At 42.0% G+C, this 72,089-nt stretch overlaps 1 protein-coding gene across 1 annotated transcript; it reads left to right on the top strand.

Moving 5' to 3' along the window:
- The first annotated feature begins 38,752 nt into the window (after positions 1-38,752).
- Positions 38,753-43,146, top strand: LOC111889526 (mechanosensitive ion channel protein 6). The gene is made up of 5 exons (XM_023885675.3): positions 38,753-40,470; positions 41,221-41,344; positions 41,441-41,734; positions 42,336-42,538; positions 42,659-43,146. The coding sequence occupies exons 1-5, from the start codon at positions 38,957-38,959 to the stop codon at positions 42,945-42,947; spliced, it is 2,424 nt and encodes an 807-aa protein (XP_023741443.1). The 5' UTR covers positions 38,753-38,956; the 3' UTR covers positions 42,948-43,146.
- Positions 43,147-72,089: the final 28,943 nt, after the last annotated feature.

The raw sequence follows: 72,089 nt of genomic DNA, 5'->3' as shown, positions 1-72,089 counted from the left end.
ACCGGCTCCCACCGGTGGCTAGCCCAAACTCAACTCCTAGTCGCTTCCAGCGACTTTCGAAGAAACTTTACCAATAACCGCTCAATCCATTCTGCCACGAAATCATACACCTGCCACATTCGCTCTAACGAATAGGGACCGATGAATGCTACGGGCCACCCCGTAGTCTTACCACACTTCTACGCTGCCAGCCATCCCAAGCTACGGGCCGCCCCGCAGTCTTGCTAAACCAGTGCTACGGGCCATACCGTAGCCTAACCGTACTCACATATGATTGCTGGGGCCACACCGCAATCTCACTAATCTAATGCTACGGGCCACACCGCAGTCTTAATAATCTGATGCTACGGCCATACCGCAGTCTTGCTAATCTGATGCTACGGGCCACACCGCAGTCTTACTAGTCTAATGCTACGGACCACACCGCAGTCTCACTAATCTAATGCTACGGGCCACACCGCAGTCTTAATAATCTGATGCTACGGCCATACCGCAGTCTTGCTAATCTGATGCTACGGGCCACACCGGAGTCTTACTAGTCTAATGCTACGGACCACACCGCAGTCTCACTAATCTAATGCTACGGGCCACACCGCAGTCTTAATAATCTGATGCTACGGCCATACCGCAGTCTTGCTAATCTGATGCTACGGCCACACCGCAGTCCAACCATACTCTCATACGATTGCTGCGGACCACACCGCAGTCTTAATATGCTTTCCTTACTATTAGCCACTGGTGAATGCTACGGCCATCCGGTAGTCTGACAACACCCTTCCATCCCGACTAGCTGCTAGGGGATGCTACGACTAACCCATAGTTGATCATACAACACAATCGAGTACTCCCAGGTGGTACTCATGTTCCAAATGGAACTCCCAACCGATTCCTATGTAATCCGCGACCAGAAATTTCGAGAATGAGATCTCACGGTTGGCAATATTTCCAAACTTCCAATTTACTCTATCCTCCAGTCATACAGTCACCTGAGCCGTCTTTCTTACTACAAGAGAGCGAACTTATCCCAGTTTCAAGACCCCTTCTACTCCCATAACCTGATTGTTTCTCCCCCACTTAGCCTCAGCTAAGTCTTTACTGCCTACGAAAACCCGAAGAATTCCATTCCTTCCTTCTTTACATGATAGGCATGGTAACCACCATCGCCCTATCCCTGCTAGCGATCCGTCTCTAGCCCACTCCAACTGTCGCATGATTACTGAATACTAGATGAACACCGCCTGCATCTCTGATGCTAAATAAATCCTCTAAGATCTGACTACTTTCCTTACAGTCCGAATAACTGGGCACAGACTCCTTGGTGATAAGCCACTTTCCTTGATGCTTCCGAAAGCCATCCCGAACGCCCAGATTAGAGCCATCAAATCCCGATGATGGTGGCAGACCACTTCCCGAATCATTTTCAACCGTACCCGAGATGATACTGAACACTTTGAACCCGAAGTGAAAGATGACCTACACTAGCTACTAATAGCTCCTGGTATGCAATTGGCATAAGACAATTCCAGAATACAATCCAAATACAAACAGAGAGACAAATCATATATAAAATCGCCTGATTCCAGGGCAAAAACTTCCATAATTCATATAGGAATGAAAATAGCCATAGATACGTACCTGCAACATTCCTTCCTGTAGTCCGGATCCTCCGCACCTGTCACTGCATGGCACTACCCTCTCGCCCATCCGTAATCCTCATAGTCGCTGGGGCAGGCGCACTCCCTGCTCCTCCCCTCATCATCGGGCAGTCGGTCCTCTTGTGGCCCACCTGATTGCAGTGAAAACATAATAGGCTTGTCCCCCATGGGCAGTCCCTACTGACGTGACCATCACTGCCACACTTGTAGCAGCCAGAACCCCTGGAACGACACACTCCCTCGTGCAGTTTCCCGCACGTGCTGCACTAACTTTGGCTCGGCCGAATCCTGGATCTGTGATCTGAACCCTTGGGCCTTTTCCCCGAACCTCCTGAACCCGAAACCGCCTCCGGTTTCCTCTTCTTCTCCATCTCGAGATCAATCTCCCTCTATCGAGCCCTAGCAATCATATCTTCCAACGTCTTACAGCCGGACCTTCTCACGAACTCCCTGATGTCGGCTCTCAACATCTCATGGTACCGAGCCTTCTTCATTTCCTCATCCACGACATACTGCGGTACAAGAAGAGCCCTCTCCCTGAACTTGGCGGTGATCTCCGCCACAGTCTCAGTAGTCTGCGTCAAATCCTGAAACTCTCGTGCCAGCTGCTGCACCTCAATCATTGGCGAAAACTCTGCCCTGAACCTGGCCAAGAAATCGCTCTAAGTCATCATGTCCAACGCGGCATCATCTCCCAGAGCATGACCAATCTCTTCCCACCAATCCCTCGCTCTGTCCTTCAGAAGACAGGAGGCGAGTCTAACCTTGTCCCCCTCAGGACACTTGCTGGTACGAACAGCGTTGGCAACATCGGCCAACCATCTGCTGCTAGCAATGGGGTCCCTAGCCTCATGATAATATGGTGCCCCGCAGGCTCTGAACTCTCAAAATGTCAAGGTACGCGCTATCCTACCCGTTCGGCTAACGACCCTGCACCGATCAAGCAAGCGGTGGGTGTGAGTGTACACCCATTAAGCGCCATTTTATAGGCCGCAACCTTATACCCACCTTATAGATCGGCTTCGTGAATGAGGCCTACTGACGGTAAGACTAGCATTTTAGTTATACATATATATATATATATATATATATATATATATATATATATATATATATATATATATATATATATATATTAATCTTGTAATATTATATTAGTATAGGATTGTATTTTAAACTTTTAAAATCTAGGGTTTGAAATTTAAATTGTCTAAATTAACACTTTTAATCACAAAACATAAATTTCAAAACTTGAGGACAAGTTTTAAATATTTAATACATGGAGGATCAAACAACAAATAATTTTAATTAACAATTAATTCCATAATTATCCATATTTGATTTATTCAAGATTTCTTGCAAGATAATTACCAATTTAATCCAAATAATTAATTAATTATCATATAAGGAAATTAAATATTTTATTAGTTGATAAATATCTTTAATTAGATCAAGATTATAGTCATATATATCAAAAAAATCGGATTAGGGTTGATCTAATATGATTAAGGTAAGTTTCCATAAGATAATCGTCAAAAAATCCCGAATCTGGCCTTTCCTGACGCTTGGACTCGCCGAGTGCACAAAGGGACTCGCCGAGTCAGGCCAACTCGCCGAGTCCACAATAGGACTCGCCGAGTCCATGACTCAGAAACATAAAAATTGAATTTGGCAATTAAGACTCAAATAAGCAAGCAACAATTTAATGGAAACCAAGCTAGGCTCTGATACCACTGATGGGTTTTAGCCATAAGAACTTTCCTATGTGTGCATGCAAAACCCTAATGCTTGGATCTAGGTTTTCTAATTAAACATGCTTTGAATCCAAGACTTCTAATGACTAATTAGGTATATGAACAATACAAAACCAGATCTAGAAGTTTACCTTTGAATCTCTTGTTTGATCTTGTTGTCTTGGAGCTCTAGAGTCACAATTGTCACTCCTCTAATGGCTTACAAACACCAACTAGCAAGGAGGATGATTTGAGAGAGAGGAGAGGGATGAAATTCGGCCAGGGTTTCTTCTCCTTAGAAGAGATGCCGACCCCCTTAGCTCTAGGGGTATATTTATACTTGTAGACTCCTTAAGGGTTTCACCTTAAACCCTAGTTGGATAATCTTTCCTTGAAGCAATCCAAATCCTTACCATGGATAAGCCTTGGACGATTTTGAGCTATCCTTAGCTCTAGAATTCGTCCATCCTCTATCCAATAAGGATTTACAGTCTAAATTGTAACTATCAAACAATTGACAGTTTATACCCTCTTATTTAATTAATCTCTTTAAGTCACCAAATTAATTCTAAGTAATTCTATGACTTATATTAATCAAATAACAATATTATTATTCTTATAATATATCAATAATATTTATTCTCTCATAATAAATCATCCTATCAAGTTGCTATGGTGAAGGCAACCCAAAAGGACCATGCACAATCGGGTCAAATACTTGCCTAATATAGTTGCAGCCTTAGACACTATTCCAACAATATGTATGTTATGTGTTGTACTGCATTATTTCTATGTGATTTATGTTGTGCATGTTTATAGAGTTGGAACCGGAAGGTTCATAGAGTTAGAACCAGAGGGTTCACAAAGTAGGGTCCACGGACACACAGAGTTATAGCCTTGAGTGGCTAATATGTGCTATGTGTGGTATTTTGGGGAACTCACTAAGGTTTGTGCTTACAGTGTTTGGTGTTATTTGTTTCAGGTACTAGTGATGACCGTGGGAAGGCGCCGGCTTGATCAGTACACACACGGGATTTTTATGTTATGAGATCTTGGGATTTTTATATGTCATGGATTGAGTTTTAAACATTGATGTTTTATGAATATTAAATGAATTATGCTTTTGTAAAATGCGAAAAATTGTTTTGAAATTTACGGCGTTACAAGTTGGTATCAGAGCCTTGGTTAGAGGGATTCGAGTACACCTTCGGGCGTATTTGAACTCAAACTGAGGATTTGAGAAGTATTTTCAAAAAGAGTAAAAGATTTTTGGAAAAACGTAGAGCAGAGTTGTGTGTACGATCAGTCTGCGCCTGAACGGTGATTTCCCAAGATACCCTCATGTTATGTGTTATGATATTGATATGATGTATTCTCATGCTAGAGTAGGCTAGGTACTCCTATTAGGACTAGAGTGGCCTGATTTGTGATGCCTTAGCCTAGGGAGAGGTGAGTTGCTATGAGATGCTTGAGAGTGAGTAAGTAGCAGCAAGGAGCTTATGAGAGATCTATTAGAGAGTGGATTATACATAATAAGAGTACTTGGAATTTAGGATCCGAAGAGGAGGACTTGGGGTGTATTCTGATACGGTGTGGACAGCAGTATTGGGCCCGTACTACTGAAAGCACCGGGACGGTGTACAGCCCCAGTAAGAATCTTTGGAATGCCAAGGATCAAGGAGGAATGAGTTGTCAAGTGTGAGTATGCTCGAATGGATTCTAATTTATCGTATGTTGTATTTTAGAGGTAGATCATGGTGAGGACACGTCTTATGCCTGAGAGCAGTGGGGCCAGTGATGAGGAGATCTGCCAGATCATCCATGAGGAGGTGGCTACGGCCATCAGGGCAGAGATACCAGAGATGTTCGGGTCTATTAAGACCACGTTGATTGAGACTTTCGACGAGCATTATGCTACTCTTTCTGAGGCTGCTGTTGCAGTGGCCACCGCAGCTATTGCTGCCGCGAGGCCGCAGGGTGGTGATGCGTTGCTGTTCTGAGAGTTCAGCAACACAAAACCGCTGGAGTTTAATGGGACCCAGGACCCGGTGGCGGCTATGAGATGGATTTCAGACATAGAGGGGTGTTTCTTCACTTGCTCATCTCCTGAGCATTTGAGAGTTTGGTTCGCGCTGAACCAGCTTCGCTTGGGAGCGAAGGACTGGTGGAAGTTTGTGACGGTGTACTTTACGCCTGCTGAGCTTGCGGCAGTGACCTGGGAGAGGTTCACTACCATGTTCCGAGATGAGTACGTTCCCTAGGTGGAGAAGGAGCGTTTGGCCCAGGAGTTTCTGACCCTCAAGTAGGGTACTGAGTCTGTTACGGTGATTACCAGGATGTTCCACGAGAGGGCGATGTTCTGTCCTGAGCACGTGTCCACTGAGCAGGCACATATAAGCCAATATTTGAGTATCTTCAGGCGAGACATTCGGGAGTTCGTAGCGAACTCCTCATACCGGACATTTCCGAGCTTCAGGAAAATGCCCAGAAGAGGGAGATTGAGCTAGAGACTCAGGCTAGGGAGGAGGCAGAGTCTCAGGGGAGGGATCGGCGACCAGCATAGTCCCAGCCGGCAGCCAAGCGGGCCAAGCCCGCTGATCCCAAATCAGGGAGCCAGAAGGGCCGCACTTGTGGGAAGTGTGGCAAGGGTCACGATGGAGTTTGTAGAGATGGATCTTGCTACAAGTGTGGCAAGGAGGGGCATATGGCCAAGGACTGCCCCAAGGGGTTTGCAGCGTGTTTCCACTGCAACCAGACCTGACACCGGAAGGCAGAGTGTCCGCAGTTGTGGGGATCAGCTCAGGGAGCACCTCATGGATCTGCCCCTGCCGCCATCAGAGCTACCGAGAGTCGGCCAGTGAAGGTCAAGGCGCCGAGGGCACGAGGGAGAGCCTTTCAGTTGACCGCGTAGGAGGTCCGCGCAGCGCCCGATGTTGTGGATGGTATGTATTCATTTGTGTATTTATTTTGATGTTGAGATATTATGCTTATATTATGTTATCCGTAGGTACTATTCTTGTGAATTCTGTACCTGCCTTGGTGTTATTTGACTCGGGTGCGAGTCGGTCTTTTGTATCTTTGGCTTTTAGTCAGCATATCAGTGTTAGTCGTGAGGCGTTGAGTCGGCCTCTGAGAGTTTCCATAGCTGACGAGAGGTTGATATATGTCACGGAGGTAATCCGTGGGTGCGTATTCGAGATTTTCGGTGTTGAGTTCCCGATTGATTTGGTTCCTATTGCGATGGGTGATGTCTGTGTCATTGTGGGCATGGACTAGTTGAGCAGATTCGGTGCGGTTATCGAATGCGAGCGGCAGCTGGTGACCATACGAGACCCTAGTGGGGGAGTTCTTACGATGTACGGTGAGGGTACACATTCTGGGTCAGTGTTTTGTTCGGCCGCTAGGGTGAGGCAGTGTCTACAGCAGGGATGTAAGGGCTTTGTGGTGTATGTGATGGATACGCGGGTTGATTCAGAGAGGCCGAGGTCAGTTGAGGAGGTTCCGATAGTGCGTGAGTTCCCGGATGTATTTCCAGAGGAGTTGCCGGGTGTGCCTCCCGTGAGGCAAGTGGAGTTCAGTATCGATTTGGTTCCGGGGGCCGCTCCTATCGCCAAGGTGCCTTATCGCCTTGCACCTCCATAGTTGCAAGAGTTATCCTCGCAGCTTCAGAAGCTGCTGGGAAAGGGGTTTATTCGGCCGAGTAGCTCACCGTGGGGAGCGCCTATCGTTTTTGTCAAGAAGAAGGATGGTTCACACCAGATGTGCATTGATTACCGGGAATTTAACACGCTGACGGTCAAGAACCGTTACCCGTTGCCGAGGATCGACGATTTGTTCGATCAGTTACAGGGAGCATCTTGGTTCTCCAAGATCGAATTGACATCCGGATATCATCAGGTGAGGGTGCGAGATGAGGACATCCAGAAGACAGTGTTCAAGATGCGTTATGGGCATTACGAGTTTGTGGTGATGCCTTTCGGGCTCACCAATGCCCCGACAGTGTTCATGGATCTCATGAACCGAGTGTGCAGGTCGATGCTGGATTGGTCGGTGATTGTATTCATCGACGACATTTTGGTATATTTGAGATCTAGAGAGCAGCATGACGAGCATTTGAGGGAGATCGTCGGAGTTCTGAGATCGAAGAGGCTTTATGCCAAATTCTCCAAGTATGATTTTTGGTTGCGAGAGGTCCAGTTCCTAGGGCATCTCGTTAACCAAAAAGGGATATTGGTCGACCCGGCCAAAGTTGAGGCAGTGATGAGTTGGGAGGTGCCGAGGTCACCCTCCGAGATCAGGAGTTTCTTAGGTTTGGCAGGTTATTATCGGAGATTTATCAGGGATTTCTCTATGATCGCAGTGCCACTCACCAGGTTGACCCGGAAGGGTGTCGCTTTTTCATGAGGCCCCGAGCAGCAGGCCTCCTTTGAGACGCTTTGCCAAAGGTTATGCGAAGCCCCGGTGTTAGCCCTCCCGGAAGGGATGGAGGACTTTGTGGTATACTGTGATGCGTCGATTTTGGGGTTGGGAGCGGTGCTGATGCAGAGAGGCATGTGATAGCATACGTATCGAGGCAGCTGAAGCCTCATGAGACGAGGTATCCCACCCATGATCTAGAGTTGGGGGCAGTGGTGTTCGCCCTCAAAATTTAGCGTCACTATATGTATGGGGTTCAGTGTATGATATACACGGACCATAAGAGCCTGAAGTATTTGATGGATCAGCCCAACCTAAATATGCGGCAGAGGAGGTGGTTCGACGTGGTCAAGGATTATGATTGTGAGATCTTGTACCATCCGGGCAAGGCTAATGTGGTAGCCGACGCCCTGAGTCGCAGGGCCGAGAGCGCCCCATTGCGAGATGTATGTTTGCGATTGACCGTGATGGCTCCGGTGATGGACACCATTCGTGGAGCACAGGCTGAGGCCATGAGATCGGAGAACCAAAACAGAGAGCGAGTTGTTGGGTTGGTATCGGAGTTCGTTACCGATGGTCGGGGGCTTATGACCTTTCAGGGGCGTATATGGGTACCGTTTGTGGGAGGGACGCGTACCATTTTGATTGAAGAGGCTCATCGGTCAAAATTCTCGATCCATCCTGGGGCCACTGAGATGTATTTGGACCTAAGAAGAGAGTATTGGTGGCCCTGTATGAAGAGGGATGTTGCGTGGTTTGTTGAGAGGTGCTTAACATGCCATAGGGTTAAGGCCGAGCACCAGAGACCGCATGGTAAGTTGCAGCCGTTGGAGGTTCCCGAATGGAAGTGGGAACAGATTACCATGGATTTTATCACCAAATTGCCAAGGACTGCTAGGGGAGTCGATGCAATTTGGGTGATTGTGGACAGGTTGACAAAGAGCGCCCACTTCCTTGCTATCAGTGAGAGCTCCTCCGTAGAGAAGATAGCAGAGTTGTACGTGAGGGAAGTGGTATCTCGACATGGGGTGTCGATCTCGATTGTTTCAGACCGGGATGTACATTTCACATCCAGATTCTGGAAGAATTTTCACGAGGAATTGGGTACTAGGCTGCATTTTAGTACCGCATATCACCCTCAGACAAACGGACAGAGTGAGCTGACGATCCAGACGCTCGAGGACATGCTCCGGGCATGTGTGTTGGATTTCGGGGGAAGTTGGGATACGTATTTGGCCTTGGAAGAGTTTTCCTATAACAACAGCCATCATTCGAGCATTGGTATGCCACCCTTTGAGCTGTTGTATGGGAGGAGGTGTCGGACCCCCATTTGCTGGGGAGAGGTCGGACAGCGTGTTATGGGCAGTACAGAGATAGTGCTTCAGACGACAGAGCAGATCCAGCAGGTCAGGCAGAGGTTGTTGACCGCTCAGAATCATCAGAAGAGTTATGCGGACAGACGCCGGTCCGAGCTTGAGTTTCAGGTCGGCAACTTTGTGCTCCTGAAGGTCTCTCCTTGGAAAGGAGTGATTCGATTCAGGAAGAGGGGCAAGTTGGGGCCCCGATATATTGGTCCATTCCGAGTGGTTGCGAGGGTAGGTAGGGTAGCCTATCGTTTGGAATTGCCAGCAGAGTTGGGTCAGATTCACGACACTTTCCATGTGTCGCCATTGCGAAAGTGTATAGACGATGAGTCGGTAGTGGTTCCATTAGAGGATATTCAGGTGGATGCGAGCCTGAATTATGCTGAGAGACCGGTGGCAATCAGAGATCGGAAAATCAAGGTTTTGAGGAACAAGGAGGTACCCTTGGTTTTGGTTCAGTGGCAACATCGGAAGGTGTCCAAGATGACTTAGGAGCCGGAGCGTGAGATGCGTGAGCAGCATCCGGAGTTATTCGCAGAGCGAGACTTCGAAGGTGAAGTCTAGTTCTAGTGGGGGAGAATTGTAACAGCCCGGATTCCCAGGTATTATTTATTCTTGTATTTTGGTGATTTGTCAGGAGACTCGGCGAGTTGGAGACCAAACTCGCCGAGTATGATCGCAGTTATGGGCGCGGGTTCGCATCTGGACTCGGCGAGTCCATGCTGTTTAATGAAACCCTAATTTCCCGGGTTTGGATCCTATTTAAGGGCACTTATAGCCTCCCATTTCGGCTACCAGTCCCTTGAGAGAACCCTAAGAGAGCTAAATCGCATTGAGAGAGAAGAAGTCACTTTTGGATCTTGGTATCCTTTTTTTAGCAACAAGAGGGTGACAAGAGCAAGGAGGAGGTGAGATTCCAGCAGATCCAGAGTCCAGAGGCTTCATTTTGAGGTAATAGTTCGAACCCCCTTCAGTTTTAGGGTTGATCTTTAGAGTTAGGGTTTTCTAACCGCTTTGGAGAGTGATTATGTGAAGCAAATGGTCCCTCTTCGAGTTTGTGCCTTGGATCTGGACTCAAAGAGGTCCAGAGACCTTAACCCTTGGAGCTTTTTGGGTTAGTATGGAGTTATTGGACTTAGGTTGTGATTTTTGGGACCAAATCTCCTTTTTATGCCTTGTGGGGGTTATACAAGCATCAAGTTTCGAACTTTACGTGACATTCATGCTTGGGAAGGCCAAATCTATGGTTTGGGGAAGCAGATCTGACCTCAGGAGGTCAATAGATTTTGTGCATGGCACGAACTCGCTAAGTTGTTCTTGAGACTCGGCAAGTAGGGTTGGGGTTTCACGTAAATTGTTCAGCGAGTAGACTCGCCGGGTTGGGGGATGACCCAGTGAGTCAGGGAGAGTCAAAAGGGGGCTGAGTCAAGCCGGAACTCGCCGAGTTGTTCTTGAGACTCGGCGAGTTGAGTCATGGTGGCCCCACGATTCATGCCAGGTGGAACTCGTCGAATAGGGAAGTACTCGACGTGTCAAGAGAGGATCTGAGGGAGTCAGTGAACACGTATAGACTCGTCGAGTCGCTCTAGTGCACTCGCCGAGTCCGGTCAAAGTTTACCGTTAACCATTGACCAGAGTTGACCAGTGTTGACTTGATAGGATTAGTCAACCTTAGTTGTGAAAGTGTTAATTAGAGATATATTGTGTTATATGAGGACTATAGCTCGGGGGATCGAGCGCGAGTGATTTCAGGGATTTGTGAGTTATCGAGATATGCGAGGTGAGTCTTCTCACTATACTTTACCATGAGTAGGTAATCAGAGTTATGTGACAGAGTATTTGTATGTTATATGTATGTTATGTATTGTACTGCATTATTTCTATGTGATTTATGTTGTGCATGTTTATAGAGTTGGAACCGGAAGGTTCACAGAGTTAGAACCAGAGGGTTCACAGAGTAGGGTCCACGGACCCATAGAGTTATAGCCTCGAGTGGCTAATATGTGCTATGTGTGGTATTTTGGGGAATTCACTAAGCTTTGTGCTTACAGTGTTTGGTGTTATTTGTTTCAGGTACTAGTGATGGCCGTGGGAAGGCGCCGGCTTGATCAGTACACACACGGGATTTTTATGTTATGAGATCTTGGGATTTTTATATGTCATGGATTGAGTTTTAAACATTGATGTTTTATGAATATTAAATGAATTATGCTTTTGTAAAATGCGAAAAATTGTTTTGAAATTTACGGCGTTACAAATCTGCTATGAGTGATGGTACTCAAACCATGTTCTCTCTTCTCAATCCGCCTCAAATCATGGTACTCGAACCATGACATCACCTCTCGATCTGCTACAAATCATGGTGCTCAAACCATGACATCACCTCTCGATCTGCTACAAATCATGGTGCTCGAACCATGACGTCACCTCTCGATCTGCTACAAATCATGGTGCTCAAACCATGACGTCACCTCTCGATCTGCTACAAATCATGGTGCTCGAACCATGACGTCACCTCTCGATCTGCTACAAATCATGGTGCTCGAACCATGACGTCAGCTCTCGATCTGCTACTTAGATCATTCGGAATACTCCCTGCATCGAGTATGGGTCCTCTGCTTTCAGTAGTACGGGCCCATACTACCTGCCACATCTACCGATACTCTCTACACGACCATCCCAGAGTCCCTAAGTAGCTGCTCAACCTTCTCAATCACCAATCCCAAAACGCGTGCTCGCTTCCCAGCGAAATGATCTACTCTATTAGCATACTCATCTGACTAAGGTCACTTCCTAGGCTCTTCCTAGGTTCTCACACTTCTCCGCCATCAGCTACTGAGAAACTCCTTATGATGCCAATCATCTACCTCCCGGATATCGTCACATTCACTTGGTAGCTGACTCTCATCATCGGGAGTTCCACAAAGCACGAAGCAAGTAGCATTTGGGCATCGAATAAACACGTAAAACCCACTCTAGGTGATAACTCCACTTGCTCTACTCATACTCAAAAGGTGTCACCGAGCTCAAGCAACTCCACCCCTCGCGAGTATCTCACTACCCTCTCAGTAGGCTCCCTAATGCTCATCTAGGTATCTCTCCTAGGTTACTCTTCAACTCATATCCCTCTCTAAAAAGGGATTCCTGCTGGATACTCTTACTCCGCTCATACTCAAAAGCAATTCACAAATAGCAGTAACTCCTAGGCTAAGGCATCACAAATCAGGCCACTCTAATCCTAAAATATGAAATACCTAGCCTATTCTCTAGCATGCATAACATATCTCATAAAAACTTATAGCACATAAGTAAGGGTATTTTGGGAGATCACTGCTCGGGCGCTGGCTGATTGTATAGACTGCTCGTTTCCTCTTTCTCATAAAATTCTCTTACTCATTTTTAGAAAAATCGTTCCTTTTGAAAACTTTTCTCAAATCCTCAGTTTGAGTCCAGACATACCCGAAGGTGTATTCGAATCCCTCAAACCAAGGCACTGATACCAACTTGTAACGACATAAAATTTTAAATTTTAAAACTCATAAAACAAATGTGTCATCATTAAATCTCAAAAAACAACCAACAAGTTTTCAACACAATTATTAAAATCTAGGATCCTCGTTCATGACTCTTTTCTCTTATGTGTTCAATCGAGCCGCCATCTTCCTGTGATCCTATTAAGAACCTGAAACACATAATACATAACATGGTAAGCACGAAGCTTAGTTAGTTCCCCAAAATACCACAAGCATATAAATTAGCCACTCGAGGTTGTGACCTTCCGGTCAATGTGTCTCAGTGGACCTTCCGGCTCCACAACTCTGGTAGACCTTCCGGCCCTACCCGGATGGGCTTCCAGTCCTGCTCTATTGACCTTCTGGTCCTACTCTGTTGACCTTCCGGCCAAACTCTGTTGACCTTCTGGTCCAAATCCTATCAACCTTCCGGTCCGAACCAAGCAACTCATAGCATACCATATCACATAAAACATATATCATATGTCACATATAAGCACATACGAACTTCTGGTCATGCATAATTACCACTCTAGGTAAGGTATAGTGAGAAGCCTCACCTCTGGTAACTCGAATGATCTCGAACTCGAAACACTGATCTAGCTTCCCCTTAATCACATACAGAAAATATCTCAACTTAATAAACGCTCTCAAAAGCTATACTAATCCCTTCCTATGCTCTCTCATAAGGGTAAAAGACCATTCTACCCCTTCAATGGTCCAAAAGTCCATTTGTTGACTAAACCCTAAAAGTCAACAAAAGTGAACCCTGAGGAGCATGTGGCACGTACCAGATCCTTACGCTGGGCGTACTCTACCACTACGCTGATAATGGGTTGCTTGAACCCTACGCCCCGCATATTGGGATTTATGCTCAGCATACACCCCAACTTCACTATCATCTCACTTTTGGTCTTAATCAGTTAACAGCTTGGCTCAAAATACAGATATGGACACCCTACAGCCTCCTAATATATAAAGTCGAAGACTTTACGCCTTTGCATGGATGTAAAGGTCATCATCACCCAAAACACACCACTTCCTTCACTAAAGAGCTCATACCTCATGCATGGCCCACTCCTAGCATCGAAGATTGGATTTTTATGGATCTATAACACTTTATACACTAAATATGGACAGATCAAGGTTTATGGAGCTCCTTTACTCATAAAGTCTCCACCTTTGGGATAAAATCCCAAGAAATGGTACATAATGCACAAATCAAAAAGATTGTGTAAGCTCCAAGCTTTTTACCTCCAAATGATGCTCCAACCTTAGAAAGGCTCAGACCCAAGGCTTGCACTCCAACTCTAGCTTCTTCAAGGCACCTCCTTCTCTTCAAAAGTACATAAGAACACTTTTAAGCCCCACCACACACACACACACACATACAAGCTCTGGAACAACGGTTAGGGAACTCTTAGGGTTTTGCTCTCTGGAAATGGTGGGTAAAATTAAGGCCATAATGTTCCTTATATAGGGCTCACCCCCACAATTAGGGTCTCTATCTGAACCTAATACACCCAACGTATGCTATGGTATGCCCAGCGTACTCAAATTCCCTACATTCTTTTCAAGGACTAAATTTGACAACTTGAGGATAAAATAGGATCAAAGAGCTATACCTGAATTTCAGGATGTTACATTTGGAGCCAATGGGTACATTAGTAAAGTCTCATTTCGGGCTTTTTATGAATTTTGGATTTAATTCGGGAACTTTTAAGGCATGGATGGGTTGATAGAAGTGTAGAGCTTCTTGTTACCTTTCTGTGGATATAAGGATCGTCGAAATCGGACTTAGAACAAAGAAGTTATGGCCTTTGGAAGTTGGTGGTTTAAATGGCTAAGCCTTGTATGCAGGGCGTACAAGGGAGTACATTGGGTGTACTAGGCAGAAAGGATCATGACACTTCATGGATTACGCTGGGCATACTGGGAGTACGTGGGGCATACTCCAGCCAGATTAAAACCCTAATTTTTAGGGTTTGCATCATATTTAAGCATCATTATATCATCTTTTGGATGTTTTAGATTAGCCTCCATCTCCCATTACCCTGAAATCGAAACCTTAGAGTGATTTGGGGAGTTTTGAGCTTGGAAGAGTGTTTGTTGGTGAATTGTTAAGAAGAAGAAAAAGAGCACTTGAGGGGATAACTTGAGCTTGTAGATCTAGGATCTTTTTCTTATTTGCAAGCATTTTGAGGTAAAAAGCTCTCACTTGGATGGTCTTTGGTGTTACATATAGTATATGGGATACTTTGTGAACTTTTGGAGACTTTTGAGTCAAAGGTGAGCTTTTGATCTACTCTAGAAGCTATGGATGCTAGATCTTCACTCCATTTAGTCCCCATGTTCATAAAAAATCACCTTTATGAAAGATTTTGGTCCATGCAAGCATTAAGAACTTTATTAAACCCTTTGTGAGCTTTTGAGTCCCTTTAAGCAATGCATGAGTGTAAAGTTGCCAACTATATGTGATAGGTAGCCTTAAAGCGTAACGACCAAAAATTTTGAGCCAATTTAAAACATCTTCTTTTCAAAATAGTTTAAACATCAAAGTATCCCCCAGAACCATATCACATGAATCATAAAACATGAGGAGCGGTACGATCACACCTTCACGTTGCCACAATCTCCTGAAATACCTGAAATAATACACTGAACTGTAAGCCCAAAATCTAAGTGAGTTATCCCCAAAATACTAACCACATACAACCATAATCATAACATATTGTATCACAATACAGAACAGCCATGCCTCTCAAGTCTGCAGCGTGACTGGTCTGCCCTAAACAGGCCTTCAGTTCACCTGGTCCACTCTCTGAGTCTACAGTATGACAGGACCGCCCGCACCGGGCCTTCAGTCTATCTGGATCTATCTGGTCCTTCGATATGACTGGATCTATCTGGTCCTTCGGTATCTCTGGCTCGGTGAGTAAGCGTACCTACTCGTCGAGTCCCTTCCTCGAAATTTGTCACAACTGGAAATTTTGTGTCATGTAATCTATACATTCAAGCTAATGTGAATCAAAAACTTCAATCAAATACATCATACAAGTACTACAAATAGTCATCAAGCAATTGGGAACCTTAGAAGTCCTTGTTTAGGTCCATTTTGGACTAGGACTCCCTTATTGGATCCAAATGGACCAATAAGCTTCCAATTTGACTATCAAGGGCTTAGAACCCTAATTGGACTCTAATTAGACCCACACTAATTTACTTCAACATTTTGGGCCTAGAATGAAATAAATTAATGACTATGAACCATAATTAACCTAATTTGACCCTAACAAGTCATAAAAATTTCCTTTAAATTTATTTGGATCAAAAATCACTCAACTTAACCATGAAAATTGGGCTTAAGTATTTAAGGCCCAAACATTCTCTTTTCCTCCAACATTTTCGGCCCAAATCAAGCCCAAGACGAGAGTTGACTTTACCATGCCACCTCATTTTTATCCATGGGACATCCATGCATTATTTCTCATTCTTCCATGCATATCACTTCAAAGATCACATCTCTTCTTCCTATCTCTCTCACTCTCGGCCATACATCCACACACACCCACACAAAAATCTCTCAAATTCTCTCTAGATTACTCAAGAACTCTCCTTCCTCCCCTCTCCAAAAATCTCGAAAATTAGGGGCTTTCAAGAGGATCTTGCAAGTTAATCATCGTCTAAGGTAAGATTATGCTTGGATCTATGGTTTAGATTCTTTTTGTTATCAAAAATCCTTCCTAATCTATGCAAAAATCGTGATCTTGCATCCTAGAACCATCTCAAACTCGAGATCTACCAAGGAAAGGTGCTAAGGCCAAAAATCATCAAGTTTTCTTCCATCTTTTCTTCCAAAAACCGAAACCACACCCAAGGTGAGCTTCATACCCCCTATTTTTTGTTTTTATGAGTTTTGTGGGGGGGGGGGGGGGGAATACAAGTGAAAGTGTAGATCTATATGTGTTTTGTATGCCTTGTATGATTTCCATGCTTATATGTATGCATTTGTGTGTTATAATGTTGGATCTAGCCATAAAACCCCTCAAAACCGAGATATATCTTGTGATAAATGACTTTAGCTTCAAATATATTTCTAAATACAAAGGGTTTCAAGAAAAATGGTTAAGTGGTTTAGTAACAATTTTCTTTGGGTTAAAAACTCAAATTTTGGGCCTAAAATGTGAAAAATACAAAATTAAGGGCCCAAATTGATATACCACGAATTCTGATGGATGAGGTGTGCCAAAACAGTTTCAATAAAACAATTTCTGGAAATTTACTCATTTAGAGGATTAAAAACATAAATTTCAAGCTTAATGGGCTAAAAATGACATTTTCGGCCCAATGAGGCCCATTATGCGAGATTTTCTGTTTTGGAGGGCCAAAACTGTATTTTTCTGTAAAACAGTGGACTATAAGTGTTCCAAATCCTTTTCAAAGGTTTAAAATGCTTTTTAAATTTAAAAAGGACCAAAGTTGCAAAAAATTTCCAATTTGGGCCAAAATGGTCAAAGTTGCGAAAAAGAAGGGTTAAAACCGAGAAAACTACATTTTTAGGGACTTAAACTGTTTTCTATGAAAAATATGCTGAAAAATATTAATTTCAATAATTTTTGGTGTTAAAATGTCAAGAAAATTAATTTAAGGACCAAACCGGGAAGTATTCAATAAAAGGGTTGAAAATGTAAATTTTACAAACAATGAGGGGCTGAAAACAGAAAAGGTTCAAGGCTAATTCAATATACACAATTTGATCAAATAATGGCACCGCGACTATCGACGAAATACAATATATTACAATACCAAAAGTCGTTGTTAAACGAATTGGCTCGGTCTCGAACCAATAGAAATCTACAACTACTAACTCTACGACACTACGATTTATACAAGTAACGTTTGGTAATTCATCATACATGCGAGTGTGCACAGACGTCTACGCACCATCTTTGGGCCCCAAAAGTGTAAAATCTTGTTCGTTGAGCCTAGCTAGCCCAATGACCTGATCTTAAGGCCCGAAGACATTTTTTTTTACGGAGTGTTGGGTTTTACCGATCTGACACAACGTAAATGGACTTTCAATGGCTTGTATACTACTGGTCCCCAAGGGTCCTTTGGTATAGCTAGTAAAGTCTACATTTTATGCGAGGCGGGTCGGGGACCCCTCGTACATTTTATCCCCAACCGGTTAATGGAGTCATCGAGGTCTTCGTGTCCTCTTTCTCTTCGGATGTGGGACTACACCTAGTCAGGGCGATTGGATAACGTGATTAGTACGGACGACGCCTTCGGGATCGTTAGTATAGCTATAAACTGGGCGTTTGTGTAATGCGGGTTTGTAGTAATTAATCATGCTCAAAAATAATCCAACGTCGCCTAGGACTGACACTACACGCTATGCAATGGTTTCAATGTAACTTCACGTAATTCAAGGAATTAGGAAAACATCGGGTTTTCCTAGGGTTTTTCAATGCATACAGATTCAAAATGCATACAATTTTAACGAACAATTTTTTTTTCAAGTATAGAAACAAACAAGCATACCTATGGATCTTCACAACATTTTCAAAAGCTTTTCTTTTCAGAAAATATCGGATTTTCTGGCGGTTTTCAAACGATACAAAACATTGGAATTCAAAACACTACTTATGAACTCACCAACATTTCATATGTTGAAGTTTTTCAAAATACTTGTATTCTCAGGGAACCAGTGAATCAAAGGAAATCATATTCAGTGACGGTTGCAGTTTATTTATGTATGAATCGAACAATTTAATTTTTGGAAATGTAATGTTTAAACAATGTATGACATGTAAACGCTACTGGTTGTACTATATTAATGCATAGTGACGAATGTTGTTATGTTTCATATATATTCAATGTTATGGTATTCAATTGAGTCACGACAGCCCCCGAACGTTTCCGCGGTCTGGTTCGGGGGTGTGACAGGTTGGTATCAGAGCTTTGTTTATAGTGAACTAGCATGTCGAGCCACACATTGATATGCAACTATAAACCAAAAAGAGGGACTAACATAACTCTGAACAAAACAAGTAAATAAAACACACTTGCTTGCATTAGGGATAAGGACCTAACGTTGGATCAAACACAATAACACTGGTATCTCGGTTAATTCGGGACTGTTCTTAGTGATACCAAGGAGTGAATGTAGCCTGATCAACTACATTCTCTCCAAGGTAAAACTAACACACGTCTTGATGAGATCGGGATAGCTAGGGAACCTAAAACTATACCCTTTATCACCAAAAAGAGAATGTTTGCTTAGTCTGTACAATAGTCATAGCATCCTAGGAATAATGTTAGCATATTTACGTACTCGCGCAGACAGCATGGCTGGTTTTCATCACCCTGGAGACCCCTACTTCCCTAATCAGGGAAACAACGGGTGGCTAGAGGAGGAGGAGCCTGAAGAGGAACCTGAGGAGGACCCCGAAGAGGAATCTGACGGGGAACCGGAGGCAGAAGTCGAGGGCGAGCCTGCCGAACCCGAAGGAGACGAAGAACATTTCGGAGAGGAGCTCGATGACAGCGAAGGGGGTGATTCAGACGCAGATTCCGAGGTCATCGACCCCCCTTACCCGATCAGGGTGCCTGCTTACCGTGTGGGCCCCACTGGACCTACCCCTCCTTGGGGCATTGATCTCTAGAGATGGAGCAGACATCAGGGACAGCGACCCCCGTTTGGCATGTCACGTGAGTTCTTCGACCTGAGGGACGGAGGACCGGCCGACCGAGCCTTACCAGTCATGGTGAGACGGTTACGGGACACCGGCGACCTTGCTCAGGGCACCGCTGATCAAGTACGCCAGTTGTGGACTAGGGTCGAGCGTGCGGAACAGGAGACGCGTGACGTCCTCCGGGAGTTTCACATGAGGCAGGTGAGGTGGGAGTCTCGACTTCAGGACGCAGAACGCCTGGTGGCTCGTCTTCAGGGAGCGTCCACATCTTCAGCACCACCTCCTGACGCAGCTCATCGCGGTTAGGGATAGACTTATCATAGTAGGTTATTAGGAACTATGTTATGTACTCCGGCTCTATGTTTAAGTGACTACACTACTCATGGAGCCGTTATGCTGTCAGATTAGTGTCACATATGTATGCTCCTAAGAGCAAATTTTCTTGTATTAAATGCGGATAATATTAATGAACTTTTGTGTGTTTTGCTATGATATTACCAGTTGATATGTGTTGAGACGTTATGATTGTATGCTCGATGGTAGTAATGTTTAGGTTCGTATCATACACCTAGTTAGTAGGATCGCAACCTCACAGAAACCACGTACACTCAACGTCTTTCCGTTTCATGACAGAAAGATGCCTCGCCCAGCTACTTGCGGAAATCCCGAACCAACCCCGCCCGAAGTTGACTCCACTGCTTTCCAGGCAGCCGTGTCTGATGCGGTCACAGCAGCTATGGCACAACTTCACCGAGGGAACAACGGAGGAGGTAACAGGCAAGGATCCGGAAGTTCGAACAACGGGACGAATCAAGGACCCACTAAAACGTGCACCTACAAGGATTTTGCGAACGCCAAACCCCGAACTTTCAACGGCACTGGAGGAGTGATTACCCTAAAGCGATGGATCGAGAAGGTAGAGTCGGTATTCGAGATATGCGAGTGTCCCGAGCAGATGAAGGTGAAGTTCGCGGCCTGCACTTTTGTGGACCAAGCACTCACTTGGTGGAATGGACACGTGGAAGCTATGACGCTCCCTGTCGCCAACTCTATTCCCTGGGCAGAAATGAAAGAAATGTTAATGGCGGAGTACTGCCCCCGAGGCGAAATACAAAAGATGGAGCAGGAACTATGGAATCTCACGGTGCAGAATGGGAACATCGATGCTTACATATCGAGATTCAGCGAACTATCTCTGTTGTGCCCGGGTATGATCACATCAGAAGGAAAGAAGATCGAACAATTCATCTGGGGACTGACACCCCCCATTCAAGGGAATGTGATAGCTGCGAACCCTGAAACGTTTGACAGTGCAAAGAGATTGGCAAAGAGGCTATATGATCACAACAACAAGAAGGGCGAGAAACCAGTGGAGACTGAGAAGAAGAAGGAGGGTGATGGTAAGAAAGGATGGAACAACAAGAGGAAGGGGCGTCAGGGCCCCGAGACCTCTAAAAAGCAGCAAACAGTGGCAGTTAACGCTGTCACTGCACCGGTTCCAGCCACATCACATGCTCCAGCCTCAGCTGCTTCAAATGCTTCAAGACCCTATTCCGGTAATCTTCCCAAATGTAACAAGTGCGGTTTCCATCACCAAGGAGAATGTAGGGAGTTCCATTGCACCAGTTGCAACCGAAGGGGACACACTGCAAGGTTCTGCAGGACTTATCCTTCTCAGAACCAGAGTCAGGGAAACAGCCAGAACCACAACAACCACCGCAATAACAACAACACCAATGCCGACAGCAACAATACAGGGCCTAGCCACACCTGTTTCGGGTGCGGAAGGACGGGACACTTCCGTCGAGATTGCCCTAACAACAACAACTCAGGAAACAGAGGAGCAGGAAGAATGGTGACTATGGGTCAGAGTGATGCAGTTCAGGACCCCGCAGTTGTGACCGGTATGTTCCTCCTAAACCACACTTATGCATGCATCTTATTTGATACCGGAGCGGAGCGAAGTTTCGTAAGTGAGAAGTTTAAACATTTACTAAAACAACAACCCCAGAAGCTAAATGAAACCTATACGGTGGAAATGGCCAATGGGAAAACCGAATCCACTAGGGAGATCTACATCGGATGTACCCTAACCCTCAACCAACACGTCTTACGAATAGATCTGATGCCAGTATCAATTAGGAGTTTCAATGTGATTATCGGCATGGATTGGTTAAGCCCCCACCATGCTGAGATTATGTGCCATGAGAAGGCTATTCTCCTTCGTCTCCCAAATCACGAAACCCTAGTAATTTACGGAGACAAACCCAGTATGAATCTTCGTCTCATCTCGTGCATCAAAGCACAAAAACACTTGCGAAAGAACAATTTGGCGTTCTTGGCTCACATAGTGGACAAGACCAAAGAAGAAACTAACATCCAAGACATTCCAGTATCGTGTGAATTTCCGGACGTGTTTCCCGAAGATCTTCTAGGAGTACCCCCAGAGAGACAGGTTGAGTTCCGAATCGACCTCGTTCCAGGAGCAACTCCTCTTGCTAAATCACCATATTGATTGGCTCCTACTGAAATGCAGGAATTGTCCAGCCAACTCAGTGAGCTTCTGGACAAGGGATTTATCTGACCTAGCTACTCGCCATGGGGAGCTCCGGTGCTCTTTGTCAAAAAGAAGGACGGATCTTTCAGAATGTGTATCGATTACAGAGAGTTAAATAAACTCACTGTTAAAAACCGCTACCCACTCCCACGGATCGACGATCTATTTGACCAGCTCCAAGGAGCTAGTTACTTTTCTAAAATAGATTTACGGTCCGGATACCACCAACTCAAAGTCCGAGAAGAGGATATTCCTAAGACCGCTTTCCGAACCCGCTACGGACATTATGAGTTCGTCGTAATGCCCTTCGGTCTAACAAATGCACCCGCCGCATTTATGGACCTAATGAATCGAATCTGTCGATCGTTCCTGGACAACTTCGTCATTGTGTTTATCGATGACATCCTCGTCTATTCTCGAAACAAAGAGGAGCATGGCCAACATCTCCGACAGATCCTAGAAACTCTGCGAACGGAAAAGCTGTACGCCAAACTCTCCAAGTGCGAGTTCTGGCTCCGGAGTGTGAATTTCCTAGGCCACGTAGTTAGCCAAGACGGAATTCATGTGGATCCTTCTAAGGTCAAAGCTGTGGAAGGATGGGCAACTCCGACTACGCCCACCGAAATTCGTCAGTTCTTAGGCCTAGCAGGCTACTATAGGAGATTCATCCAAAACTTCTCTAAGATCGCCAAGCCGCTTACCTTGCTTACGCAAAAGGGCGTGCCATTTAAATGGACAGACCGACAAGAGATTGCGTTTCGAACCTTGAAGCAAGCTCTCTGCAGCGCTCCTGTACTATCTCTACCCGAAGGAACGGAAGATTTTGTAGTTTACTGTGACGCGTCAAATCAGGGTTTAGGATGCGTTCTCATGCAACGTGGAAGAGTGATAGCATATGCGTCCCGCCAACTAAAGACGCACGAGGTAAATTACACGACCCATGACCTAGAACTGGGAGCCGTGGTCTTCGCCCTAAAAATTTGGAGGCACTACCTGTACGGTACAAAGTGCACCATCTTCACAGACCACAAGAGCCTCCAGCACATCTTGAATCAGAAGGAGCTGAACATGAGACAACGAAGATGGGTGGAATTGCTAAACGACTACGAATGCGAGATCAAGTACCATCCAGGCAAGGCCAACGTGGTAGCCGATGCATTAAGTCGGAAGGAGTACTCTAATCGCCGTACGAAAACGCACTCGATAACCATTCAGTCTCATCTGGCCACTCAAATTGCATCAGTTCAGGCAGAGGCTATGAAAGCGGAAAATAGAACTAGCGAGGCATTACGCGGGATGGAGAAGAACCTAGAAGTCAAGGAGAATGGGGTATACTACTTCATGAACCGTATTTGGGTCCCAAAAATCGGAGGATTTAGAGAGACCGTTATGAAGGAAGCCCACAAGACACGATACTCCATTCATCCCGGTTCGGACAAGATGTATTTGGACATTAAACTACACTATTGGTGGCCTAACATGAAGGCGGAAATCGCGACTTATGTTGGTAAGTGCCTTACGTGCGCCAAAGTGAAAGTGGAGTACCAGAAACCTTCCGGATTGTTACAGCAACCGGCAATCCCTGAGTGGAAATGGGAGGGTATTTCTATGGACTTCGTGACCAAGCTGCCCAAGACGTCGGACGGATTGGACACCATATGGGTAATAATCGACCGACTGACGAAATCTGCCCATTTCCTGCCAATCAAAGAATCCTACAAGATGGAGAGACTGATGCGGTTGTACCTACGAGAAATCGTAAGACTCCATGGAGTGCCAAAATCTATCATCTCGGATAGGGACAATAGGTTCACATCGCGCTTTTGGCAATCACTCCACAAGGCAATGGGTACTCATCTTGATATGAGCACCGCGTATCACCCACAAACGGACGGTCAGAGTGAACGAACCATTCAAACGCTTGAAGACATGCTTCGTGCTTGTGTGATAGACTTTGGAAAGTCTTGGGATACCCACCTACCGTTGATTGAGTTCTCATATAACAATAGTTACCATTCAAGCATCAAGGTGGCCCCTTTCGAAGCACTGTACGGGCGTAAATGTAGATCACCGTTATGTTGGGCTGAAGTAGGTGATACCCAGCTAGCAAGAACACATACGTCCAACAGGGCACTAACGGGACCGGAAATCATTCGCGAAACCACAGAAAAGATTGTCCAGATCAAAGCTCGATTACAAGCATCACGCGACCGACAAAAGAGCTACGCTAACAAACGATGAAAGCCCTTAGAATTCCAGGTCGGTGATCGAGTATTGTTGAAAGTCTCACCCTGGAAAGGGGTTATACGTTTCGGAAAACGGGGAAAGCTGAACCCACGATACATTGGACCTTTCGAAATCGTTGCCCGAATAGGTCCGGTAGCCTACAGACTACAACTACCCGCGGAGCTAAACGGTGTACACCCCGTGTTTCATGTCTCTAATCTGAAAAAGTGCCTATCAGATGAAACCCTTGTCATTCCGCTTGACGAAATCGAAATCAATGAGAATCTCCTGTTCATCGAAGAACCAGTCGAAATCATGGACAGGGAGGTGAAGCGTACTAAACAGAGCCGCATCCCAATCGTGAAGGTACGGTGGAACGCGAAGCGTGGGCCAGAATTCACTTGGGAACGCGAAGACCAAATGAAACAAAAGTACCCTCACCTATTCTAGCATTCTCAAATCTAGCTTTCAAACAGAATTTCGGGACGAAATTCCCTCTAACGGGGGGATGATGTCACAACTGGAAATTTTGTGTCATGTAATCTATACATTCAAGCTAATGTGAATCAAAAACTTCAATCAAATACATCATACAAGTACTACAAATAGTCATCAAGCAATTGGGAACCTTAGAAGTCCTTGTTTAGGTCCATTTTGGACTGGACTCCCTTATTGGATCCAAATGGACCAATAAGCTTCCAATTTGACTATCAAGGGCTTAGAACCCTAATTGGACTCTAATTGGACCCACACTAATTTACTTCAACATTTTGGGCCTAGAATGAAATAAATTAATGACTATGAACCATAATTAACCTAATTTGACCCTAACAAGTCATAAAAATTTCCTTTAAATTTATTTGGATCAAAAATCACTCAACTTAACCATGAAAATTGGGCTTAAGTATTTAAGTCCCAAACATTCTCTTTTCCTCCAACATTTTCGGCCCAAATCAAGCCCAAGAGGAGAGTTGACTTTACCATTGCCACCTCATTTTTATCCATGGGACATCCATGCATTATTTCTCATTCTTCCATGCATATCACTTCAAAGATCACATCTCTTCTTCCTATCTCTCTCACTCTCGGCCATACATCCACACACGCCCACACAAAAATCTCTCAAATTCTCTCTAGATTACTCAAGAACTCTCCTTCCTCCCCTCTCCAAAAATCTCGAAAATTAGGGGCTTTCAAGAGGATCTTGCAAGTTAATCATCATCTAAGGTAAGATTATGCTTGGATCTATGGTTTAGATTCTTTTTGTTATCAAAAATCCTTCCTAATCTATGCAAAAATCGTGATCTTGCATCCTAGAACCATCTCAAACTCGAGATCTACCAAGGAAAGGTGCTAAGGCCAAAAATCATCAAGTTTTCTTCCATCTTTTCTTCCAAAAACCAAAACCACACCCAAGGTGAGCTTCATACCCCCTATTTTCTGTTTTTATGAGTTTTGTGGGGGGGGGGGGAATACAAGTGAAAGTGTAGATCTATATGTGTTTTGTATGCCTTGTATGATTTACATGCTTATATGTATGCATTTGTGTGTTATAATGTTGGATCTAGCCATAAAACCCCTCAAAACCGAGATATATCTTGTGATAAATGACTTTATCTTCAAATATATTTCTAAATACAAAGGGTTTCAAGAAAAATGGTTAAGTGGTTTAGTAACAATTTTCTTTGGGTTAAAAACTCAAATTTTGGGCCTAAAATGTGAAAAATACAAAATTAAGGGCCCAAATTGACATACCACGAATTCTGATGGATGAGGTGTGCCAAAACAGTTTCAATAAAACAATTTCTGGAAATTTACTCATTTAGAGGATTAAAAACATAAATTTCAAGCTTAATGGGCTAAAAATGACATTTTCGGCCCAATGAGGCCCATTATGCGAGATTTTCTGTTTTGGAGGGCCAAAACTGTATTTTTATGTAAAACAGTGGACTACAAGTGTTCCAAATCCTTTTCAAAGGTTTAAAATGCTTTTTAAATTTAAAAAGGACCAAAGTTGCAAAAAATTTCCAATTTGGGCCAAAATGGTCAAAGTTGCGAAAAAGAAGGGTTAAAACCGAGAAAACTGCATTTTTAGGGACTTAAACTGTTTTCTATGAAAAATATGCTGAAAAATATTAATTTCAATAATTTTTGGTGTTAAAATGTCAAGAAAATTAATTTAAGGACCAAACCGGGAAGTATTCAATAAAAGGGTTGAAAATGTAAATTTTACAAACAATGAGGGGCCGAAAACAGAAAAATTTCAAGGCTAATTCAATATACGCAATTTGATTAAATAATGGCACCGCGACTATCGACGAAATACAATATATTACAATACCAAAAGTCGTTGTTAAACGAATTGGCTCGGTCTCGAACCAATAGAAATCTACAACTACTAACTCTACGACACTACGATTTATACAAGTAACGTTTGGTAATTCATCATACATGCGAGTGTGCACAGACGTCTACGCACCATCTTTGGGCCCCAAAAGTGTAAAATCTTGTTCGTTGAGCCTAGCTAGCCCAATGACCTGATCTTAAGGCCCGAAAACATTTTTTTTACGGAGTGTTGGGTTTTACCGATCCGACACAACGTAAATGGACTTTCAATGGCTTGTATCCTACTGGTCCCCAAGGGTCCTTTGGTATAGCTAGTAAAGTCTACATTTTATGCGAGGCGGGTCGGGGACCCCTCGTACATTTTATCCCCAACCGGTTAATGGAGTCATCGAGGTCTTCGTGTCCTCTTTCTCTTCGGATGTGGGACTACACCTAGTCAGGGCGATTGGATAACGTGATTAGTACGGACGACACCTTCGGGATCGTTAGTATAGCTATAAACTGGGCGTTTGTGTAATGCGGGTTTGTAGTAATTAATCATGCTCAAAAATAATCCAACGTCGCCTGGGACTGACACTACACGCTATGTAATGGTTTCAATGTAACTTCACGTAATTCAAGGAATTAGGAAAACATCGGGTTTTCCTAGGGTTTTTCAATGCATACAGATTCAAAATGCATACAATTTTAACGAACAATTTTTTTTTCAAGTATAGAAACAAACAAGCATACCTATGGATCTTCACAACATTTTCAAAAGCTTTTCTTTTCAGAAAATATCGGATTTTCTGGCGGTTTTCAAACGATACAAAACATTGGAATTCAAAACACTACTTATGAACTCACCAACATTTCATATGTTGACGTTTTTCAAAATACTTGTATTCTCAGGGAACCATTGAATCAAAGGAAATCATATTCAGTGACGGTTGCAGTTTATTTATGTATGAATCGAACAATTTAATTTTTGGAAATGTAATGTTTAAACAATGTATGACATGTAAACGCTACTGGTTGTACTATATTAATGCATAGTGACGAATGTTGTTATGTTTCATATATATTCAATGTTATGGTATTCAATTGAGTCACGACAGCCCCCGGACGTTTCCGCTGTCTGGTTCGGGGGTGTGACAAAATTACACTTTAAACTCTTAAATCGTACTTCTGAAATTCGGGAGGTTACAACTCTCCCCCACTTAAATTAGGCTTCGTCCTCGAAGCCTGCTGCAACACAAACTTCCGGATGATATTCCCACAATGCATCCACTAATCTCAAACTGACCCAGATTCCTTCAAACACTGCTATCGAATCCCTAAAATCTATCTCTTCCTTTGCAGGGTCCTGATAACTGCTTCAAGCCGGCAACCGGATTCCTTTCTCTGATAACAACACTCATCACTATGTGCCACCAAAAGACACTACCTTATTCCCATCTTACGCATTCATTCGCCGCTTGCGAAAACTAGATACCATTATAAACCACCGGGTCTTGACCCAGTATTATCCCGTTGTCTCTCGCCCATCTGGCGCCACTTCTATCAACTTGCACCGATGGAAACTCATCTCGTTTCCTCCCTGGATCAAATCCTTTACTAAGCTGACTTGATGGAACATTTCTCAGCTTCTGAGCAACCCTCCTGAACATCCAGCCATAACGTTCATACACATCGTACCTGGCCCACTCAACCTCGGGTTGGAAGACCAGGCACGCCTACGATGGTCCAACATTCCCTAGGATGAAACACCACTATACACATAACTCATGGCCACAACCATAATACAGGATCCACGGATCTACCCGTGCATCACTCCCGATCTCCCCTAACTTCGTGTCAGTGCTAACCGTTCCACAATCTCAACAGGCATCCAACCCGTATGTGCTTCCACCCATCTGGTACAATCTCAGTGCTTATCACCATCAACTGGAGCACTTTTGATCATCCATTTACTCTATTGCCTTCCTTGGACTCACACTCCTTTCGGAGCTACATACATTTCCTTTCCAAGAAGTCTACTTAACAACTTTTACCACACCTATAAGTGCCACTGAGCTAAACTCCACTCTACACTATCCATGTAGAGCAACTGCTATTCTCGAACTCCCATATACCCCAAATCCGATCACATAACCAACAAGGCCTACGCATAGCCACCAACCAACTCCATCATCATGATCAATACTTGGGGCCAGACCATATCGATTACTATTTCATGGCGACATATCCACTCATTCTCAGCATACATATCCACTTAACACATACAGAGTCTTCAGCATGACTGGACTGTTGGAATAGTGTCTAAGGCTGCAACTATATTAGGCAAGTATTTGACCCGGTTGTACATGGTCCTTTTGGGTTGCCTTCACCATAGCAACTTGATAGGATGATTTATTAAGAGAGAGTAAATATTATTAATATATTATGAGAATAATATAATAATAATATATTGTTATTTGATTAATATAAGTCATAGAATTAATTAGAATTAATTTGGTGACTTAAAGAGATTAATTAAATAAAGGGGTATGAACTGTCAATTGTTTGATAGTTAAGCTTTAGACTATAAATCCTTATAGATATATAGTGGACGGATTCTAGAAGCTAGGATAGCTTCAAAATCGTCCAATGACTTATCTATGGAAAGGATTTGGATAGCCTTAAGAGAAGATTATCCAATTAGGGTTTAGGTTGTAACCCTTAAGGAGTCTACAAGTATAAATAGACCCCATGGCTAAGGGAAATCGGCACCTCTCCTAAAGCAAGAGAACCCTGGCCGATTTCCTCCCCTCTCCTCTCTCCTAAATCATCTTCTTTGCTATTGGTGTTTGTAAGCCATTAGAGGAGTGACATTTGTGACTCTAGAAGCTCCAAGACCTCAAGATCAACAAGGAACTCAAAGGTATGGTTCTAGATCTGTTTCAATGTTGTTATTTAACCTTATTAGTCATTAGAAGTCTTGGATTCAAAGCATGTTTATTAGAAAGCCTAGATCCAAGCATTAGGGTTTTGCATGCGCACATAGGAAAGTTCTTATGGCTAAAACCCATCATGGACCGCCTTACCAGGCCTTCTTATCTCTCCCATGCAGTCTGTTCTAGCCCTCTTGGGGTTCCGAACTCCAGTTCCGTTCCCGAAATCCTTTCCATGGCCTAAACCCAAGCCTCACATCGACCAACTACCTTTCCTGAAACCATGGTCTATTCCCTGCCCCACTTGTCTATCACTTGCTCCAATCATGCCACACTCTCGGCTAACAACACTGTTGGATCCAACATTTTAATTAAAACACCCATTCGGATCCATTCTCGGTCCCCAACTGGAGTATTACCCGATCCAAGAAGATGAAACCTCGGAGACACTCCGAACGAATAAGATCACCAAGATTCTTTGAACTCCGTCCGACCCCTAATAATAACTTCCGGTCAACCAAGATACACCAGAGTCCTCAGCCTACCCTAGCAGCATGCTCAAAATGTGGAACAGACCTATTGAGTGCTAAAGCGTAGCAGCCTACTCAATACCCGAACATAGATCTACAAACATAAAAAGAGTCTTCAGCATGACTAGACCGCCCTACCAGGCCTTCAGTCAATCGTCCACCTTCTCAGAAATCCGAAGTATGTTCGCTGACCCGCGTGTCTACCATACACGCTAGATAACCCGCACTCCCGTGCTAAATGCACTGCTGAGCCCTGACATCTAACAAAACCCTCAATCTATCAATCCAAAACCCTCAGAGTCGAGCACACCCTCGACCGAAAACTCGAACTGAGCTCGATTCTTGACTAGGACCCCAACATGGTTACCCAACTTTTGCTATCAAGCATCCAGAAGACATGTTCTTAGGTTGAGGAGTTTTGCTGACCCCCAAACAACACAACCCTCAACTAAGCAGCCAATAGGGCCTTTGTTCTCCCTGTCGGGTTGTGAAACTTATCCCCGTTTCAAAACCTTTCTACTTTAGCATCTCAGGGTAACATTCCCCCACTTAGATTCAACTAAGCCTTCATAATACATGAAGATTGGAGGATTCTCAATCCTCCTCACTTCCCAACGATTTATCCGATGACAACCAACTCTTTCCCACTAGTGTTCCATTGCTAGCTAGACCTGACTCATCACACACTTCTAAGAATCAGATGATCACTTCCTGAATCCCAGTGAAACCGACAGCCACTAATGCGTGAATGACTCCACACTCACTTCCTGAAGACCACCATATAGATGCTCCAACTAATACTCGGCAACGAGTTACTTCTCTTGGCGCTTTTAATCTATCAACCACTAATGGTTGCTAACCACTGAATCCTGAAAATGATGAATAACCCTTTTGTGGGACTCCATCCGCAGTCCTCCCACATAAAACCCCTTTTCCAAAGGTGTTCCAAACAAGCTTCCCGCTTTCGGGCTTTAAAAATCATTCTCTTCAGGGTTCATAACCTGACTCACTCACTAACTCAAACTCCCACAGTTGAACGGCAGTAGCTGAAACAACCTCTGCCCTAAACCAGGCTACAAACCACTCCCAAGACATAGACTACAGTCCCAATAGTGCAATAGATCGCACAATCAATCCTTTCCATCTGATACATGAGATCCAAGGAAAACCGGGCCTCACAACACTTATGCCACGCCGACCGTTCTAAGCTCACCGGCGCTGAAATAATGTTACCGATTCCTGTAACCAACTAACCCCGAGCTGGAATACACCTGATCCTGGGGTCACAAGCCTGCTCACTCCTTCGAGCTCGAAAACTGAGAGGGTGCAATCCTTGCCCTACCAAACGACGGTCCAATTCATCAATCAACCGTTTCACTTCCCGCTGCAAAACCCTAGCTGAACATAATCATCACTCCTTTTTGGAGTTCCGCCAACCCATAACCTGGCCTCGAGCAAACCCCCGAGCCTCAAATCTATAAACCTACAAGCTAGACTCTCCCGCTCAACCAACGGAAATATAACGAGTACAGGTCATCTTCCTACTCCCAGATACATGTATCCTTCTGCTCATCAGATTATGTTCCGATAACATCTCCCGGTCCTGGGAAGCTCGTCCAGCTCCTCTCCCTGCTGTCGTTATAGCTGCCAAAGTTGTCGCGGCAACCGTCTCAGCAACGTCTGCATGACACTCAACAAAATACTCAACCATGGTGGTCTTGAAAGACCCAATCATGTTTGGAATTTATCCCCGAACAATCTCGATCGTCTCCTCCCGGAGGATCTCCCTGACACGATCCCCTGACAATGATGGCCTATCCTGGCTGCCAGCTCCCGATCCTAACCTGGATCCGGTCACAAGACGCCTTGTGACCACCATTCTGGCAATACACCAAAAGGTCTCTAATAACCTATATAATGACAGGGAAACAACTCCAAAACCCAACCCTAGGGGTTGTGACTTCCTTGCCACGCGTATGGGTCTTATGCTTTTAGTAGTACGGGCCCATACTACCTTCCACACCTACCCATATTTTTCTCAAGTATCATCACAACGCCCTAACAATATACATAAATGTAGCGAGCGATTAAATCCTCACTACAAGAGGAATGCTAAACATCTCATATCTAGCCTCCCGGCCTCTCACTACCCATCCAATCCATGAAACTTCCACTGACCCTGCAACATTAGTGTATACTAGCCACACATAACGCTGGACCCGATAGACTTTCGAATATCCAATTCTACCCTAAGGTCGAATCAAACATTCTCATGCTATAAGATCTTAATTATGCACAGTCGTGATGCATACACTAAACAACTACAGTAAGGATGTCAATTTCATATAAGGAAAACCCTAGGCTAATAGGCATCATGAAATCATGCAATTCCTGAAGATCCCTAGCCTAGTACTAGCATGTTGTTCCAACATATCACATAATTAAATAATTTGTGTGGTATTTTGGGGTCTACTTGCTGGCTCTGGCCGATCGTACCCTCTTCATCCTCCTTTATTTATTTCAAAAACCTTTTGAAAACCATTTTGTAAATCCCTCCTTGATTTGAGACTGGATTCACACGAATGTTCCTCCAATTCACACAAACCAAGGCTCTGATACCAACTCATAACGACCAAAAATTTTGAGCCAATTTAAAACATTTTATTTCATTGAAAAATCATTAAGTCCATGCATCTTATTTTCAAAATAGTTTAAACATAAAAGTATCCCCCAGAACCATATCACATGAATCATAAAACATGAGGAGCGGTAAGATCACGCCTTCTCTTTGCCACAATCTCCTGAAGTACCTGAAATAATACACTGAACTGTAAGCCCAAAAGCTAAGTGAGTTACCCCCAAAATACCAACCACATACAACCATAATCATAACATATTGTATCACAATACAAAACAACCATGCCTCTCAAGTCTGTAGCATGACTGGTCTGCCCTCAACATGCCTTCAGTTCACTTGGTCCACTCTCTGAGTCTACAGTATGACTGGACCGCCCGCACCGGGCCTTCAGTTTATCTGGATCTATCTGATCCTTCGGTATGACTGGACCGCCATACGGGCCTACAATCTATCCGGACCGCTCGTAGGGTATGTTGGCCTTCAGCACAAAGGAGGACCACCTCAACCCAAACATCAAGCAAATAACCATGTGTACATATAACAGGAAATCACATAACAGTCCATAGGCAAACAAATCGATCTAGCAGATCATAAAGCATAGCATCATCCTTACCAGTATATCGACCTAACCAGTCACTAACATAACATCATCCTATATACCAGGATATCGACCTAAACCAGGTCACTAACATAGCATCATCCTATATACCAGGATACCAACCTAAACCAGGTCACTGACATAAAACTGTCCAAATTACCAAGACGCCGACCTAACAGATCAATAAGCACATCAACAGTACGAGTACAGATATCAGATATAACTATCTCATAGATCATCGATCATAGCAAGCTCTCATGACCAAGGCATCGACTTAACCAGGTCACTAACATACCAATCCTAACGGATCACATGAGCATAACAACATGTTGTCTATTCTGATACTAATCTAACAAATCATAACCACATGTAGCATACTGTAACCAAGATAACAACTAAAAGGGCCGGCCTTGGTGCCTTAGACCCTATTGATATAGTGAGGATAACTCACCTGAAATTACTGACTAAAGAGATAAGACCAAGCTGCTCCGACCTCCGACAGGATCGCCGCCACTGAACACTACCAAAGTACTAATTCCAAAAATACCAATATTACCAAAGTACCCTTGGAAGTCAAACTGGTCAACTCTTGGTCAAGGTCAAAGTCCTCAGTTAAAGTCAACCTTCCTGGTTGACTCTACTCGCTGACTCACCCCGGCGACTCGCCGATTTCCCTTATCCAGAAAACTCTCATGACACAACTTAACTCGCCGAGTCGCCCCAAGACTCACCGAGTCCAACGATCTCTCAGTCCCATCCTGTCCAACTCACTGAGTCGCCAACCGACTCACTAATCCAAGGCTTTAACCAAAAAAGGTTGGGGTTATGCGACCTGACTCGCCGAGTCCAAGAACAGACTCGTCGAGTCCAAGGCAATCTTCAACAGACTTGCCGAGTTGTTCTTCCAACTCGTTGAGTCCATGCACGTGTTCATACAACTCGTCGAGTACACCCATGTGACTCGTCGAGTCTCTCCAGTTCTCAATCCATTCAGAGGCTTTTCGAGCCATGCTGAGGCTCCAATCCATAGATCCACCCTTCTACAATCTATCCCTTACATAAAGTTGCAAACTTTACGTGAAATCAAAGAGATACAGGCCCAAAACACACTAAGGCTTGGGTGTTAGACGAAAGGGCTTCACCAACAATTCAATAACTGATGCTTTATGACTTTCTGGACCAATACAAGTCTAGATCTGAAGTAGCAACCTCAGATCTAGACTCCAAACCCGAAGTAGATCTCAATCATACCAAAATGGCCCCAAATCTCATTCAAAAATAAATCTAAAAGCAACAAAGGAAAGGTAACATCTCATTACCTCCAAGATGTGCCTAAAACTACAGTAGATTCTGGATCTACACTACTTTCTTGATGCAAACCCTTTTTATCTTCAAGTTTCTTCCATTAGAACACCTCTCAAAGCTTCAATCTCCCTCCAATGGCCTTATACACACGAGCTAGGGTTTACTGGATCTCAAAGGCGGCTAAGGGAGCTGAGGGGAGGACATTAAGTCCTTTAAATAGGGTGCAAACCCTAAGATTAGGGTTTTTCTCATCCCAGTACCAACTCGTCGAGTCCAGCTTCCGACTCGGCGAGTTGGTCACTTAATTCGCGACCCAAACCCGCTCCGACTCAGTGAGTAAGCGTACCTACTCGTCGAGTCCCTTCCTTGAAATTACACTTTAAACTCTTAAATCGTACTTCTGAAATTCGGGATGTTACATAAAGAATCAGATATGAGAGTTTGGCACTTTGTCTTAGTCGATTAAGTCCTAAATGAGATGGTTTGGTAGTCTAGGTAATATGTTGGGCATACCGAACTGGTACGTTGTGCGTACTGACCCCAGATGGAGTATGCTTAGTGTACAGGCTGAGTACGCCCCGCGTACTTAGCAGATGGACGTTAGGCTTGGTATCCTCGGTTTGGGCATTTTTAGTTTGGCCCTTGTTGGGCCATTAGACTTCTATTTTGGGCTTCAAGTTTTGTATTTTTGGGCTCTTTGGATCTAGGACCATGATGGTTTTTGGGCCCAATTTAGAAGATTGGGCGATATTGGGCTTTGGATTATCATTTAGGATTTAGGCCTTGGAAGTAGTTAAGTTGGGCCTTGGCTTTGGGCCAAGTGAGATAAAGGGTAGAATGGTCTTTTACCCTGGTTATGGGCTAAGTAGCTTAGACTATTAGTTATTGGTCGGAACCCAATTAATAATTGGATGTCATTTGATGTTGATAGCACAGGGATTTTCTAGACCAGCAGTCAAAGATTTATTGGAGTGTTTCATCAACTAGATGTGAGTCTCCTTATTGTTCTCGTGGGTCGAAGGCACCAATGTCGACCCACTGGGTTCTGAAATGTTAGAAGTCTTTGTGACTCTTGCATGGTATGTTAGGCTAGGACCATAGGTATGCGGGGCTAGGCCCATTGTATGTTAGATATGTGCTAACTGTCTTTATGACTTTTGCATTTGTATGATTGGGTTGGGCTCATTGATTTGGCGGGGCTAGGCCCATTATGGTATGTTGGGCCCAATATGCGGACAGGGCCCAATGTAAGGGCTAAGCCCAGCGATATGTATGGTATGTGGTATTTTGGGGAACTCACTAAGCTTTGTGGTTATGGTTTTTATGGTTATGGTTTCAGGTACTTCCGGTTCGAAAATGAAGGGTTCGACATGATCGCAGCACATCCACCCATGTTTCTGCATTATGATGATTTTGGGATTTTACTCTGATAATTGTTTTCTTATAAAGTACTTTTGAATATTTAGAAAAAGGATAATGAATGTTTGACTTATAGATAATTAATGTTTTGGTTGAATTAAAAACGAAATTTTTACCTCATAATTTTTTCAACATTACAATAGACATGCATGACTGAAAAGCATTGATCTTTATGATATGTTAAGCTCTATGAAGGTTTCTAGAAAGCTAGAAGGAGAGGCTTAACAGATTAAGAGTTGAATATGTTAAGTTGTGGAAACTCAGTTCTCACGACATGGCATTCAGGTCGCCACGACGTGATGTCGGGGGGGGGGGGGGGGGGTGGCCCGACTCTTTTGTGATGGAGTGCAAATGATGTGACCTATGGGTGGTCACTATGTGGAGACCTGCTGAGGTTGACTTTGACTTTTGACTTTTGACCATAGTTGACTTTTGGTCAAATTAGGATTTTAGGGTGTAGAATGGGAGAGTACTTCTTTATTATTGATAGGCGTCTCGTAGTACCTGTCTATCATGTGTGAGTTGTTGTATTTTAGCTGCTATCTACGAGGTGAGTCTTTCACTATATTTATCTTTGTGATAGTATATGCATGTTAACCAACCGGGTCTTATTTATTGATTGTTGTTAATGTGAAACTGAGTTGTTAATTACTTTTGGATTGGTGTGAGTCCATGGGACTGTTGATAGTCTCCATGGTTACAGATAACCCTTGAAATATGTTGTTAATCCATGAGACATGGTGTTACCCCACCGAGATAGCTAATAATCTTTAGGATTGTTGATAACCTATAGTTGTTTATTATGTCATGATGTATGTAATATTTTGGGAAACCCACTAAGCTTCGTCCTTACAATTTTTTATTAAATATGTTTCATGTACTTTTGATGATCGCGGGAAGGCGAATGCTTGACTATATACTCTGGCTTGCATATTTTTATAATTTTCGTATTTTGATACTCTGATTTTGGATGATCGTATTTGATACACCTGCAATTTTATGGACTTGATTTATATAATACTTGAGGTTTTCTATATTGAAAATAAAAAATTGTGTGGTAAAAAAAAGTGGGATGTTACATACAAACTAACAATGTCATTTAGACGGTGTTGGCCAAAAGGATCAGGCGAGCAACAAAAACAAACAAACAAACCAGAGGACCAAGCATATAGGAGTTCCATTAGCTGTCTAGGATTAGCCTATTTTAGCAAAACACAAGGACCAATCATGTAATTTTCACAAGATTGTTTTTGTTCTAATATCATAAATTCAAAACTAAACTTAATGTCCATTAATGTTATTCATTGCTTAGGCCTTGTTACACATGACATGAGGAGATGTGATTTGATTGGGTGTGACAAAGTGGGCATTTTAGTCAAGATGATGATAATGTTCACGTTCATGTTTTGTGTTTATAGGATAAACTCATTAGCATTTTTATGAGATATCGACAAAAATGATCATTAGGTGAGATTTGACTAAAATAACCAAGTTTTATGTGTTTTCAAAACATTATCTATATGTATGGAAGACATTTCACACTAATTTAAGTAAAACTAAAATGGGATCCTTCTAGACATTTCATATGTATGAAAGACATTTCACACTAATTTAAGTAAAACTAAAATGGGATCCTTCTAGACATTTCAGACCAATTTAACTCGACTAAAAGTATTTTTTTTAATAAAAAGTATATTTCAGACTAACACTTTGGACATAAAAAAATGTTAATCCAAAATTAAAGAATAAGTCTGAAATATGATAAATAATTTTATGATTTTCAGAAAATGCTTTGTTGTTAACGAAATATAAAAGAAAAATAACATGACAAATGAAAAATAGATTAGATATAATTGCTTAAAATTTGACATTTAATTGAAAAACAAGTACATTAGATGTTTAGAAGTAGTTATTCGTGTTAGATGCTTAGAAGTAGTTATTTTGGATACGAATAGAGAAATATTTTTGAAAGATATTTGACAGAAGTAAAACAAAAAATACACATGATATATATTTTGATGGGGCAGAATTGCCAAATTTCTAACAAAAATATCATCAATGTGAAATGAAAAAGTTACTAAAAAACAAAAATCTATAAAGCATTTTTATTAATGTTTTTTTTTTTAATTGAGCCAAAAACTCTACAATTTTTGTTGTCCATAGGCTCTAGCCGACAAATGACAAACATAATACAAAATTCTTAGGATCGGAAAAATCATCTTTGGGTCCAAACATCTTTTTCTCTCAGACGTCACGTTAGTATTTCTTATACTCTTTAGTTTCATTTTTTCCAATTCTCAACATAAAAAATCTGTTTCATTTTTTCCAACTCTTACATAAAAAATTCATCTTTCCCAAGCTTCCCAACCGATATAATTTCAGTAAATTATATTAAAACATTTATCAAAACGATAATTAAAATTTTAATTATGTATATACCACAACATATAAGAGAGAAAAAAAAAAAGTGGTGTTGGTTGAAAATATCATCAATCCAACGAAGTCTCTTCCTATTGAACCCGAGTGGATCAGCGGGCCTCCAGTCCCACCATACCAACTATGATGGGGACAAAAATTTCATTGATACCGTGCACCCTTAGCTCATGTTAGGTTTTGGCATATTTTATGTGAAATGGGGCCTACAAGGTTGACACAACACAAGGTACAGTTGTGCAGAAAATTTGGAGTTTGTAAAGAAAAAAAAAGGCAGGGTTTAAGTTGAAATAACTGTTTTTATGAGGGTGTAAACTGCAACCCGACATAAAGTTGAAGGTTTTTCTCCTTCATAAACGATAAACATTCCCCTGTTGTTGTCAACATTATTAGCTGATATCTGTGTCGCTTCAATTATGATTCAATCACCTGGTTCACAGTCGACTGAAGGATAATAATTTAATCTAAAAACCCTGATTTAAATTCTTCAAATCTTTTCGAATTGTATTATAAGTTGAGAAATTCTTTCGACACAAATAGAACCAGAAGTAAAGCAAATCCTTCATAACGAAAACAATTACACCATTGATCAATTTACATCCGCTGTTCCTACTATGCCTTCGTCTCCATCGTTTCGGGGGAAAGCTACAGATGATAATGTCGCTGCTACTACAGAAGCAGAGGAGGCGTCCTACAATTTCAACAACTCTGTTGTGGACCTTGAAAACGCTAACTATAACACAGTGTGGAGAGAATCGAGTTACAATTTCTCAAAAGACGGTGAGAAGTTCGATTTCCTAACGTCTGAGCCGCCGTCGCCGCCGTTATCAAGAATAGCTGAGAGTCCGAATAACTATGGCACGCTGACGCCGAAAGAAGTTATGGTTTATTTTCGCGATGAGGTGATTGAGCCGCAACCGATAAGGCACCGGCGCCGGTCCAATGGTAGTGGTCGTACGAGCGGCGGTGGAGAAGAAGTGACGCTTTGCTCCGGGAATGCTTCATTCAAGAGAAAATCGACCTTGATGAGGACGAAAACCAAGTCCAGGTTAATGGATACACCGGAGAGAGATAAGAGGTCAGGGAGAATATCGAAATCTGGAATTTTGGGAAAAGGTGGTAGTGAATTCGATGAAGAAGATCCATTTTTGGATGATGATTTACCTGATGAGTATAAGCAGTTAAGGTATAGCAAATGGACTTTACTTCAGTTATTTTGTTTAATCCTGATTCTTGGTGGTTTAATTTGCACATTCATAATTCCTTATTTTAAGCACAAGAAACTTTATGGTCTTGTATTGTGGAAATGGGGGGTTATGATAATGGTTTTGATATGTGGAAGATTGGTTTCTGGTTGGGCGATTAGGCTTCTAGTAATCTCGATAGAACGAAACTTCTTACTACGAAAAAGGGTTTTATATTTTGTATATGGATTGCGAAATGCTGTTCAAAATTGCCTTTGGTTTGGGTTAGTTTTAATTGCTTGGCAATGTATATTCCATGAAAAAGTCAACCATATGACACATGGAAAGGTTTTGCCTTATGTGACAAAGATTTGGATATGTCTTTTGGTGGGGACAATCGTTTGGCTATTGAAAACATTGTTAGTCAAAGTTCTTGCATCCTCTTTCCATGTGAGCACGTATTTCGACCGGATTCAAGAATCTTTATTCAATCAATATGTAATTGAAACCCTTTCGGGTCTACCAGTGATTGAGATTCAACAAGAACAAGAGGAGGTGGATGAGATGATCTCGGAGGTTGAAAATTTTCAAAATGCTGGTACCAGTTTGCCACCCGATCTTAAGGCTAATATATTCAAGAAAACTGGGAGGTTTATTGGAACTCCAAGAAACAATAGTAAAAGTGGTAAATTTTACGAAGTTAACATGCCAGTTGAAGATGGGATCACGATTGATCACTTGCATAGGCTAAATCAGAAGAATATATCGGCTTGGAACATGAAAAGATTGATGAGCATTGTTAGAACAGGAGTTTTGTCTACTTTAGACGATCAACTGGGAAAGTCATGTGATGAGGACGAGTCTGCGGTGCAGATAACAAACGAAATGCAAGCTAAGATTGCAGCCAAGAGAATATTCTGTAATGTCGCTATGGAAGGCTCAAAGTAAGTTTTTAATCTTATAACCAATTACGTATTCAAATTTGTTGGAAAACATGGCAACTTGATATGCATCAGACCGAGACCAGGACCGATATGAATAGGACAAAAATTATAAATAACTTTTTTCCAAAAAAAAAAGGTTGAACGGGGACTGATTCTCAATCTATCTTTTGTACAAAAGACGTAAACACTCTCATACCTATTATCAAAATAACCCTAGAAAGCTTGTTGAGTTTCATCCCATATTATAATTTGTAAACATGTGCCCTAGCTTGAAGATCATAGATAATATTATGCTCCCCTCAGGTTCCCTTGTTATTTTGAGTTCCCTCATTAGCGGTGGCTAAATGCAAGAAGAGAAACATACTTTCATTTTAAATACATATTTTAGCATCCTACTTGCATTTCTTTAAATTAAAGTAATGTACTTCTATATTTTTTATTAAAACGTTGTACTCTTGAAAAATCTACCTAATTATAATATTGTACTTATAATAATTACAATGCGGTACTTTTAACATTTTTTGTCATTAGAACATTATATTTTGAAAAATCTACCCAATTATAGTTGTGGTGCCCATAATGAAAGTAAATTGCATTTCATTACATTTAAGCGTATATGTAATTTTTAGTTTAGGGACATTTGACCCGTCATCTAAAATTGAAAGCCAAAGTACTCTCTCTATATTCAAAAGCCTTATCTGATTTCTGTATAGATCATCTTTTCACTAAGTCTTGTTTTTTCCCTGATAGGCGCATTTATATAGAAGATTTAATGCGTTTTCTGAGAGAAGATGAAGCGTTGAAGGCAATACGGCTCTTTGATGGAGATAGTGAAACCAAAGGAATCAGCAAGGCACTTCTCAAGAATTGGGTGGTAAGACCTTTTTTCTTCTACATCGTTAATTTTTTTTATTTTCCATAATCAACAATGATTCGATTCACGGGAATTCCAAAAATATCGTTTTTCCAGGTTAATGTGTATCGAGAACGAAGAGCTCTTGCATTGTCTCTGAATGATACAAAGACAGCCGTGAAGAAACTCCATCAAATGTTCAATTTGGCTGTTAGTATCATAATAATCGTGATTTGGCTTCTTATACTTAAAGTTGCAACCACACAATTCTTTATATTCCTAAGTTCACAACTACTTTTGGTTGTGTTTGTGTTTGGTAACACATGCAAGACGACATTCGAAGCCATTATTTTCTTGTTCGTAATGCATCCTTTTGATGTCGGTGATCGTTGTGATGTTGACGGTGTTCAGGTAAAGCATTAGAAATAATAATGTATGAGCATTTATTCGAACCGTTCGGTGGTAAGTTCGTTTATGTTCGTTTATTTAATAAATGAACGAAATGAACAAAAATTCTAGTTCGTTTAGTTAAATGAACGAACATAAAAAATGGTTTTATTCGTTCAATTATATTCGTGAACATTCGTTTATGTTTTTTGTTTTTCTTGTTTATGTTCGTTCATCTAACTTCATTTTATGTTCATATATGCTTATTGTGTTTGATTATATTAATATATCATATGTTCATATATGTTCGATTATGTTTTTTTATCATTCTTTATGTTCGTTTAGAATGTTCATGAACATAAACGAACGAACATGAACAATGTAATTTGTTAAACGAACGAACGTAAACAAGAAAACTCGTTCGTTTATCCGTTCGTGTTCGTTTATTTGTTCGGCAAACTTAAACAAACGAACATGAACAAGCCTCGTTCTTGTTTATTCTGTTCATTTACACAGCTTTCACTACAATATAAAAAATAGAAGTAGAATGCTATAATAAAGAAAACAATAATATGTATGTCTTTGGTATATTTTAATTTTATATGTTGTCGGTTGTGGATTGCAGATGGTAGTTGAGGAGATGAATATACTGACTACGGTTTTCTTAAGGTTCGATAACCTGAAAATTATATATCCAAACAGTGTCTTGGCTACGAAACCGATCTCCAATTACTACCGTAGTCCGGATATGGGGGATGCTGTGGACTTCTGTGTACATGTATCAACCCCTGTCGAAAAGATTGCTCTCATGAAGGAGAGGATAACAAGGTATATCACTATAGTAAATGAACATTTTTACCCTTCTATTTAGAAGCAATGCTCAATATATAACAAATGACTATTGATTTAATAAATGATCAATGAATGGCTGGTTTGTTGCCACTGCAGCTACATTGAGAACAAGAGCGACCATTGGTACCCTGCACCTATGATAGTCTTGAGGGATGTAGACGACATGAATCGGCTAAAGATATCAATATGGCTTTCACACCGTATAAACTTTCAAGACATGGGTGAACGATGGGTACGAAGAGCTCTTTTAGTTGAGGAAATGATTAAAGTCTTCCGAGACCTTGATATTGAATACCGCATGCTGCCTGTTGACGTTAATGTCCGTAACATGCAGGCGGTGTCCTCAAATCGGGTTCCGTCTACATGGACTACTTTGGCAAACTGATTTTGCATTGCGGTTGGCACTTTGATCTTGTGGTTGGATGGTACAATACTTTATGTGTATACAAAAATACTATAAAATTTCGTTGGAGGCCATTCCTTTGGTCCATTTGTTCGAAATTTGATTTTATTTTGTGTGTCGTATTTGTATTATATATTTTTGAAATGAAGATAAATAAAAGCTACAAACTTACGATGTAGAATGATAAATAAGGAAGGAAAAAAAAAAAAAAAAAAAAAGCAAATGGAATAGAGCTTGATGTTTCAACTCGTTTTCTTATGTGGGTCTTCTTGGTATTTATGTGATAAAGAATGAAATTAATGGAGAAATAAAGGCCAGAGCTTGGTGTTTTAAGTTGTTTTGTTTTGTGGGTCTTCTTGATGTTGCGTGATGAAATAAAATGGAATAAATGAGAAATAAAGGCCATGTGATGTTGTCATTTTCTTGTTTTATTTCGTTTTCAAAGCGTGTTAATTAGGGCAGCATGCATTATTTGTTGATTGGTTCCATTCTGAAAAACAAAAAAGTAAATGAAAACAGGAAAAATTCGTAATCGAGAAATAGAAAACAAGGAGAAAATTAAAGAAAAACAAAACCGAATAAAAATACAAAAACAATGGAAAAGCGGAACGTTCTAGCAAACCAACGTCTTTTTTTATAAAATAAAAATACAACAAAAAGACCGAACCGTACAAAAAAATTGAAAAAAATAAACAATAAAAACCAAAACTAAAAACAAATAATTGTTATAATTCATCTTTTTATTCTAATAAATAAATGTTTTTTTACATGTCACACTCTCGTTTAATTTGTCAAATATCATTTCATATTTATTTTGAATTAATTTCTTTTCCACGTGTTTTTTTATGAGTTTTTTTATTTTAATAAATTCCACATAATATTTTAATATAATAATTACAATAAATTTAGTAATAATCAAATATCAATTTCATTAATTGACTTCATTTCTTATTTTAAAATTTCCAATTTAAAGTTCATTAGTTTATTTTGTTTATTTATTTAAATTTAAAAGATAAAAAATCAATTTTAATAATTTATTATTTTTCTTATGTTTTATAAATCCAAAGTTCTTAAATATTTAGACATTTATATTTATATTTTTTAATTAACTAATATAATATATGGATCTTACACCAAATAGTATATCATTTATCAATGTTATTTCCATTTCAGTGTTTCATAAATAGAAACTTTGTAGGTAACATTTATAAGCTTTGTTTTATTTAGCTTTTGCCTTATATATAGAAATGTTCTTATGTATTTATAAATATTTACAATAAATATATATATATATATATATATATATATATATATATATATATATATATATATATATTAATAAAAGAATAGCTCTTTTGCCATGTGTCATCATATTAGACATTTTAATTAATTTGTTGCCACTTGTCAATATATTAGTTTTCCATTTTAAATTTATTAAACCTCCTCATTAATGCGATTCTATTTTAAATTTTAAATTTTAAATTTTAAATTATTGTTTTCATTAATTCACAAATAAAAAATATCTAATATATATTAAAAGTTAATTTTATATATTTATTTGAATCAATGATTATAATTTCACATAACTAATAAAAAATATCTCTTAAATTAATAATTTATTTAAAATAACTTATTAATAATTTTGAGTTTTTACTATAAAAGTTTGATTAATTTTATAACCGTGGTTCCCACGGGTTATAAACTAGTATATATATATATATATATATATATATATATATATATATATATATATATATATATATATATATATATATATATATATATATATATATATATATATATATATATAAAAGAATGTTAAAATGAATCATGGGCGTCAAAGTTCATTTTTGTCGCTCGAGGAATAAAAAAAAAAGTTCGAGATCATTTGTCACTCTAACTTACAAGTAAGATTTTCTTGATACTTGTAGATTACACCTGGTTTTTTTAATCATCTTGTAGTTGTGTGCTTATATAAAAACAAAGGGAAATCAACATTGAAACCAAATACATATTTTTTTGAACGGTGGAATATTATTAAAAACTAGCAATGAGCTAGAAAAAGAATTACACCAATATAGTTGTTGAAATAGGATTATAAAGTCAAGAAGACAAACTAAGATTGGCTTTTGTATACCTATTCGAAATCCAATAAAAAGACTTAAAAACAACATCATCATCAAAAATCAAAGATTTTCTGGGATTAACTGCTCCAAAAATCGTTGCATTTTTTAAATTCCAAATGCACCAAAACAAAATTAAAATCACTGCATCAAAACCTTTCTGATGACCGATTCTCCAAGGAAAAGACACCGCCCAATTGATAAGAGAATCCATAGTAATCTGAGAAGGAAGATTAACACCCCATCAAACACTAATACAAGACCATAAGACAATCAAATCAGAACACTCTACAAAAATACGATCAATAGTCTCCACCCTAGAAGGACAGATGGGACAAAGAATGGAATCCACCAATATACCCCTATGAGATAATCGATCTCTAGTAGGGACGCTAGAAAATATAATCCTCCAAATAAGAATATTAATCTTAATTGGAATCCAGTTATTCCAATGAGTAACAAATGAGTAACAGGACCACCTGTGAAGAGCATAAGCCCGTCCAAATATCTTTGAGTTGAAGAAACTAAAAAAGTGTCCAAAGTATCAAGAACCCATCCCAGTCTATCAGGAACCGACTAGAGACGGAAATCTTGCAGAAGTAAAATACAGTTGTCCCATTGTTCCTGCTCCACTCCTCCTCTAGGATTATGTCTGAAAATATTAAACCCCAAACCTGTGACAACCTGAAACTTTTTCCGTTATCCTTACCTAGTTTCCGTTAATAAAATTTGCGTTTTTATTAAATTCCGTCAAATTTCTTAGTTTGATAAAGACTTTATGTTTTAAATAAATAAAATGTATTTTATACGATTCGGAATAAATCGGAAATCACGCAAAATACTTGAATTTCCTCAAAAAAAACCGAGTTCACGGTCCAGGGAGAGTTTACGGTCGTAAACTCATGTACGACCGTAAACCCTGTTTACGGTCGGAGTCAGGTGGACCCCACTCACCGACCACAAAATCCCTTATAAATATGAGACCCCCACCCTCATTTGAACACTTTGGACCGGAAACTCTCTCATCCTCTCTCTAGAACCTCTGACCGTAAACTCCGAAACACCCTCATTTCTCTTGAAAAACCATCAGGAAACACTTCTGGAGGTAGTGTAGGAGCATCTAAAACACGTTTTCATCAAAATCAGCATCACTGTTCTTGAGTTTACAGTCAATCTTCGTAGACCGTAAACGGTCAATCTTCATGGACCATAAACCCGTTTACGGTCAAATCTTCAAGGACCATAAACTCAGCTTACGACCGTAAACCCTAGTTCACGGTCGTAAACTGCATGTCGACCATAAAATCTCCTCTCGACCATAAACAGCTTTTTCGTTGGGAAAATCCTGTTTTCTCAATTCAACCAAGTCCCGGTAACATTCCTTAACCAAAACCAAGTGTGTATCTAACACTTTATCTAACGAAATCGCTACTTTAGATACATATATGTATTTATTTGATACTAGGATTCCGTTAAGTGACACACGCATCGACGCAAGGATCTCTCGGTTCAATCCTTTTCGACCAACCAACTGCGAGTTCATACCCGTATGCTTTTATAGTTTTTAAAACATTTTCACGGGTGGATACAAGCCAAACATAAAGGTTTTCACAACTTAAAAACTGATGCAATTACAACGATCTTACATCAAACATTTAGATACTTTATCCCTTTTGTAATATGCGGAGCATAAGGGACATTTTTCTAAAACATAATTGCATAGTTTTTTTAGAACAATACATGATCACAACTTACCATTCAAACTATAATATGTATAGTTTGGGGATTTCATTACCAGTCTTACAGGTTCAAACTACGTACAAAATCAACATATAAACTATGATTGGTTTAGTTTATCCATTACTACATTTAGATAACAAGAGTATGTTACTAAATAATTATTTTGTGTATAATTATTTATACTCTACACCGTATACAACCATTTCAAACACGAGAATATCCGAACCACACATAAACTAGTTAATACAGGATTATGAGACCTATCTTCGTTATGCCCTTCGGGGTACCAGTAAATCCTCACATTTAGTATAACTAGAGTCTCCTAGAGGGAGAGCATGAAATTTGTGAATAGATCTATTCGGGACCGACAATCCCACAATTGAACTGTTAGCTACAGTTAGGCGGGCACGCCTGGGGTGAAAAATTTTGTAATCGTACGACGCCTGAAGAAACGTCAAGGAGTTCATCAGTCATATTAGCATAGTTATACGAACTCACAATATTATCAACTAACATTTGTTTACGGGAGTTCTTCTTCAATAGTTTTATTTTAATTAATAAGACTACCTACTTACTACACTGGAGGGTAATCCAGGGATCCAACCTTTGGTTTTATTTTATGTAATAAAACAACTATACATGCTGGTGGTAGCCAGGGTTTTCGAAAAGAACATACACTACATACTGGTGGTAGCCAGGGTTTTCAAACAGATCATACATTACATACTGGTGGTAGCCAGGGTTTTCGAACAGAACTTATATTACATACTAGTGGTAGCCAGGGTTTTCGAACAGAACATACACTACATACTGGTGGTAGCCAGGGTTTTCGTACATAACATACACTACATAATGGTGGTAGCCAGGGTTTCCAAACAGAACATACATTTCATATAGTAATCAACAAACATTTTAGAAAATATTGGATTTTCTTGGAAAGCATGCATACATATTTCAAAACTTGATAACAATAGTTTTCGATACAAATGACATTTTACTTATAATGAAAAGAAACCATTTGTACAAATTCAGTGACTAGTTTTCAATACAAAAACATGCTTATGAACTCACCAGCTTTATGCTGATACGTTTTCATAACCACTTGTATTCTTAGGACAACGATAGACAGGTACCTTCGCTAGCTTTTGGAGAAGACGAAGCATTTTGGAGTCTCGTCTTTATCTTTTGTTTCTTTTAATGTACAAGAACTATGTTTTCAAACAGATGTAAATATTCTTATTGTAATGTAATGGTTGTGTTTACTTTGATTTCTATGATACGATTGTTGTGATACTACGCATGACGTCGCCCGCCCCCGGACGTTTCAGTGTTATTTTTTATAGTGAACTAAGTATACCAGACCTTACATGGTATACAATTATAAACACTAAGGGGCCGAAGCGCTCTGAACTAAAAGTATACTTTTAAAATATATGTATTTTTACAAAAGTATACAAGTATACCTACATACCAGAAACAATATCATTAGTAGAACAAAATAAAAGTATTTGGATGTTGAATATTGTGGTTAAACCTGAGCAGTTATGTAATCATGTCTAGGGTCAATATAGCCATATCAACTATATTCATTCGAGAAATGACCAACATGTTCTTGGGAGTGACTGTGGTGTTGCAGCAAGCCTAAAACTTACCAAGTATTCCTACCACAAGATACCGATAGAATAAAACATTCAATATAAAAATACTATAGGAGTATTTTAGTCAGAGCCGAATACATTGTAGAGAACCCTTCCAAGTGTTGCTACTCATTCTTTCTTAGCGATAGTTTAATTGCTTTAGTAACCCCTTACTGTATATCGCTTAGTAGAACACTTTATCTATCATATAGAGATATACCTTGTTTCATATCTCTTAACTCGAAAGTCCAAGAGACTTACCATCTTCTTCTTCCTGATATAGAACAAGATGCCTCCAAAGAAAAGACCCAACAAAAAAGAACAACAATTCCTCGATGGATCCAACACCACCACCACCTCCTCTGTTCGATCCCGCTATGTTCCAGGTGGCTGTTACTGCCGCTGTGACTGCCGCTTTGTCACAGATAAATCCTGGTGGTTCCGGGAGTGGTATTCATTCCCAAAATCATGAAGGTAGTAAAGGGAATCAGAAGGAGTGCTCCTATAAAGACTTCATGAATGCAAAACCCACATCTTTCGACTGCAATAGAGGTGTTATTGCCCCAACTCGATGGTTCGAGAAGATCGAGTCTATCTTCGAAATTTGCTCTTATTCTGAATCCAACAAGGTGAAATTAGTTGCTTGCACTTTCACCAATAGAGCGTTGACCTGGTGGAATAGTCAGGTCAAATCCCTAACCCTGCCAGTAGAAAATGCTATGGGTTGGGAGAGCTTGAAGGAGCTCATGCTCGCTGAGTACTGCCCACGGGGCGAGATGCAAAAACTGGAACACGAACTCTGGAACCTAAAGATGAACGGTTCCGACATTGCTGCCTACACTTCTAGGTTTGAAGACCTAGAACTTCTTTGCCCGGGAATAGTCACCCCAGAAAGCAAGAAGATAGAGAGATACATTTGGGCATTGACGCCCCCAACTCAAGGAAATGTCTTGCCTGCCAGGCCAATCACTTTTGACTGCGCCAAGTGTTTGGTGCAGGCTCTCATAGATCACGGGGTTGATTTGGATAAAGTGACAGCCGCTCCCGAACCAGCGAAAGGGATTGGCAAGAAGAGAAAGTTCAAGAAGCAGCGAAAGGGCCAGTCTTCGCAGGAGCCCTCCAAGAAACAAAATACGGTGGCAATTCATGTTGCTACTACTCCTACCGCTACCCCTGCAACTCAAGCACCTACCGGTGGATATGCTAGAAATCTGCCAAAGTGCAACAAGTGTAACTTTCATCATCATGGGTAGTGTCATGAGACGTTGTGCCAAAGTTATGGCAAGAAGGGACACATTGCTCGATTCTGTAAAACACCAGTCCAACCAACCAATCAGGCACCCGGAGCAGGTATTGGTCAAGCCTGTTACGGCTGTGGGGAAGTTGGGCATTACAAGAGAAACTGCCCCAAGGCAGCAACAACTGGAAACACAAGGAGAATACTAGCGATGGGGCAAGAGGAGGCAGTTGCTGACCCTACTGTTGTTATGGGTACGTTCCTCCTCGACAACTCTTATGCATGCATTCTTTTCAATTCTGGTGCGGAGAGAAGTTTTGTTAGTCATGAATTCAAGCATCTTCTCAAACATAGACCCCAACCTTTAACCGAAAGATTTACCATCGATATGGCTAACGGTGAGAAAGAAATCACTAATGACATATTCGTGGATTGTACGCTTACCCTGAACAATCATGCATTTCCAATTGACCTAATGCCAGTTTCCATAAAAAGCTTCGATGTCATCATCGGCGTGGAATGGTTGAGCCCTAATCGTGCTGATATCCTTTGTTACGAAACATCCATCCATCTCAATCTTCCATCCGAAGAAACCCTCATGATCTATGGCGATAAACTCAGTTTAAACCTCCGTATCTTTTCGTGCATCAAAGCCCAAAAACTTCTGCGAAAGGAGTGCCATGCATTCTTAGCCCATGTCATTAACAAAAAGCAGGAAGTTAAAGACCTCGAGAGCATCCCCGAAGTCCGCAACTTTCCTGATGTCTTTCCTGAAGAGCTTCCGGGAATTTCTCCCGAGCGTCAGGTCGAGTTTCACATCGACTTAATCTGCGAAGTTACCCCCGTAGCTAAATCCCCATACCGCCTAGTGCCAACAGATATGCAAGAGTTATCCAGCCAACTCAAATGAGCTGCTCAGCAAATGATTCATCAGACTGAGTTCCTCACCCTGGGGAGCCCCGGTTTTATTTGTGAAAAAGAAGGATGGATCTTTTCGAATGTGCATTGACTACCGAGAACTGAACAAGCTCACCATCAAAAACTGTTACCCTCTTCCTCGGATCGACGACCTCTTCGATCAACTTCAAGGAGCCAGCTACTTCTAGAAAATAGACGTAATGTCAGGGTAGCATCAGCTGCAATTCCATGAGAGTGATGTCCCTAAAACAACATTTTGGACTCGATATGGTCACTATGAGTTCGTAGTAATTCCTTTCGGTCTAACCAACCCACCGGCGGTATTCATGGACCTGATGAATCAGGTGTGCCGTCCTTTCCTGGACAAGTTGTTGTAGTGTTCATCGACGATATACTTGTCTACTCCATAAATGAGGAAGATCACAAACAACACTTGAGATTAGTGTTGGAAACTCTTAGAGTGGAGAAGCTATACGCAAAATTCTCCGAGTGCGAATTCTGGATCCGAAAAGTAACTTTCTTGGGTCACGTGGTAAGCGAGGAAGGCATACACATGGACCCTTCCAACATCAAAGCGATAGAGAGCTAGTCAGCACCGAAGACGCCCACAGAAATCCGTCAATTCTTGGGACTCGTTGGCTATTATTGCAGGTTTATCCAGAATTTTTCAAAAATTGCTAAACCCCTAACCACTCTGAATCAGAAAGGCGTACCCTTTTATTGGAGTGAAAAACAAGACACTGCGTTCCAAACGTTGAAGCAGGCCCTATGCAGCACACCTATACTGTCTCTGCCCGAAGGGACGGAGGACTTCGTTGTCTACTGTGATGCATCCAATCAGGGCTTAGGCTGTGTGCTCATGCAGCAAGGAAAAGTTATTACTTATGCCTCGAGACAACTGAAAACACACGAAGTCAATTATACAACTCATGATCTAGAGTTGGGAGCAGTGGTCTTCGCATTGAAGATATGGAGACATTACCTCTACGGAACCAAGTGCACTATCTTCACTGACCATAAAATCCTACAACACATTTTTGACCAAAAGGAATTGAACATGAGACAACGACGCTGGCTAGAGCTACTCAGTGATTACGAGTGCGAAATACGCTACCATCCCGGCAAGGCCAATGTGGTGGCGGATGCCCTTAGCTGAAAGGAATGCTCAGACCGTAGAGTGAAGGCATTGGCAATGACCATTCATTCCCACTTATCCGCACAAATTACAGAGGCTCAGCTGGAAGCCTTGAAACCAGGAAATGTGTTGGGTGAAGCCTTGAGGGGAATGGAAAAGATATTAGAGATGAAAGGAGACGGAGTCTACTATTTCATGAATCGGATCTCAACCCCAAAGCTCGGTGGTTACAGAGAGGTTGTCATGAACGAAACTCACAAGACTAGATACTCCGTTCACCCAGGTTCAGATAAGATGTACCTCGACCTCAAGAAACTATATTGGTGGCCAAAGATGAAAGCAGAAATCGCTACCTTTGTGGGCAAGTGTATGACTTGCACCAAGGTGAAGGTTGAATATCAGAAGCCCTCAGGTTCGCTTCAGCAACCAGAGATACCTAAGTGGAAGTGGGAGAGGATTACCATGGATTTCATTACCAAATTACCCAAATCTCCAAGTGGGTACGACACCATTTGGGTAATAGTCAACCGATTGACAAAATCCACTCACTTCCTACCAATCAAAGAAATATTCAAAATGGAGAGGCTCACACAAATTTACATTCAAGAGATAGTTCGACTACACGGGGTACCTGTATCCATTATCTCTGATCGAGATAGCAGGTTCACCTCGAGATTTTGGCAGTCCCTATAGAAAGCTCTTGGAACTAAGTTGGACATGAGTACAGCTTACCATCCTCAGACAGATGGGCAGAGTAAGAGGACCATCCAGACCTTGGAAGACATGTTGCGAGCATGTGTCATCGACTTCGTTAAATCGTGGGACACCCTTTTCCCTTAGTTGAATTCTCCTACAACAATAGTTATCAAACCAGCATCAAGGCTACACCGTTCAAAACCCTTTATGGCCGCAAGTGCAGATCCCCTCTATGTTGGCTGAGGTGAGCTACATGCAACTAGCCAAGGGGCAAGTCCCTGATAGCACTCTCACTGGTCCAGAAATCATTCACGAAACCACTGAAAATATCATACAAATCTGGGAGCGACTAAAAGCTTCGAGAGATCGACAAAAGAGCTATGCCGATAAACGACGAAAACCCTTGGAGTTCCAGGTCGGAGACCATGTGCTGCTGAAGGTCTCGCCCTGGAAAGGCATGATATGCTTTGGAAAGCGTGGAAAGCTAAATCCGAGGTACATAGGACCATTCGAGATCCTTGCTAGGATCGGTCCCGTAGCCTACGAACTTCGTTTACCGCACGAACATAGCAACATTCATCCTGTCTTCCACGTTTCAAATCTTAAGAAATGTTTGTCTGACAAAACCTTTGTAATTCCCCTCGATGAGATTGAAATCAACGAGAACCTTAACTTCGTGGAAGAACCGGTCGAAATCATGTGTAACACCCATAAAATTTAAGCCAAATTAAAACATTTTAATTCATTCAAAAATCATTAAGTTCATACATCTTGTTTTCAAAATAGTTTAAACATCAGAGTATCCCCAGAACCACATCACATAAATCATAAAACATGAGGAGCGGTACGCCTTCGCCTTGCCACGATCTCCTGAAGTACCTGAAACAAAACACTGAACTGTAAGCCCGAAAGCTTACTGAGTTACCCCCAAAATACCAACCGTACATAAACATACTAATAACATATCACAAATAGAACAACCATGCACATCAGGTCTACTGTGTGACTGGTCCGCCCGCACCGGGACTTCAGTCCACCTGGTCCACCCTCCGAGTCTAGTCATGTACATCGAGTCTATAGTGTGATTGGTCCGCCCACACCGGGCCTTCAATCTACCTGGTCCACTCTCTGAGTCTACAATATGACTGGTCCACCCACACCGGGCCTTCAGTCGGCCTGGTCCACTCTCCGAGCCTCGGCACGTCTAGTCTGCACTCTTGGGGCCTTCAGCCTATCCGGACAGCTCGCTAGGCCTTCGGAATATCCGGTCCTCCCTGGGTATGTTGACCTACAACACAAAGCAGGACCCGCCTCAACCCAACCCCCGTCAAACAACCATGTGCACACAAAACAATTTATCACATAGCAAATCCTTAACCAGACAAACAGTCTAACAGATCACATAGCATATCAACATCCTAACCAGGATTCCGACCTAACCGGTCACTAGCGTAACATTACCCTATATACCGAGTACTGAACTTAACCAGGTCACTAATATAACACCATCCTAAATACCAAGATGAAGATCTAGCAAAGCAATAACATAACAAACAATACCCAACTTTCCATCCGATAAAGGGCCGACCTTGGTGTCGTAGACCCTGTCGATATAATGAGGATAACTTACCTGCAATTTTCGACTGAAGAGATAAGACCGAGCTGCTCCGACCATCGACACGAACTTCACCACAGAACACTACCAAAGAACCAATTCCATAAATACCAAAATTACCAAAATACCCTTGGAAGTCAAACTGGTCAACTCTTGGTCAAAGTCAAAGTCCTCAGTCAAAGTTAACCTTCCTGGTTGATTCTACTCGCCGAGTCAACCCGTCGACTCGTCGAGTCCCTATACTCAGAAACTCCCATAACACGACTCAACTCGCCGAGTCGCCCCACGACTCGTTGAGTCCAACGATCTCGGAATTCCATCCTCTCCAACTCACTAAGTCACCAACCGACTCGCTAATCCAAAGCCTTAACCAAAAGAGGTTGGGTTCTGCAACCAGACTCGCCGAGTCCAAGAACAGACTCACCAAGTCCAAGGCAATCTTCAACTGACTTGCCGAGTTGTTCTTCCAACTCTCCGAGTCCATGATTATGTTCATAGAACTCGTCGAGTACACCCATGTGACTTGCCGATTCTCTCCAGTTCTTAACGCATACAGTGGATTTTCGAGCCATGCAGGGACTCCAATCCAAAGATCCACTCTTCTACAGTCTAACCCTCACATAAAGTTGCAAACTTTACGTGAAACCAAGGAGATATAGGCCCAAAACACACTAAGGCTTGGGTTTAAGACAAAGGGGCTTCACCAATAACTCTTAGACAGAAGCTTTATGACATTTTGGACCATCACAAGCCTAGATCTAAAGTAGCAACCTCAGATCTAAGCCTCTAACTCGAAATAGTTCTCAATCATACCAAAAATACCCCAAATCTCAAATGATAATAGATCTAGATACAAAGGAGCCCAAGCAACATATTATTACCTCCAATATATGCTGCAACTGAAGTAGATCCCGGATCTACACCACTCCTTTGTAGTAAGCATGTCGATCTTTAAGCCCCTTTCAAAGATTTTCTCCTCCAAAGCTCTAGGGTTTTCTGGATCTCAAAAGGGTAGCAAAGAGGTTGAGGGTGGGTTATAATGTGCTTTATATAGGGCACAACCCTCGGGATTAGGGTTTTCTCTCTTCAACACCTACTCGTCAAGTCCAAGCCGCCGACTCGGCGAGTTGGCCTCTTAAACCCGCAACAAATCCCGCTCTGACTCGGCGAGTAAGCATGCCTACTCGTCGAGTCCCTTTCCTTAATTTACACTTTAAGTCGTTCAACGACACCTATGGAATTTGGGGTGTTACAACATGGATAAAGAGATCAAACGAACAAAACAAAGTTGCATCCCGAACGTGAAGGTTCGTTGGAACGCAAAGCGGGGTCCGGAATTCACTTGGGATCACGAAGATCAGATGACAAAAAAGTATCCGCACCTCTTTCCTAATCCATGATTGGTAGTCTATGTTCGAATTTCGGGACGAAATTCCCTCTAACAGGGGAATGATGTGACAACCGAAACTTTTTCCGTTATCCTTACCCAATTTTCGATAATAAAATTTGGGTTTTTCTTAAATTCCGTCAAATTTCTTAGTTTGGGAAAGACTTTACGTTTTAAATAAATAAAATGTATTTTATACGAGTCGGAATAAACCAGAAATCACGCGAAAAATATGAATATCCTCGAAAAACACCGAGTTCATGGTCCACGACAAGTTTACGGTCGTAAACTCGTGTACGACCGTAAACCCTGTTTACGGTCGGAGTCAGGTGGACCCCACTCAGCGGCCACAAAATTCCCTATAAATATGAGACCCCCACCCTCATTTGAAGACTTTGGACCAGAAACTCTCTCATCCTCTCTCTAGAACCTCTGACCGTAAACTCCGAAACACCCTCATTTCTCTTGAAAAACCATCAGGAAACACTTCTGGAGGTAGTGTAGGAGCATTTAAAACACATTTTCATCAAAATCAGCATCACTGTTCTTGAGTTTATGGTCAATCTTCGTAGACCATAAACGGTCAATCTTCATGGACCGTAAACCCGTTTACGGTCAAATCTTCAAGGACCATAAACTCAGCTTACGACCGTAAACCCTAGTTCACGGTCGTAAACTGCCTGTCGACCATAAACTCTCCTCTCGACCATAAACAACTTTTTCGTGGGGAAAATCCTGTTTTCTCAATTCAACCAAGTCCCGGTAACATTCCTTAACCAAAACCAAGTGTTTATCTAACACTTTATCTAACGAAATCGCTAATTTAGATACATATATGTATTTATTTGATACTAGGATTTCGTTAAGTGACACACGCATTGACGCAAGGATCTCTCGGTTCAATCCTTTTCGACCAACCAACTGCGAGTTCATACCCCTATGCTTTTATAGTTTTTAAAACATTTTCAGGGGTGGATACAAGCCAAACATAAAGGTTTTCACAACTTAAAAACTGATGCAATTACAACGATCTTACATCAAACATTTAGATACTTTATCCCTTTTGTAATATGCGGAGCATAAGGGACGTTTTTCTAAAACATAATTGCATAGTTTTTTTAGAACAATACATGATCACAACTTACCATTCAAACTATAATATGTATAGTTTGGGGATTTCATTACCAGTCTTACAGGTTCAAACTACGTACAAAGTCAAACATATAAACTATGACTGATTTAGTTTATCCATTACTACATTAAGATAACAAGAGTATCTTACTGAATGATTATTTTGTGTATAATTATTTATACTCTACACCGTATACAACGATTTCGAACACGAGAACAACTGAACCACACATAAACTAGTTAATATTGGATTGTGAGATCTATCATCGTTATGCCCTACGGGGTACGAGTAAATCCTCACATTTAGTATAACTAGAGTCTCCTGGAGGCAGAGTGTGAAATTTGTGAATAGATCTATTCGGGACCGACAATCCCACACCAGAACTGTTAGCTACAGTTAGGAGGGCACGCCTGGGGTAACAAATTTTGTAATCGTACGATGCCTGAAGAAACCTCAATGAGGTCATCAGTCATATTAGCATGGTTATACGAACTCACAATAGTATCAACTAACCTTTGTTTACGAGATTTATTCTTCAATAGTTTTATTTTAATTAATAAGACCAGTGTTCTAAAAGGCGCGCCATGGCGCGCGCCAAGGCGCGCCATGGCGTGAGGCGTGGCTTCGCTGTTACGAAAAGCTTCATAACGTTGCTGTTAGGCGTAACGCGTGGCAAGGCGTGATATGGCGCGCCATGGCGCGTTATGGCGTGTTATGGCGCGTGTTTTTTTGTTTAAGACACAGTTTTTTTCTCTTTGTTATGTCTTTTCAAACCGGAGATACAAGTATTGTGGTTTTTGTTAACTTTTTGTTATTAGTTATTGATTTAACACTTCTAAAAAGTAGTTATATTTAATATAAATTTATATTTATGTGGTAATATAATTTTAAATTAATACAAAATCGCCGCCTTACATCACGCCTTGAAAAACGCCGTGGCTCGCCATGGCTCGTTAAGCTTGAGGCTTGGCCTTGCCGCCACGCCACGCCTCACGCCATTTAGAACCTTGAATAAGACTACCTACTTACTACACTGGAGGGTAATCTAGGGATCGAACCTTTGGTTTTATTTTATGTAATAAAATAACTATATATATTGGTGGTAGCCAGGGTTTTCGAACATAACATACACTACATACTGGTGGTAGCCAGGGTTTTTAAACAGATCATACATTACATACTGGTGGTAGCCAGGGTTTTCTAACAGAACTTACATTACATACTGGTGGTATCCAGGGTTTTTGAACAAAACATAAACTACATACTGGTGGTAGCCAAGGTTTTCGAATAGAACATACACTACATACTGGTGGTAGCCATGGTTTCCAAACAGAACATACATTTCATACAGTAATCAACAAACATGTTAGAAAATATTGGATTTCTTGGAAAGCATCCGTACATATTTCAGAACTTGATAACAATGGTTTTTTATACAAACGACATTTTACTTATGATGAAAAGAAACCATTTGTACAAATTCAGTGACTAGTTTTCCATACAAAAACATTCTTATGAACTCACCAGCTTTATGCTGATATGTTTTCAAAACCGCTTGTATTCTCAGGACAACGGTAGATAGGTACCTTCGCTAGCTTTTGGAGAAGACATAGCATTTTGGAGTCTAATCTTTATCTTTTGTTTATTTTGATGTACACTAACTATGTTTTCAAACAAATATAAATATTCTTATTGTAATGTAATGGTTGTGTTTACTTTGATTGCTATGAAACGATTGTTGTGATACTACGCATGACGTCGACCGCCCGGACGTTTCCGTCGTTATTTCTGACAGTTCGGGGTGTGACAAAACCCATAGATAACTTTTCGCTAATAGAAACATGTATGTGCAAGTCCAGAAGATAAACTATAAGGAAGGTGGAAGACAAAGGCACATCAACCCCCCCCCCCCCTACATACACACACATCGTGCCAAAAAGAAGTAAGTGTCCTATCTCCAAATCTAATAGGGAAAAAAGAATGAAGGTCAATATCTATCTGTCTCAGCTGGGATAACATACGAATAACCCCAATCCAAGGGCCTAGCCCACTAGTAGGAGAGATCAAATTCCTACAAGCACCATCTAAACCATAAATAGTTTTTATCACTCTAACCCACAAAAAGATCGGAGATCTGATAAAACCTCCACCACCAATTTAGATAGGGGAGAGTTGTAACACCCCAATTCCAGAGGTGCTGTTGAAGGGAGTAGATTGTAAATTAAGGAAAGGGACTCGACGAGTAGGCATGCTTACTCGCCGAGTCGGAGCAGGATTTGTCGCGGGTTTAAGTGGCCAACTCGCTGAGTCGGCGGCTTGTACTCGACGAGTTGGTGCTGAAGGGAGAAAACCCTAATCCCAGGGGTTGTGCCCTATATAAAGCACATTATAACTCACCCTCAGCCTCTTTGCTATCCTTTTGAGATCTAGAAGCCATAATTTCGTTTGTGAGAAGACTTGGAAGCAAATTGGAGTGATTTGTGAAGGGATCTTAAAGATCAAGAAGCTTGCATCAAGGAGACTTGAAGAAATTTGGATTATACTTCAGTGGGAAATCATTTTGGAGGTAAGGAATCGTTGTCCTTGGCCTTCTCTTTTCTAGTTCCATTTTCATGGAGTTTTAGGGTTTGGTTGGAGAAATATTGATGAGATCTTGAAGCATGAGTTAGATCTGGAGTTGAAACTCCAGATCTGAGTTCTATATGGATCATTGATGCAGAAAGCCTTTCTAGTTATTATGAAAAAGCCCTTCCCCAAGAGTTAAGTCCCTTTCTAGCTTGGTTTTGGTACTATGGGGAAAGAAGCACGTAAAGGTGGCAACTTTATGTTGCTAATGGACCATAAAGACCCAGATCTATTATTTGGAGCAAAGGAGTAGCTCTGTGACTCGAGATTATGAGAATGTACATATGGACTCGGCGAGTCTGGGAGATGACTCGGCGAGTCGGGCTAGAGATCAGATATTAAATTGCGTAGTAACTCGGCGAGTCGCATGGGTGACTCGGCGAGTCTTACGATGATGAGCTTGGACTCGACGAGTTGGAAGAACAACTCGGCGAGTCTATTGAAGATTGTCGTGAACTCGGCGATTCTGTTCTTGGACTCGGCGAGTCTGCTCGCAGAACCTAACCTCTTTCAGTTAAGCCTTGGATTAGTGATTCGGTTGGGGACTCATTGTGTTGGTCAGGATGGAACTCAGAGATCGTTGGACTCGACGAGTCTTGGGGCGACTCGGCGACTTAAGTCGCGCTATGAGAGTTTTCTGGATATGAGAACTTGGTGAGTCGACGGGTTGACTCGGCGAGTAGAGTCAATCAGGAAGGTTGACTTTGAATTTGACCTTCAGGGGTATTATGGTAATTTGGATATTTATGTCACTTATTATTGATGGATGTAGGTGTTGGAGTTTGAGGCGGTGCTTCTGGATTGTGCTCTTGTGATTCGGTTCGGCAGTTGCAAGGTGAGTTATCCTCACTATCCTAAGGGGTCTAAGGCACCAAGGCCGGCCCAATGGATTTGATATCCTAGTAGTTATTGATATGTTGAGTTGAGTTAGTAATGTATGCCAGTCGATATGCTAGTCGGGTAGATCTGTAGGACTGCCTGTGATACTGATTGATTACTTGTATGTGCATTTATCTGTTACATGTCGACATGTTATGTAGGATGGGTTGAGGTTGTACTGCTCCGTGCGGTAGCCAACAAACCCTAGAGTATTCCAGATATGAGCTGAGGGCCCAGAAGGCATTCCAGACTCATATTGAGGACTTGGGAGTATTTCAGATATGAGCTGAGGGCCCGGTAGGCATTCCAGACTCGTACTGAGGGCTCGGTGGCATTCCAGATACGAGCTGAGGGACCACTAGGCATTCCAGACTCGTACTGAGGGCCCATGGTGTAGTTGAGCTTGCAAAGCTGTGGACCCAGTGCATGCTATTTTTGTTTCTGTTCTGTATGATATGTTACGTGTATGGTATATGTGGTTGGTATTTTGGGGGTATCTCACTAAGCTTTCGGGCTTACAGTTGTGGTTTAATGTTTTTCAAGTACTTCAGGAGACCGTGGCAAGGCGAAGGCGTGATCGTACCGCTCCTCATGTTTATGTTTTATGATATGGTTCTGGGAATACTCTGATAATAATTGTATTGAAAACCTTTTTGCAATGAATTAATGAATATGAGTTGATTTTGAAAAATTTAAATCGGCTTGAATTTTTAGAGTGTTACAAGTTGGTATCAGAGCCTTGGTTTGAGTTAATTGGAGGAACATTCGTGTGAATCCTGTCTCAAATCAAGGTAATATTTTCAAAATGGTTTTCAAAATAATTAAAAGAGGATCAGCCGGAGCCAGTAAGTAGACCCCAAAATACCATACAGTTATTTGATTATGTGATATGTTAGAACAGCATGCTAGTACTAGGCTAGGGATCTTCAGGAAATGCATGGTAGAATTTCTTGATTACATGATGTCTGCTAGCCTAGGGTTTCTCTTATATGAAATTGACATTATTACTGTAGATATCTAGTGTAGGCATCACAGTTATACATAAATAATATCTTATAGCCTAAGAATGTTTGATTTGGCCTTATGTTTTGTTCTTGTTTGATTGGGAGCTTAGGGTAGGATTGGATATTAGAAAGTCTATAGGGTCTGGCGTTATGTATGGCTAGCATACACTAGTGTTGCAGGGTTGGTGGAAGTTTCATGGATAGGTGGGTTGTGAGAGGACGGGAGGCCAATTATGAGATATCCAACATTCCTCTAGGATTGAGGATTGAGCACTCGCTATGTTTACGTATATTGTCAGGGTGTTGTGGTGATACTTGAGACAAATTTGGGTAGGTGTAGAAGGTAGTAGGGGCCCATACTACTGAAAGCACAGGACCCATACGCATAGCAAGGAAGTCACAACCCCTAGGGTTGGTTGGGAGTTGGTTCCCTGTTAGCATATGGGTTATTCGAGATTTTCTGGTGTATTGCCAGAATGGTGATTACAAGGTGTTTTGAGACTGAATCCAGGTCAGGATCGAGAGTTGTCAGTCAGGATAAGTCAGTTTTGTCCGAGGATTGTGTTAGTGAGATCATCCGGGAGGGGGTGATCGAGATGGTCCGGGGAAAATTGCCGGAGATGTTTGGGTCTATCAAGACCATCATGATTGAGTATTTCGACGAGCGCTATGCAGCCATTGCAGGGACGGTCGTCGTGGCGGCTACAACAGCTGTAATTGCGGCAGAAGGAAGGAGTTGGTCGAGCTTGCAGTACCGAGACTTGTCACTGGGACATATTTTGGTGAGCAGTGGGCTGTAGTTACTTGGGATTGGGGAAATTTTCCATACTCGATGCACTTCACGAGTTGAGCGGGAGAAGTTAGTATATTAGTTTCCTAGTTTGAGGCTTCAGGGGTCATGCTTGAGGCCGGGATTCGAGTTGCAGGGACTCCGAAAGGAGGCGATGATTATGATCAGTTAGAGTTTTGTAGCTGGAAGTAGAATGGATAGTAAATGGATAAGAATGTCGTTTCCTAGGGCAAGGATTATACTCTTCCAGTTGTTCAAGCTCCGAGCATTGAGCATGCTTGCAACGCTAGGATCAGGTTGTGTTCCAGCTTGAGTTAGTTGGTCACCAGGATTGGCGATAGTATTTCAGCGCTAGTAAGCGTGGTTGGGTCGATGTGGCATGAGTATGTTGTGAGTTCCAGTTCGCCTTGGATCTCTTGCACTTTTAGGGAGTTCCAGCCGTAAGGATTGATTGTACGATCTATTGCACTTTTAGGGACTGGAGACTATGTCTTGGGAGTAGTTTGTAACCCGGTTTAGGGCGGAGGTTGCTTCGGCTACTGTAGTTCAGATATGGATGATCGAGCTGGTGAGTAAGTCAGGGTGCGAGACCCTGAATGATAGTATTTCTAGAGCCGAGGGTGGGAGATTTATCGGAGCACTTTGGGAAGAAGGGTATTATGTGGGAGGTTGTGGACAGAGTCCTATGGGATAGTTATTCGTCATTGTCAGGATTCAATGGATTTGAGTAGTTGTTATTAATTGGCGTATGAGAGCGCCAAGGGAAATAGCTTGTTGCTGAAGTATTAGTAGAGCACCTATCTTTGGACTTCAAGATTTGAGAGTGGGATCATTCGAGCATCAGGGATTGTCAGCTAAGTTATGTTGGGCTTTACACCAGTGGGTGGTGGTTAGTGTTTTAAGTAGGGGAGAATTGGTAATTCTCGGGTTGAGCATCAGCCATTGTAGGTCTTGTCTGTTGCTTCTCAGATTATGTTTTCCAGAATGGTCGGACAGACATTAAGTTGTGAACCCTCAGGGAGTAGGAATTCTCCAAATGGGATTCAAGAGGCGACAGTTGCGAAGCTAGGATCGTGCCACCCATTCCCTTATGCAGTGTGCTTATGTTCCCAAAGTCTTTGGGGTATGTTTCTCCCCTGTGGTGAAATAGAATTTTGATTTGTATTAGACTTGTGTGGCGGTAACCTTCGGGATAATTGTGGAAGTCTTCTTGGGCTGGTTCTGTATTGGTAGAATCGGATCAGTCTCGATCCACTATGGGCTTTGTGGCGAGTGAATGTGAAGTTAAGGACTCCCAATTATGTTCATGGTATTGCTTCTTCATGTGTAACAACGGGTATTTATGATGGCGTTAGATTTGATTCGATATACGTGTGATCAGGTCTGGGTTATAGTCTGCAAGTTAGATCAAAGGTTCATCTATCATTCTATTCTGGGGTCGAGTGCGACCCAGGGTTGCAGGATTTTGCTTGGATAAGCAACTTGATCTATAGGTGGATCAAGCATAGTGGTATTATGATCTCGGGGAACGGTCCAGACATGCTGAAGGTTTTGAGAGTGGTCCAGATAGGCTGAAGGCCTGAAAAGGTGGTCTAGTCATGCTAAAGACTCTGTATGTGTTAGTGGATCAGTATGAGGAGAATGAGTGAATATGTCGCCATGCAATGGTAATCGAGATGGTGTGGCCCTAAGTATTGATCATGATGATGGAGTTGGCTGGAGGTCATGCGTGGGCCTAGTTAGTATGTGATCGGAATAGAAGTATATGGGAGTTTAGGAATAGCAGTTGCTCTACATAGATAGTGTAGAGTGGAGTTTAGCTCAGTGGCACTCGTAAGTGCGGTAAGGGTTGTTGAGTAGGTTCCTGGAAAAGAAAGGTGTAGCTCCGAAAGGAGTGTGGGTCCTCTGAATGGAAAGCAGTAGTGTAAATGGGTGATAGAAAGTACTTCGGTTATTGATAGTAAGCACTAGGGTTGTACCAGATATATGGAAACACTTACGAGTAGGATGCTCATTGAGGTTGTGGCAATGTTGGATGATGCACATGCATGTTTTTTTAGTCTCCTTGGAAGAGGAGGAGGATAGTGGTTCCAGATTGGAGATTTGGACAGAGGAAGGTGAGACAGCAGGTTAACAGACTCAGGAGTAGTCTGGACCCGTTATGTACGTGCCCAGTATTACAGCCCGAGGCTGATTGGGCCAGGTACAAGTGGTTACGCAAGATGTTTGGTTGATGGGCTATGGGAGCTGAAGGATGTGGTATCTTGTCAGCGCGTGAATTATAGAATCAGAGGGGGGGAAACAGGGTTCGTTCCAGGTTGCAAGTTATCAGGGTTATCGCCAATCATGGGCGAAGGAGGATGGATTAGTGTCTTAACAGAGCTCAGTGGGTGTTTGTGGTATCGAGCGTTCGCAGGGCACGAAGGTGTGTTCCTGATTTGAAGGGATGGTATCATCGGGTGATATGTGACTGATATCTGGTGCTATGGAGTTGAAAGACCGATAGTTGGCTTGGAATAGTGGCAAGGATGCCACGTACGAATAAGCCATTTCAAGAGACACATAGAAGTAGGGTTTTAAGAGCATTAGTTGATTGAGAAAATCGGAGTCTACAGTGCAAAGGGTTTGTCCTGAAGCGTATACTGCAGTAGGCTTCGAGGACGAAGCCTAATTTAAGTGGGGGAGAGTTGTAACACCCCAAATTCTAGAGGTGTTGTCGAAGGTCGTAGATTGTAAATTAAGGAAAGGGACTCGAAGAGTAGGCATGCTTACTCGCCGAGTCGGAGCGATATTTGTCGCGGGTTTAAGTGGCCAACTCGCCGAGTCGGTGGCTTGTACTCCACGAGTTGGTGCTGAAGGGAGAAAACCCTAATCTCGGGGTTTGTGCCCTATATAAAGCACATTATAACTCACCCTCAGCCTCTTTGCTACCCTTTTGAGATCCAGAAGCCCCAATTTCGTTTGTGAGAAGACTTGGAAGCAAATTGGATTGATTTGTGAAGGGATCTTGAAGATCAAGAAGCTTGCATCAAGGAGACTTGAGGAAATCCGGATTATACTTCAGTAGGAAATCATTTTGGAGGTAAGGAATCGTTATCCTTGGCCTTCTCTTTTCTAGTTCCATTTTCATGAAGTTTTAGTGTTTGGTTGGAGAAATATTGATGAGATCTTGAACCATGAATTAGATCTGGAGTTGAAACTCCAGATCTGAGTTCTATTTGGATCATTGTTGTTGAAAGCATTTCTAGTTGTTATGCAAAAGCCCTTCCTCAAGAGTTAAGTCCCTTTCTAGCTTTGTTTTTGGTACAATGGGGCAAGAAGCACGTAAAGGTGGCAACTTTATGTTGCTAATGGACCCTAGAGACCTAGAACTATTGTTTGGAGCAAAGGAGAAGCTCTGTGACTCGAGATTATGAGAATGCATGTATGGACTCGGCGAGTCTGGGAGATGACTCGGCGAGTTGGGCTAGAGATCAGACATTAAGTCGCCTACTAACTCGGCGAGTCGCATGGGTGACTCGGCGAGTCTTATGATGATGAGCTTGGACTTGACGAGTTGGAAGAACAACTCGGCGAGTCTATTGAAGATTGTCGTGAACTCGACGAGTCTGTTCTTGGACTCGGCGAGTCTGCTTGCAAAACCTAACCTCTTTCAGTTAAGCCTTGGATTAGTAATTTGATTGGGGACTCAGTGAGTTGGTCAGGATGGAACTCAGAGATCATTGGACTCGACGAGTCTTGGGGCGACTCGGCGAGTTAAGTCGTGCTTTGAGAGTTTTCTGGATATGTGAACTTGGTGAGTCGACGGGTTGACTCGGCGAGTAGAGTCAATCAGGAAGGTTGACTTTGACTTTGACCTTCAGGGGTATTATGGTAATTTGGATATTTATGTCACTTATTATTGATGGATGTAGGTGTTGGAGTTTGAGGCGGTGCTTCTGGATTGTGCTCTTGTGATTCGGTTCGGCAGTTGCAAGGTGAGTTATCCTCACTATCCTAAAGGGTCTAAGGCACCAAGGCCGGCCCAAAGGATTTGATATCCTAGTAGTTATTGATACATTGAGTTGAGTTAGTAATGTATGCCAGTCGATATGCTAGTCGGGTAGATCTGTAGGACTGCCTGTGATACTGATTGATTACCTGTATGTGCATTTATCTGTTACATGTCGACATGTTATGTGGGATGGGTTGAGGTTGTACTTCTCCGTGCGGTAGCCAACAAACCCTAGAGTATTCCAGATATGATCTAAGGGCCCGAAAGGCATTCCAGACTCATACTGAAGACTCGGGAGTATTCCAGATATGAGTTGAGGGCCCGGAAGGCATTCCAGACTCATATTGAGGACTTGGGAGTATTCCAGATACGAGCTGAGGGCCCGGTAGGCATTCCAGACTCGTACTGAGGGCTCGATGGCATTCCAGATACGAGCTGAGGGCCCGGTAGGCATTCCAGACTCGTACTGAGGGCCCATGGGGTAGTTCAGCTTGCAAAGCTGTGGACCCAGTGCATGTTGTTTCTATGTTTGTTATGTATGATATGTTACGTGTATGGTATATGTGGTTGGTATTTTGGGGGTATCTCACTAAGCTTTCGGGCTTACAATTGTGGTTTAATGTTTTTCAGGTACTTCAGGAGACCGTGGCAAGGCGAAGGCGTGATCGTACCGTTCCTCATGTTTATGTTTTATGATATGGTTCTGGGAAGACTCTGATAATAATTGTATTGAAAACCTTTTTGCAATGAATTAATGAATATGAGTTGTTCTTGAAAATTTTAAATTGGCTTGAATTTTAGAGTGTTACACTTTTCCTTGTTTGGATGTGGGCTTGGAGTGAAGCTACTTATACAACGGCCCATTCAATCTCAAATATATGTAATCTTTATACACTAGTTAATTATAGGAGGACTCGGTGTAGGCTTTATCATAAAATTTTCTTTTACACTCAAGTTTTATATAAAATTCCCTTATCTCTATTCTCGATCAGACAAAATGGCAGGATTTCATATCCCCGGGGATCCCTACTACCCAAACCAGGGAAATGGAGGTTGGATTGAGGAAGATCCAAAAGAGGATCCTGAAGAGATTCCCGAGGAAGATCCAGAAGAGGATCCCGAAGAGATTCCCGAGGAAGATCCAGAAGAGGATCCCGAAGAGATTCCCGAGGATGATCCAGAAGAGGAACCCGAAGAAGAAGAAGAAGAAGAAGAAGAAGAAGAAGAAGAAGAATAAGAAGCAGATGATGAAGGCACTGAGTCAGAACCTGTGGTCTACGATCCTCCCCAGGTAGTACCAGATCTCCGGCACGACTTTTAGGGACCGGCACCCCTTTGGGCTGTGGATCTGAAACGATGGAGCAGGGAACTCGGACAACGTCCACCCTACGGCATGGGACAAGGCTTTTATGACCTCCATAGCGGGGTTTCGTCTGATAGAGCACTCACTCTCATGGTTCGTCGCATCGCCAACCAATGCGAACAAACAAGGATAAACGCCAACCAAATCATGGACGTCGGTGCCACTGCCCAAATCACTGCAGTACGTCTTCTTCGTCTGGACGAAGAACATGATCGAACAATAGAGCACGCCTTTTCCCACCAGAAAGACATTACCGCTGCCAGAGCTGAAGTAAGGGAGTTCCGGAAAAACCAATTTGCAATGGAGAGGCGCATCATCAAGGCTGAACGTCAAGTGGCTCGAGCTCGGACTTCCACGACAACATACCATGGTCCGCAGCATACCACCCGCTCGGAGTAGAGCGCATACTCCTCGCACTGTGTTTATACTTATCGAGTGAGCGTTGGAGCTACTCTTTCCTTTATGTATGTAAACCCGACGGATTATGAGTACACAATTCGAGGGTCAGAATGCGGTCAAGTTTTCCCATATTCATTGATGTACTCTAGACCTGTGTTAAGGTCAAATTTTCCCTGATCGATGTATCGAATATTAATATCAATGAGATTGACACACATTTATTATTTCATTGAGTATTTCATTAAATTCTTAAAATACTAAGGAAATCATGCGCTTATTTTGTAAGCTTTCCATTTTGCAATTAACTTACAAATTCGGTAAGGTTAGGAACATAAAGCATATCATAGTAAGACTTTCCATAATCATTTCTGAAGACTTATCAAGAATTCATCTTTTAACTTATGGCAAAATCATGCCGCCAAGAAGGAATCCCCGACGCTTCAATACTATAGGAACACCAACACCACCTCCACCACCACCCCCATCAATAGACAATGTTGTTTTCCAGATAGCCGTAACACCTGCTGTCACAGCAGCAATGGCACAAATGAGTAACAACGGGTCAGAGGGAGGAATAAATAGCTCTACCAATGGTCAACATCAGGGTCATTATGGGGAATGCACTTACAAGGACTTCACCAACAGCAAACCCATATCCTTTAATGGTACTGGAGGAGTAATGGCTCTATCTCAATGGATAGAGAAAATGGAAGCAGTATTCGAGATCTGCTTATGCCCAAAGGGGAGCAAGGTAAATTTTGTTGCCTGCACTTTCTCCGAACGAGCCCTAACGTGGTGGAATGGCCACGTCGACTCACTAACTCTGGTAGTGGCTAACTCCATGGGATGGGAAAACCTGAAACAAATGCTCATGCACGAGTACTGTCCGAGAGGCAAAGTACAGAAGCTCGAGCAAGAGCTTTGCGGCCTGACTATGGTAGGATCGAACATCACGACCTATACCAATAGGTTCAGTGACTTAGCAATAATTTTCCCGGGAATGGTTGCTCTAGAGAGGAAGAAGATCGAGAGATATATCTGGGGACTGTCACCCCATATTAAAGGAAGTGTACTAGCTTCCAAGCCAGTTACTTTCGATAGTGCCAAACAACTGGGACAGTCCCTCGTTGACCATGGCGTCTGTCAAGGATTCATGACTGCTTTTCCGAAGCAATCCATAGAGAGACACAAAAATAACAGCATTACCAATAACAACAACAACAACAACAAGTTTTGGAACAAAAGGAAGGGTCAATCTTCACAAGAACCTTCCAAGAAACAACAGATAGTGGCAGTCCATGCTGCTACTACTCCCACCACTGTTCCAGTTACCCCTACACCAGCAAAGCAATATGCTGGAAACCTACCCAAGTGCAACAAATGCAATTTCCATCACAACGGGAATTTTCAGGTGATGCACTGTAATAACTGCAACAGGAAAAGGCACACCGCCCGTTTCTGTAAGGCACCGACACAACCAATCACCCAAGTTCCTGGAGTCGGTGTGGGCCAGGCGTGTTATAGGTGTGGTGAAGTTGGGCACTACAAGAGAGATTTCCCTAAGACAAGGAATGTTTGCGGCACAGGAAGAGTGTTGGCAATAGGGTAGAACGAAGCAATAGTTGATCCCATGGTGGTTACGGGTACGTTTCTCCTCAATAGCACTTATGCATGCATACTTTTTTATTGTGGTGCGGAGAGGAGTTTCGTGAGCCATGAATTCAAACACTTACTTAAGCAAAACCCCCCAATCACTTAATAAGATATTTACAATAGAAATGGCCAATGGTAAAACAGAAAGCACAAACGATGTGTACATAGGCTGCAAGCTAGATTTAAATGAACACTCGTTCCAGATCGATCTAATGTCGATCACTATAAGAAGCTTTGAGGTCATCATCGGTATGGATTGGTTAATCCTTCACCATGTCGATATACTTTGTCTCGAAAGGGCAGTTCTCCTTAATCAGCCAAATGGCGAAACTCATATCATTTATGGTGATAGACCTGGTACAAATTTACAAATCATCTCTTGTGTCAAAGCCCAAAAATACATGCGTAAAGAATACCATGCTTTCCTAGCCCACGTGGTAGATAAGGAAAAAGAAAAGAAAAATATCAAAGATATTCCAGAAGTCTGCGATTTCCCTGACGTCTTCCCTGAGGATCTTCCAGAAGTTCCACCAGAACGTCAAGTCGAGTTCAAAATCGACTTGATTCCTAGAGCTACCCCAGTAGCAAAATTGTCGTACCGTCTAGCCCCGGCAGAGATGCAGGAATTATCCAGCCAACTAAACGAGCTACTCAATAAAGGATTCATCAGGCTGAGCTTCTCACCTTGGGGAGCACCAGTCCTATTCGTAAAGAAAAAGGATGTATCTTTTTGCATCTGTATCGACTACCGAGAACTAAATAAGCTCACAATCAAGAATCGATATCCTCTACCGTGCATAGACGACCTGTTCGACCAGATCCAAGGAGCAAGATACTTCTCAAAGATCGATTTAATATTCGGGTATCATCAGTTGCAAGTCCTGGAAGGAGATGTTCCCAAGACGGCCTTCCGAACTCGTACGGTGACTACGAGTTTGTAGTGATGCCCATTGGATTAACAAATGCACTGGTGGTGTTCATGGACTTAATGAACCGAGTATGTCGTTCTTTCTTGGACAAATTTGTAATCATGTTCAGAGATGATATACTCATCTATTCGAAGAGTAAAGAAGAACATAGTCAACACCTCCAACGGGTCTTGGAAACACTAAGGAAAGAGAAGCTATACGTAAAATTCTCAAAGTGCGAATTCTGGATTTGGAAAGTAGATTTCCTAGGTCACATGGTCAGCAAAGAAGGGATACACATGGATCCTTCCAAAATCAAGGCAATCGAGAACTGGTCAGCTCCAAGGACTCCAACGTAAATCCGACAATTTTTTGGTCTTGCTGGCTATTACCGAAGATTCATAAAAAACTTCTCAAAGATTGCCAAACCACTTACTGCCCTGACTCAGAAGAGTGTAACATATAATTGGGGAGAAAAGCAACACAATGCGTTCCAAACACTGAAACAAGCTCTATGCAGTGCACCTATATTATCCCTACCCAAAGGAATAGAAGACTTTGTGGTCTATTACGATGCATCAAACCAAGGTCCGGGATGTGTTCTAATGCAACGAGGAAAGGTCATCTCATACGCCTCAAGACAACTCAAGACGCACGAAGTCAACTACACTACCCACGACCTCGAACTAGGAGCAGTCGTTTTCACTCTAAAGATCTGGAGACACTATCTCTACGGCACGAAATCCACAATCTTCACCGATCATAAGAGCCTTCAGCACATACTCAACCAAAAAGAACTCAACATGAAACAGAGAAGATGGGTTGAACTACTGAGCGATTACGAATGCGAGATTCGTTATCATCCGGGAAAAGCTAATGTACTAGCTGATGCTCTCAATAGAAAGGAATACTCGGGCCGCCGAATGAAATCCTTAACCATGAAAATCCATTCACACATGTCCACGCAAATCAAGGAAGCTCAAATGGAAGCCTTGAAAACAGAAAACATGGCTGATGAAGCCTTAAGAGGAATGGATAAAAATCTTGAAGTCAAGGGTGACGGAGTTCGTTACTTCATGAATCGAATCTGGACACCGAAGTTTGGTGGATTCAGAGAAGTTGTCATGAATGAGGCTCATAAGACTCGATACTACGTGCATCCCGGTTCAGACAAGATGTACCTGGACCTCACAAAATTGTATTGGTGGCCGAACATGAAATCCGAAATTGCTGCCTGTGTAGGTAAGTGTCTGACTTGCGTAGAAGTCAAAATAGAGTACCAAAAGCCCTCGGGATTGTTACAACAACCTGAAATACCCGAGTGGAAGTGGGAGCGGATAACCATGGATTTCATAACCAAATTACCCAAAACAATGGGTGGACTTGACACCATATGGGTGATCGTCGACAGAATAACCAAATCCGCGCATTTCCTACCAATAAAGGAAATTGACAAGATAGAGAAACTAGCTCGAACATACATCAGAGAGATTACACGGCTTAATGGTGTACCAATATCCATTATCTCCAACAGAGATAGTATATTCACCTCACGGTTATGGCAGTCACTACAAAAATCTCTAGGGACGAGATTAGACATGAGTATCGCTTACCATCCACAAACCGACGGTCGGAGTGAGAGGACCATTCAAACTTTGGAAGATATGCTAAGATCTTATGTAATCGATTTTGGTAAGGCATGGGATACTCATTTACCACTAGTCGGGTTCTCATATAATAATAACTATCACACTAGCATCAAGGTAGCCCCATTCAAAGCCCTCTACGACCGCAAGTGTAGATCACCTCTGTGTTGGGCTGAAGTGGGTGACACGCGACTAGCTAGGGGAAAAATAACTAGCAACACCCTCACAGGCCCAGAAATCATA

Source organism: Lactuca sativa, chromosome 2 (assembly GCF_002870075.4).
Source record: "Lactuca sativa cultivar Salinas chromosome 2, Lsat_Salinas_v11, whole genome shotgun sequence".
Lineage (NCBI taxonomy): Eukaryota > Viridiplantae > Streptophyta > Magnoliopsida > Asterales > Asteraceae > Lactuca > Lactuca sativa.
Note: the sequence above shows the minus strand (reverse complement) of the source record. Positions and strands in the feature narration are given on the sequence as shown.

Excerpts from the sequence above, each read along its gene's own strand:
- LOC111889526 (XM_023885675.3), top strand. The coding sequence starts at position 38,957 with ATGCCTTCGTCTCCATCGTTTCGGGGGAAAGCTACAGATGATAATGTC. Across the intron at positions 41,345-41,440 it reads CACTTCTCAAGAATTGGGTG|GTTAATGTGTATCGAGAACG; the intron begins GTAAGACCTTTT and ends TCGTTTTTCCAG. Across the intron at positions 41,735-42,335 it reads GTGATGTTGACGGTGTTCAG|ATGGTAGTTGAGGAGATGAA; the intron begins GTAAAGCATTAG and ends TGTGGATTGCAG.